The sequence below is a fragment of the Spermophilus citellus genome, assembly GCF_964194105.1.
Source record: "Spermophilus citellus genome assembly, chromosome: 4".
Classification (NCBI taxonomy): Eukaryota; Metazoa; Chordata; class Mammalia; order Rodentia; family Sciuridae; genus Spermophilus; species Spermophilus citellus.
Genome location: NC_138185.1, coordinates 117,665,060 through 117,737,148, shown reverse-complemented (window position 1 = coordinate 117,737,148; position 72,089 = coordinate 117,665,060). Strand labels below are relative to the sequence as shown.

The 72,089-nt window shown below is 42.3% G+C and overlaps 1 protein-coding gene across 6 annotated transcripts; it reads left to right on the top strand.

The window, feature by feature from the left end:
* Positions 1 to 27,163: 27,163 nt before the first annotated feature.
* TPM1 (tropomyosin 1) lies at positions 27,164 to 56,530 on the top strand (the record flags this gene model as incomplete). Of its 6 annotated transcripts, none has more annotated exons than XM_081290317.1 (10): positions 27,169 to 27,446; positions 28,279 to 28,404; positions 28,615 to 28,740; positions 42,233 to 42,366; positions 44,759 to 44,876; positions 46,090 to 46,160; positions 46,933 to 47,008; positions 47,440 to 47,502; positions 47,812 to 47,881; positions 55,692 to 56,530. In XM_081290317.1, exons 1-10 carry the CDS (start codon positions 27,333 to 27,335, stop codon positions 55,772 to 55,774), a joined length of 981 nt encoding a protein of 326 aa, XP_081146443.1. In that variant the 5' UTR covers positions 27,169 to 27,332. The 6 variants fall into 6 exon arrangements, with proteins under 6 accessions (XP_081146442.1, XP_081146443.1, XP_081146440.1 ...); XM_081290314.1 differs by lacking the exons at positions 28,615 to 28,740; positions 55,692 to 56,530 and adding exons at positions 49,227 to 49,305; positions 50,712 to 50,905 and having other exon boundaries at positions 27,174 to 27,446; XM_081290318.1 differs by lacking the exon at positions 55,692 to 56,530 and adding an exon at positions 49,227 to 49,309 and having other exon boundaries at positions 27,174 to 27,446.
* Between the last annotated feature and the right edge of the window lie 15,559 nt (positions 56,531 to 72,089).

Genomic DNA, 72,089 nt, shown 5'->3' with positions numbered 1-72,089 from the left:
TGACTCTGGATGAGCTCAGGGCACTGGGCTTGGTACTGGGAGAAGACAGAGAAGGAGAAAAACCAATCCAGGCCCTTAGGGAATTTCCTAGGGAAGTGTGTGCACCTGGGAAGATCAAACAATTCCACGATCATGGGCTCCTCTGTGAGATCAGGTGGCTCCTCTAAGATATCAGTGTCAGGATGAGGATTCTGCCCAGCTTCTTAACCCCTTAACTGATGCCAGTCACTCCCCTCCTCTCTCAGGCAGATGTACTAAGAAAGGCCCAGGACAATTGGCAGGATCACCTCCAACTGAAGGAACTTCCAGGATCTGAGGTTGTCAGGGGACTTTCCAGTGGTGACCAGGTATGATTGGCAGGGAGGAAGAGGGAAAGGAGTATAAGGCGGCCCAGGGAAAACTGAGGCAGAGAAAAGTGAGCTATACTTGGGAAAAACGCGTAATTCAAGGCTCCAGACAGTGTTTGGGATTTGGGTGAGAGAATGATATGGGTAAGAGCTAGAAAGGAAGCTTGAGACTTGGCAGGGAGAGACGAGTGTCTAGCTAAGAAGTTAGCAGGTTCACATCCCAGTTTATTCATATGTAAGCTGGGAGGAGGAGTGTACACTTTCTGTTATCATTATATACTTAACATCTATCTCCTGCATCCATCTGTAAGCCCAAAGAGGGCAGCATATTCCCTGAGTCCCAGAATTGGTTTTCTCCTGTGTCTTTTTTCAACATTAAGACCAGTGCTTCAAGTTCATTAGGAGTCAAAAATTGACACTTGTTCATTGACAGGCGCATTTTATTAGGCACTCCAGGCCCCGGATCTCTCACTTCTCTCACTTGTTCACTTATTCCTAGGTTTTGCACACCTAGGGAATTACCAGGCCTGGAACAGGCACTTAGTAAGTGTTCACTAAATGAATGATCAGAGATTTTCAATTTGTAGTTGCAGTATTAGACTCCAAGGCAGGCTTGGGAGCCAGGAAAGTCTAGCCAAGAGGTCCCAGATCTTGTAGCTTTCCTTCCTTCAGTCTTCTGTATGCAGTGTACGTTTAGTGTCTCATTTGAAGCAAGAGTTCCTTAACTAAAACACCAGCAAGTTTGAAAAGCACTGGAGTAGGTGTCCTTTCAGGCCTTCACTGTGTCCTCATTCTGAGCTTTGCCTGACAGTCATTACCCGGAGGTCTATGTGTAAATGGTCCAAGCCCACATTCCCTGGGACACTTGTCTCCACCAGGTAAACCATCTGTTTGTCCACTTTGCAGGGCATCTTCCTGCAAGTTCAGGCCCTGATCACCAAACAGGACCTTTCCTTTGCTGCTGCCTGCTCCCAGGGAGTCTAGCCCAGCAAAAGCCCATCTTAGTCCAACCTCTTCCCCGCATGGCCAGTGTCCTCACCCCTCAGGCTGGTGAGTGCCCAGACCTGGCTGCAGGGCCACCCCCAGCACCGTCTGCTCTCTCCAGCTCCTTGGATTTCCCAGGTCTAGATTTAGAGGGACCAAGTCAGTTGAAAAGAAAAATGTATATCCTCCCTCCCACACCCTGGCTCCTCATGCTTGAGCTGGGAAAATGCCAACAAAAATAGCATGATGTCACCCCCAGCTGATCCTGTTAATCCCTTTCCTGCCGAATATTGAGTCTTGGTTTTTATTTTAAAGCGATTTTATTGTCAAAGGCTGGTTAAAAGCCTCTGAGAGCTGTGCTAGGAAACTGGTGACGCCTTTGATGTGAGGAGTGCTGCAGGACCCCTGGCCCCCTGAGCCCCAACAAGGAAAGAAAATGGGATTTGCAGAAGGCTGGGAAGCTGGAGGAATCCTGTTTCAGACAGTGTGCATTACCCACGGCATCTGGTTTTGTACATTGTGGCCAGTGCGCCTTTGCAAGCTGGCCCCTTGGAAAGGATTTGTCAGCCTCTACAAATCCTCACAGGGCCTGTGAGGAGCACCATGGTCCTACTCCCTCTGGATGCTGCCTTTCCTGTCCCCATCATTGCTAGGAAATATTCTTACCTCTGCTCTGTCCTGCTATACAAATCCCAACCTATTCTAGAAGGGCTGCCCCAAGAGGTAAGGTGACTTGAGGCCACCAAACATGGGCTTAAGGCTCAGCTCTGGATCAACCTCTTTGAACCTTAATACTGTATCTCATCTGTAAGTCAGAAATATGTATACTGGCCCTGCTGTCCTCCCTTTATCATATGTGATCGGCAAGACAATCAAACAAAATCATGCATTTTAAAAAGCTTTACGAACTAAAGAGCCCTGGACTAATGCCAAGCACTATTACAAATTGGGCAAAGTGCAAAGGAGTGAAAGAAGAGTGAGGGCCTTGGAGGTGTGGACAAGTAAGGGATCCCAATGAAGGACCTTGGAATCTAAGACAGAAAGGCCGGGCAAGAGGTCAGAATATAGATGAATAGATGGACAGTGAGAACTCAGGCCAGGTAGGCCTGAGTTCATAATGAGGTTTAAAAATCATTGAAGGAAGCCTTGAGGAAGTGAGTTGGAAGGACAAGAGGTCATGTTCAAAGAGTGAGATGTTTGGGATTTGGTAGGTTATGCCAAGTTGGTGATGAGAAGATAATTACCTGAGGTATTACTCACTGTTCTTGGTTAGGAGGTCAAGATGGGGATCCTGGAAAATTCATCCATATAGATGATAAAGGGCCCAGGAATGATTAGGGAATTGGGGTGGAAAGGATGTCTAAGAGCCTGGGAGTCAAGGTCAGAGAGTAAGCAGGTTGACCAGAAGGCCCAGGAGAGCAACAAGGATGGAGGGGGCCTAAACAGTGTGATCTAAGAGAACAGGGGCTTCCCAAAGATGAGGGGCTTTTAGGAGTGGTGTGGGGAGCCAGAAGTTTTTTAGACTGACCCCCTGACCCTGAGCAGAGCATGTGAGAATTGCAACTCCTATATAAGAAGATAGAGCACAGAGGGAGGATAATGTTCCAAGAAGGGGCGATGTGTGCGTACAGAGAAATGTGTTGCATGGAGCTGGGAAGCTCAGAGAAATGGGGGTGGGGCCAGGGCAGCTGGGAAGGGAACAGAGCAGCAGTAAGGGATAGAGCCTGTCAGCCAATGAGTGCAGGAAGAGGTCTGGGACTGTGGCTGAAGCTGAAGAGAATGAGGACAGGTCTGATGGACTTAGTCCCCTGGGTCTCTAGCAATGAAAGGAGTCTTGTAACTGAAGCCTTTACACCATAGCTTGGCACAGAGCAGATTTAGGCAGGCAGGCATGATAGTTGTGCAGGCCTCAGGTCAGCAGGCCCCTAAGATCAGCTTCTATAACCTTGAGTGGTGGGCAGTAAGCCTTCAGTTGACTGCTCAAATAGGCAGGAGGAGTGGTCAGGTTAGACACTTGATGAAATCTCAAGTCCACTTCATCTCTGCCACCTGGTGATCACACATTTCACATTTGTCCCAAGCACAGACCTCTAAGACATGCAAATTGAAGGCTGTTTTGGTTGCTCAATTTATAATTTTAGACAGCTGTTAGCAGGTGGGCAGCTGCTTTTTTTTTTTTAAAGAGAGAGTGAGAGAGGAGAGAGAGTGAGAGAGAGAGAATTTTTAATATTTATTTCTTAGTTCTCGGCGGACACAACATCTTTGTTGGTATGTGGTGCTGAGGATCGAACCCGGGCCGCACGCATGCCAGGCGAGCGCGCTACCGCTTGAGCCACATCCCCAGCCCTGGGCAGCTGCTTTAACCACTGGAAACTGAAAAAGGAAACAGACATCCCCAACCTACCCCAGAGTCCTGAGCATAGCCACCAAAGCCAGACTTGGAGGGAATTGGTGGGAGCAAGAACTTAGGGAGGAGAAGGAAAGGTGAAAGGGTTCTTTATTCTCAAGGCTCAGCAAAAATTATGTGATAGGAGATTTTAATATTGCTATTTCTGTGGCTATTAATGACAGCTAAGATTCATTGAACACCTTTCATATGCAAGCACATTGCATAGCCCAGTTCATTTGTCCCTCACACCCACCTTAAGAGGAAGGTGATGCTTTTATCCTCACTTTTGCAGATGAGGAAACCAAAGTCCACAGATATGAAGGAATTTGCTAAGTTTTGAGGACTGGACCCCTGTGCTGCTCTGACCTGAGTCTAAAAGATAAGAAAACTGTAGCTCCAACATGTCTCATTCCAGGACACCAGAAGACCAGGGGCAGAGTAAGCAATGATGCCCAGGTCTCCTGATTAGCAACACACAATTCTCTCCACCCCACCATGCAGACACCCCACCATGCAGACACATCTATTTTTCTATCCAAAGGACACATCTTACCTTCCATCAGCACCCTTATCTGGTAGGATATGTAGTGTCCAGCCTCAAAGAGGATGCACAATGATTCCTAACTCTGGGTAGTTACCCTACATGAAATCCCTCCCCATGATCTGGATAGCCAATAGGAGGTCACAGAAAAGATTGTGTACTTTCTCTCAGAAAAGGCAGATGTCATGTTGTAAGGACATTCAAGCGATCTAAGTAGAGGCCCAAATGGTGAGGAACTTACTAACACCAACCACTTGCCAGCCACATGAGTGAACCACCTTGATATCTGATCTTCTAGACAAGACTCCAAATAATGGCAGCCCTAGCCTACATCTTGACTGGAGTCTTATGAAATACCCCCAGCCAGAACAAAAAGCTTATGTCACTCCTAGACCCCTGACCCACAGAAACCGTAAGAAAGAGTAATTGTCTATTGTTTTAAGTCACTATGTTTTGAGGTAGTTTGTTTCATAGCAATAGTTAACTAACTAACCCAGGAGGGTGGATGTCTATTGGCTAGTATGTAGAATTTGATTCTCTACTCTGTCCTGTTGGAAAGTCCTTGGTCTTGAGAGAAGGGAAGAAAGAAGCCAGAGTGTCCCCCTATTGCCCTGCTATCCTCTGATTGCTAGGAACAGAGAGAAGACAACCAAGACTACCTCTCTGATCTCAACTATGCTAACCAGCAATGCTTTCACCTTTTCTACCAAGTCAGTAAACTTTTTCCTAGAAGGCCAAATGCAAATTGAGTATTCCTAATCTGAAAACCCCAAATGCTCCAAAATCTGGAACTTTTGAGCACAGGATGCCACAAGTGAAAAAATTAATAACTGACCTCATAAGACAGGTGTCAGTTCAAATGCAAATGCAGTAAAAGGTATTGTGTAAAATTACCTTCAGGCTATGTGTATAAGGTATATACGAACATAAATAAATTTATGCCCAGACTAGGGTCCTATCCTCAAGATATCTCACTGCAAATACATACAAATATTACAAAATCTGAAATCCTGAACACAAGCATTTCAGATAAAGGAGAGTCAACCCATAGGCTTTTCAGGTTTTGCAAACCATATACTATATCTGTTGCATCTAATCAACCCTGCCATGATAGCATTAAAAACAGCTGCCGCAGTCTGGCTGGGCACAATTCAGGAGCCACTTATCAAGCAGAAACGAACTTTATTTTTAAAACACACATGCCACACCACAGGAGCTCTTCAGGGATTCCCTCAGAGCCCAACTGCCACCACCGGCTTCCCACAAGCCTCTCAACCGGCCCCCCCCACTCCTCCTGCTCTTGAGGCCAATGGGCTGGGTCAGGTGGGCAGAGCCAAAAGAGTCCCCCAATGAGCAGCTCCGTGGTCTGAAAGGGCGGGGAAACAGCCCAATGAGCATCACTGCAGAGGAGCCAATCAGCTGGCAGCTGGAAGTTTGCTGGGGCCACTGTGAGCCAATCATCAGCTGGCAGCTGGAAATTTGCTGGGGCCACTGTGAGCCAATCAGCTGGAAGTTTGCTGGGGCCTCTTGGGCTGTGGCTCTCAACAAACAGCATTGGGGAGAATAACAGCATTAAACAATACATAAACTAAAGGCATGGCTGGATTCTAATAAAGCTTAATTTACAAAAGCAGGCAGCTGGTTCAAGAGCCATGATATGCTAATCACTGGTTTACACAAAGGGAAAGCATAAAAGACCTGAGGCCAGATAGGCTCAGAGGACCAGAAAGCCTTCCCCCTGAGTCTCTAGCCTGCCTTCCCCCTGACTCCACCATTGCCTTCCCTTTGCCCAAGAAGCCAGGGCATTTAGCATCTCTTGCAACCAATGACCACACAGGAAGATAGCTAAGGGAGCTCCAGGTTTGCTGAGAGCTGGGTGCCCATTAGGGTTGTTCCTGAAGAAATCTCTACACCGTTGGAAGGTCCCTTTTGGCCCAGAGGAGGACTGTGTGCCAGCCACTGCTCCAGTGATTATTGCCTTCTATACATAGCAAGCACCTCCTTTCTAACTCACCTCCAGTGGTTTTTGTGTAGCAAATTATCCCCAAAACTCAACTGTTTACTGATATGCTGGCAAGTGGTTTCTCTGACTTGAACTTCTCCAGGAGATTGCCTGAGTGTCCTCACATGACAACTGGCTTCTCCAACAACTAATCTAGACCAAGGAGGAAGCTGTAATGCCTCTTTGATCTAGTTCAAGAAGTCACACAGTGTCCCATCATGTCAGCCTGATTCAGTGTCGAAGGTCGTGACACCAGCAGGCAAGGCTCATCAGGGCCATCTGAAAATGGGTGGGTCCCAACATTGGCACCACCCTGGAAGTGATCGCCACAAAAGCTCAGTTACTATCCAGGCGCAGTGGCATACACTTGTAATCCTAGGGGCTTGGGAGGCCGAGGCAGGAAGATCACAAATTCAAAGCCAGCCTTGGCAAAAGCAAGGCACTAAGCAACTCAGTGAGACCCTATCTATAAATAAAAGACAAAATAGGGCTGGGGATGTGGCTCAATGGTCAATCCCCAGTACCCAAAAAAAAGCTCAGCTACTTGATTTTAGTTTTTGTATGAGGAGATACAAATACAAAGGACTCTATCCCCTTTTTGCTCAAATATTTACAAGTAACTTGTTTTTCCAGGCATCAAGACTCAAGTACCAATGTCTATGGGTTTTAGATTCATTTGTCCATAAATTTTCATTGTTAGAGTTCCAATCCCACCATCCTTGATCCTCTGCCATTTTCAGGAGTTTGCAGTAGATGTTTGTCATACTATTTTGACTTCCCAACATCCAAACCTTCCCAGAGGAACTCCCCATTATGCAAGTCTTGGTGGAGGCAGGTCCCTATCTTCTTCTTCAATCTTTCTGCAGCATTTTAGTAATCCTCTGTCTCTCCAATAAGCCCCTCTCTTGTTTAAATTAGCTATTCAGTTTCTGTTATGTGCAACCAAGAATCCTAGCTGGTCCTAATCTCCAGTGCTCACACCCAGACAAAGCTCACTAAGTGCCAAAGTCACCATGTTTCTGCTACTGTGGAAACTGTTACATGGACTTTAGAGTCTCAGACCTGCCACTTGAATGCTTTCCACAAGTTATTTAACCTCTCTGAACTTCAGTTGCTTCACCTGTAACATTGAGCTTATAAGATTGCTATGAGGATCAGCATATGGCACACTGCCTGACACATACTAGGTGCTTAATGACTGATCTTATATAATAAATCATGATGATGATGATCATGGTGATGATGATGATGTTGATGGACTTGTGCTGTATTCCTCCTTATTTGAACCCCTTCAGGTTTTCTGACAGAGACAAAGTTACTCACATCTGATAATAGGTCTTTTGAACTATTTTGAATGGCCTGGCTTATAATAATTGCTCTTTCGAACCCTGGAAACTGGCCTTACTCATGGAGTTGAATAGACTCCCCCAATTAGGAGCCTGATAGTTCAGAGCACAGTTAAGAGATGCCCCTACTCTGCTGTGCTTTGCAAATAGAACTTGATCTGGCCTGCCCTGAGGTCCTAAAACATCCTGGATGGCCATGCAGTATCATGCTATTGCAATCATGTCCTTGCTATCTGATCTCAGGTCAGGTAGGGCCTTGACCAGGATCCCCTGCCTGACACAGCCCCATGAGCCAGAGTCACATGCTGGATGGAAAACCTCACTTTGAGATGCTCTATATGTAAGCTGGAGGGAGCTCCTCCCCAGTGCTTCACTTTTTCTAAGGGTTGCTCCTGAGCCTAGGATGCTGGTGAGAAGTGATTTGCAGATCCCTTCCCAAGCTGCTCTAAGAATTACATTCTCATACCAGTCTGGACCTCCCCTACCCCAAACCCTGGCAGTTGGGTAGTGGCACCAATGCTGATTACATGGACCCTGAAGATAAATGAGCAACTGCAATGTCAGCAGATCCTCTTAACATGGAAGAAATGAGACTCCCTCCTTGAACAAACCAGCCAACCTCTGGGGTCCCTCCCTCACTCTCGAGAACACTAATTTGACACTTAGCACATACATTTCTTGCAGTAGGAATTGAGTAGCAGCCCATTTCTTCCCAACTAAAGTGAAGAACCTTCTTATACTTTTCCTGTCCCTGGTACTCGGCACAGAGCCTAGAAACTAATTCGAGTTTACAAGATGTCTGTCAAGTAGCTGCTCTATGGAGGACACAGGACACTGCTATAGTCCCTCCCCACCAGAAAAATGGCATATATGGTGGTCAGGGAGGCAATGGAAAGCCAAGGTGCTTCTCAGGGCCAGGACTGATGATTAAAAGTCAGTTGACAGATAGGAACACACAAGCTGAAAACAAGCTGCATGTTTCTTCCAGCTTGGAGAGGAAGGACACAGCCATGCAGACACAGAGCCCGGCTTGACTGTGGCTCTGAACACTAGTGCTATCTGGGCTGAGATTTCAGGCTCACTGGAGCAGGGCTCATATTACACCCTGCTGCAGCTCCTCAGCTTTTGATGGAAGCTGCTTCAGGACATGGCCGTCACCACCACCCCATTAGTGCAGGAAATATTTGCCAGAGAGCGTCACCCTCCAGGAGGAGAATGACAACTGAAGGTCTACATTTCATTTGTTCCAGGACTTTTTTAGCTTAGCTGTATTCCTTAATCTTTCCTCCCTCCCAGTCAGCTGAAAGAGCTGCAAGCCTTTCACACACGCGGTATCCTTTATAAGTTTAGCAGTGGACCTAACAATAGTGCCTCCTTGCAATGTCCTTGCAAGTGTCCCAGTACACACTGCCTAGTTTATCTGAATGTCAACACTGTGAGGCAGGACAGGGAGAAGGTTCCGTTTACATTATCTGCTGTGGTTAACGACAGAGTGACTACAGCAGCTAATTAACATTGTGCTAAACGTGGTCCAAATACGTAAATCATATAAGGGGAAAATGTCACTATATTTTCAGGTAAATAAATTGGGCTTAGAATGTTAAGAAATTTTCAAAGTCACCCAAGTAGGAAGTGACAAGTCAAGGATTTAAACCCAGAAGTGTATGGTTTCAAAGCACAGACTGTTAATGCTCACCGTCCATTTCTGCCCATATCCCTGTGATATATCAACTGCTATGCTGTACACTGGAAACGTAAGAATGATTAAGATATCTCCTTGTCTTGTGATATTTCAACCTAACCAGAGACACAAATATTAACATGTTGCAAAAGTACGTATTATAGTGTGATATTTGTTAAGGATAAAAAGTATGTGTACAAATGGACCAAAGAATGATGATTAATTCTTTCAATAAGGAAGGAAGAAAGATTGGGGAAGGCTTCACACAGGAACATTCCAAAAATGGGATTTTATGATTCAACTTCTCATCTATTTTGAGTATGTATTCTTTAGCTATCATCTGTCCACACTAGTGTCTATTGAATGAGTCACCCATCATTTGGGCAAGACTCAGAAAAAGGGGCCCTGTCTCTGAGCCCATGGTTCAACAAGTATCACATATCACAAGCACAAAATAAATTATTATATTGAAGAACAAGAGAGTGCTTCTTTTGCTCAGGATTCAGAGCTCGGCATTGGTAACACAACTGGGAACCCTAATCATCTACCTTGTAACACCAACCAGGCCCCAGGAAAACACTTCTCTACATCTCGTGTCTGTGTCTATGAATCAAAAGGAAATTGTACTCAAATGCCATGAAATTTTGTGAGTTGTACTGCTGCCAACATTAGAGATAGACACCACCCTTCAAAAGGTAGGTAGGATCTGAGCAGAGGACGCACTTATATAAGGATAAAAGCAAATTAATTAGCATATCATACTCTTCCTGCAGTTAGCATGAATGCAACAGATTCATACAAAGTAGAGTATAATTTCCTAGCAGTGCTAAGTGTCTATTTCTTGCTTCTGTGTTCCAATTTGTGGTTCTGGAGGCACTCAAATTTAAAGCAGTATTTACAATAATTGTATACGATTGCTACAAAATATATTGTAATATTAATTAAGACATAGTATTTTAAATTTGTGTATCTGCAGGTGAATCCATAACACACAGGAAACAAACTGATTCTTAATGTTCACTTTGCAGCAGATCTTAAAGCTAAAATTGTAGTTGTGGTTTTTGTTGTTGTTATTTTGTTTTGTTTTGTACTGGGATTGAACTCAGGGGCACTCGACCACTGAGCCACATCCCCAGCCCTAATTTATATTTTATTTATTTAGAGACAGGGTCTCACTGAGTTGCTTAGCACTTCACTTTTGCTGAGCCTGGCTTTGAACTTGTGATCTTCCTGCCTCAGCCTCCCAAGCTGCTGGGATTACAGGCATGAGCCACCAGGCCCAGCTAGAACTATAGTTTTTGTTTTATAAAAATACTTTAAAGATTTATTTACATATTCAAAAGATTGTTTCAAAACAATTTTTATCCAAGTAATTGTTGATTTTTACAGTTGATATGAACTTATTATAGTTTAAATTCTATCTTTTAATTCCAACATTGTTTTGCAACTTAGTCATGTCAATATTTTAGTCATATAAATATTGTCATACGAAAACATTAGATAATGCAATGAACTGAATATCTGTGTCCTGTCAAAATTTATATGTTGAAACTTTAACCCCAAAGTGCTGGTATTTGGTTGTGGGAGGCTTCAGGAAATAATTAGGTCATGAAAGTGGAAACTTCATGAGTGGGACACATACCCTTATAAAAAAAGGGCAGAGAACTAGCCAGCTCTTTTCTGCCATGGGAAGGTGCAACCCAGAGTTAATAGTCTACATACAACCTGGAGGAATTCAACCTGCTCTCAGACTTCCTGCCTCCAGAAATGTGAGAAATTAAATTCTGTCATTTGTAAGCTGCTCATCTATGGTACTTGGTTATAGTAGCCCAAATAAGGTGAATCTCACTCTCTACTCCAGTCATACTCACCTCCCTGGGAACCCTTCCTGGACCAGCAAACAGTAGGTCAGCCAGGTGTAGAGCCTGTCCTCAGCCTGGCTGAGCAGGAAGCATATAAAGGCCTTCCTGGCTGGGGCAGGAAGACCCTCAGTTACAGGCTATTTTAGCTGCTGCTAGGTACACTGTAAATGTCCTCCCTCTGTCTTACTTTGTTTTTTTTTTTTTTTTTTTTTTTTTTTTTTTTTTGTACTGGGGATTTAACTCAGAGGCACTCAACCACTGAGCCACATCCCCAACTCTATTTTATGTTTTATTTAGAGACAGGGTCTCACTGAGTTGCTTAGAACCTTGTTTTTGCTGAGGCTGGCTTTGAACTTTAGATCCTCCTGCCTCAGCCTCCCAAGTTACTGGGATTACAGGCATGTGCCACCATGCCCAACCCTTGCTTTGATTTTGGTCTTTGGACTGTCTCCTAGTATCTAACTAATCACCTGGTTCTTGATCTGCCTTAACTGATTGCCTTAGTCACTGCCCTCTTGATTCTGGTCAGGGTTAACCTTATTTTGATGATCACAACATCTGCTTCTTTCTTACCAAATGGCCCCTGGCATCCATTGGCCTAGCATGATACAGTTCACTAATGTTGAATATACATTTCAAAAATCAAGGCATGGCTGGGGGTGTAGCTACATGGTAAAGCATGTGATTAGCATGTGCAAGCCTCCTACCTCCCCCCCCCCCCAATTAAGGCTCTTCTCTGCTTCCCCTGAAGAATACACAGATTGGTATTTTCCCTTGCTCATTTCAGTAGCATGATCCTAGGCTTGCCCTGTGTCCTTCAAGGCAATTCATATAAATCATTAAACTTAGAAGATTATCAGTTCAACACATTCTTTTTATAATTGGGGAAACTAAGACACAAGGAATAGAAATTACTTGTCCTTGATCAGCCAGCAAGAGAACTGAGACAAGAGCCAATCTCTCAGCACTAAACCCAGCATCCATTCTTTGATTCCACACCACCTATTGGGATAATTGTGTGACATTCCTGCACCACCCCACCCCAATAAATCTTCCCCTGACATCCCAAAGGACAGTTAATGGTGAATTGTTGGGCTCAGAAATTGAATGCTGAGTGTGCAAAGGAGAAGCAGGAAAGGTTATTTCATAATGACATGATGGCCCTCTCCAAAGTTGAACTACAGGGCTCCTGCCGCCCAGAGAGTCTGCATGCCTTTCTGGAGACTAAACATTTTCACAGTTCCCTTAACCCAGGGGTTATTTTCTTGTTGGAAAAATGGGAAAATTCCCCATACAGATGGTAAGAAAAATAACTTCAGCTGGACTAATCTAGACACAAAGTTTTCTCTGAAACTGAAGAACGATAGAAGAGTTGGGGATAGCAAACATTTATTTTAAATAAACACAGAATGTTTCTTCTGGGTTTCTTTTTACTTGCCCGTGCCTAAGAACTCCAACTGGCTCATTAGAGGGAGGCTGGGTCACATGGGGCATAGAAGGAGCGGGGTGGTCAGGAGCCTGCAGGAGAAGCTCTAGCTCACTGGGTCCCCTGTCTGGCCAGGGCTAGTAGAAGCTGCACACCACAGACCCTGGGCTGAGAGGAAGACGTGTCTTCTAACCAAAGCCTCCATCACCCAGAGGAGCCCTCCTTAAAGATAGAACTGTCAGCTGGCTGAGACTCTATGTATTACTTATCTTCAAAACGTACCTCTTCTTAATAAATTACTACTCTAGGCACTGAAATTCTTTGGTTACAGTTTGTTTCTCTTTTTAATATTTATTTTTTGTAGTTGGTCACAATACCTTTATTTTATTTATTTATATGTAGTGCTGAGGCTGGAACCCAGGGCCTTGAACGTGCGAGGCAAGAGCTCTACCACTGAGCCATAACCCCAGCCCCTAGTTTGTTTCTTGATATCAAAATAATTTGTCATCAATCTCACAACATATTAATTTTGAGTCTGAATTTTTTTTCAGTTCTTGAGCTAAAGCAAAATCCAGGTTAGCATCTATATTTTAAATATTATGTCTATAATACAAACTTGAAAAGAAAATATGTAACTGTTGGAAAACACTGAAAATGTCAACTTCAGGAGTCATGGAAGAGAGTTCTCCTGTGAGATTAAGGAAACTAGAATAGGTCTCTGACATCTATTCTCAGATTTTTTTTTGTAGTTGTAGATGTACAGAATGCTTTTATTTATTTACTTTTATGTGGTACTAAGGATCAAATCCAGTGCCTCATGCATGCTAGGCAAGTGATCTACCACTGAGCTGCAGCCTCAGCCCTCCTACTGATTTTAAAGAATGCTTGCAGCTCTATTTTCACTTGTGACTCTGGATGTTTTTAAATGGAAACTTACTTTCTTCTAGAACTTGATTTGGTTTGTTGAATGAAGTCACATATACACAGTTTTCACTTGGCAAAAGAGTCAGGAATCGTCCTGAAAGATCCAGAACAAGTAAGTGGCTTTAGGCTCGAACAGCACTGGCTTCACAGTAAATCTGCCTTGTGACCATAAAAAGGATTTGGTTGGCCCAGCCTCCCAAGGGTCATTTCATCTACACTTCAAAATACCCACTTCATAGCCAATGAGTATGGACAAAGTCCAGTGAACTGAGGTCACAACATGGTCATGTGATTAGAGTATGAAGGAAAGAACATCGGACTTAGGACTGTGTAACTTTGAGCACTGCCTCACATATTGACCATATGTTAATGCTTCTGAGAGCACTAATAATCCCAATACTACATATTTCACAGAGGTAAGGGTCAAATTATATAAAGCTGGACAATTAATTTGTAAACTATAAAGCATTTCTTGAAACTAATGGATATTATTCATTCAATCATATATCCACTAAATATTTATTAAGTAACTATATGTCAGGCATTATTCCAGCACTGAACCAAGAAGAACTTATCAACACAGGATCTCTGGGCATAATCAGATGAAAATAATATACAAAACAATTTTTAAAAATCCTCAGGCTGAGGATGGTAGTTCAGAGGTAGAGAGCTTGCCTACCATTTATGAGGCCCTGAGTTCAATCCCCAACATGAAGAAGGAAGAAGAGGAAAAGAAAGAGGAGAAAAAGAAGCCCTCACTTCCCATAGATATTCTCAACTTCTCCCAAAGCTATGTCATGGCTTGGATCCAGATTCTCTCCTAACTGTACAGAAACTACCTGTGGTTTTGTATCATCTCCTACTTTTTAAAATACGTCAAAAATAATTTTCCAGGCATTCACACCTAAAGTAAATTCTTTCCCAAAAAAAGTTTATCACCCAAAGATTAGGCAGCTGGACCTGATCTCTTCCATGTTAATGTCAGCTCTCTCTCTTCTATCACTCCAATATGCAGGTCCTAGGACAAGGTTTGTATAGCAATTTCTCTACCTAATGTTCACCGTTATGAAATGAACTGGCATGAATCTTTGCACTTTGCTTGAGGTGTAAGAATTGTTACTATTGCAAATGTTTCTGAACTAAATCAAACCAGGCTTTAATTCCTCCAAGATAGTGTGAAGTCCCATGTGGGTCATCTTTTTTGTGACTCCCTGGCCCTCCCACTAAGGTTTTCATAAGCCATAGCAAGACTGGTAGTTGTGATCCATCATGGTCACTGTTGAGGTTTCTGGTCCGAGCTTGTGGATTCCATTCAAATGTGCAGGGCTCCACAAACATATCCAAAACTATAATCCTTAAGCCCATTCGTGGGTAGAAGCCCAGTGTGGAATTTGTGTCTTTGTCCTTAAGCATCCAGACAGTCATCTCACCCTGGCTTCTGCCACCCTCAGGATTGAAAGACTCCCATTGTCATCCCAAACCCAAGTCCCAAGCCCCAAGCTGCAAGACTTTGGCACTTTCTACAGGACACATAGTCAGGCCTTGACCTTCCTCATAGTTAGGTCTAGACCTTCCAAAAAAGGCCCAGATGCTTTCCTCTTGCTTCTGGAATCCTATATGTATACATGTGCACACACAAGCTGATTGTCATCAGCCTCTCCAGTCCATCCACCAGGGCAAGGTGTGCAGAACTCAAGAATGGGAGGGCTGGCAGCCTTATCCCACCAGTCTCAAGAGAAAGTGACTCTCCTTTGTTTTCTGATGATCCTGCAGGAGAACCAGGAAGGACAAGAACCTCATTTTTCAATAACATGGTCCCTTAAGTTATCATTACCTAAACAAATCTTATGTTCCAGATTCCAAAATAATCTACTCTACAATAGATTCTACAGTAGAATAGGTTCAATACAACTCACTCATGTCCAGGACTCATGTAGGCAGGCACACAACTCAATCTAGGTTTGTTTTACAAGTATCAAAGGACTGGGTGAAACCCATCTGGCTTCTTGCTCAATGAGATCTGTCTCCATGGGCAAAGGAACCTCAACTAGAATGTGTTTTTTGTTTGTTTGTTTGTTTGTTTTTTATTGAACCAGTGTGATGTGTGTGTGTGTGTGTGTGTGTGTGTGTGTGTGTGTGACTGTCAAAGATTAAAAGAAGTAGATGATAAGGCCCTACTCTTAAAGACTTTTATTTTCTAGGTGGAAGGTATACACTCATGAGGAGGCTTAAGTTTAATGATAGTATAAAATAATGCCAGGTGCAGTGGCACACACATCTAATTCCAACAACATAGTGAGGCTGAGGCAGGAGGATTGCAAGTTCAAGTCCAGCCTCAGTAACTTTGGAAGACCCTGTCTCAAAATAAAAAAAAACAAAAAGGGCTGAGGATATAGCTCAATGGCAAAGCACTCCTGGGTTCAATCCCCAGTACCAAAAAAGGGACATATAAAATAACAATGAAAGCAATGTCACAGGACACATTGACACATCTCCCTGGATTCTTGTAGCAATCCTCAGCATAGGTATTATGCTCTCCCCGTTTATGGATGAGATGAGATGAGGAAACTGAGGCTCAGAGAAGGGATGATATCCTCCCATAAGCCTTGCCCCTAAAGATGGGAAAGGAGGCCATGCCCAGGTGTCATTCCCTGACTGGCTTGCTCTCTACCTTCCCTGACCCACAAACATCAAAATGCACATGAAATGTGACTCCCCCTTAGTGGAATCTGATTCTTTAATAGTCTATAAAAGTTTTATTGTTCCTTCTTTTAGAAGATTGCTGAATCTCCCCAGCACTTATAAACAATTGAGGCTCCAACCGCTACCTCCACCCTGTCCCTAAACAGTAAGGTGAGGGAGACAGCTAAGCAGACTTGGCAGTTCTTCTGAGGTTACAGGCCTCTACCTGTGCACTGTCAACCTATCACCTGTCTTCCCCAACCTGTCAAGGAGACAGCAGCGTAGCCCATGGACCAGTCTTACATCCTACTCCACCCATCGGTCTCCCTGGTGCATCGAATGACTTCCCACTATTTCCCCAACATACATCCCCTCCCCAACCTTTCAGTTATGTTGATCCCCCCTCCTGGACTGTTCTTATCCCAAATTACCCTTGTCCAATTACTGTCCACGTACAACTAGGCACCACTGTCACCTCCTCCTTTGATCCTTTCCCAAATTTTCTCCTGGGAATGAAAGGTCTCCTTTCCTGGAAACACCACAGAATTTCACCTGGATCATGTAAAGATATTACCATAATCTTCTATTTGCAGATTTGCCTTAGGGGATAGAAATCTGAGTTCTTAGTCTGTGTCCAATCTCTGGCACTCATGACCTGGACAAAGTTGGGAGACTGAGTCACAAGGAATTCATCTGTAAAGTGGCATTTCATAAGTATGAAATGAGATGATAAGAAGCAATCCACTTTCCAAATGAAAATGAGTTTTACTTGTGTTATACTCAACTGTCTTGGCCTCAGTTTGCACACCCATAAAAACCAAAGCAGTAATAGTGTCTCTTTTGAATTTACAGTGAAGATGAGGTGAGATCATGTTTGTAAAGCAAACTGAGTGCAGTTCCCGGCTTCCATCTCTGGTCCCACACATCACAACCACAGTCTGGACAGTAGACCCAACATTATATTCTTCACCCTGACCACAATGTTGTATAGGATTCAGGATGCTGCTGCAAACTTTCCTACATGGGGGTGATTTTTGGAACCAGGGCAGGAATTCCAATGCTCTGTAATAATAATCATCATCATAAACAGTCAGTGGTCCCTGCATTCAGGAAATTAATTTTCAGGGGCCAAGTCTGTGCTGTGATGGAACATACCAATCCCTCTAAGGGAGAGACTGCAGAGCATGCGTGTCTATAAAATCCCAGCTAATCCTCAGAGCCCTGTAAAAGAATTGCCTTTCTGAGTGGCCCTCGCTGCATCACACCAGAAGAGTCCCACAAAGGCAGTTTGGGAAGCAGCAGGTTTAGTCACCCATGAACCAGGTTATCTAATTGTTTTAGTTCAAAATTGGTGCATTGGGTGAATAATAAGTCAGTCTAGATATTGGGTCAAGTATCTGAATCAGAGAAGGAGAGGTATCATAGACTAACAGCCTGGAAGGGGCAGTTCTGACTCATATCCCTACAGTAGACCCCCAAGTCCCGCCCCACTCTCTGTCTCAGCAGTTTCTACTTTTCAGGGGTGGGTCCCATGGCCTGTTAGCATCATATGTTCGTAAACCCTCTGCCATAGTTGACATAAGCAAGAGTAGACGTAGGCAGGCCAGCCAATTCTCTCTCCTGGAGTTCTGGAATTGGAGTGTTGGACACCCTGATCAGCTTCTGTTGGGGTCTTTATCCAAGAACACTGGCTTTCACAGATACAAGATAGATTGGAAGCCAGAAGAGAAAGAAGATGGAAAACTTGTACCTCATTCCAGAGAGACACAGCTCAAGGAGGCAGCCGCATGCGAAAAACACTAGCTGGAGACTCTGAACTTCTTTGACCTCATTGCTTGAGGTAATTCACAGGGTCCTTGTACATGGGAGCTGCTGAGTAAGTTTGTTGCCACTTGAATTAATTATCTCCCCTGTGGAAGCCTGGCCACAAGGGAGATTTGGGGGGAAAACAAAAGGTCACAGAGCTGCTTAAAATCAGAGGACAGATTTGTAAAAAGTTCAAAAATAAGAAAAAACAGTCAGGCATTCGTTACCCCTAGTGGAGATAGTATGTGGAAGGGAATACAAGGAGTTCTGGAATGTTCAGGTTCCTGGTCTGGATGTTGGTTACATGGGTCTGTTGCATTTGTAAAAATTCAGTGAGCTGCATGTGTGTGAATATACACATCTGTCATATATGGTCTCTGTCAGCAAAAAATTCAAAAGTAAAACAAACAGGGGTCAGGTCTTGATTTGTCCCCAGAGCCTGCCTGATACAGTCCTGGCAGGAATTCAAGGTTCCACCTCCCTAGCATTTCCATACATGTGGTATCTGGTTGAAATAAACAATTAGCTGGGCGTGGTGGCGCACACCTATAATCCCAGCGGCTTGGGAAGCCAAGGCAAGAGGATCACGAGTTCAAAGTCAGCCTCAGCAATTTAGCAAGGCGCTAAGCAACTCGGGAAGACCCTGTCTCTAATAAAAAACAAAAATCGGGCTAGGGATGTAGCTCAGTGGTCAAGTGCTCCTGAATTCAATCCCCAGTACACCCTCCCCACAAAAAAAGAAAGAAAGAAAGTAAAATAGGAATCAGGAAGCCAAGTCACAGAAGGGCAGCATTTTTGGAATTCAAGAGGGGAGAGAGATCTCATTACCACAAAGACAACATAAATGGTATAGTAACAGTAATATGTTTGGGCTAATGTTTTATATATAGATCCAAAGCATACGAATGTGTGCATACACATGTATATTGCCTTGGACCTTTTAATAAATTTATGATAATTACAAAGGTAATATTTATTGAATCCTATTAATGGTAGGCACTGTGGTTTATATTCACTGAGTGGCTCAATTATGAGAATAACCTTATGAAGTGGGTAATATTATCATCCCTAGTTTTCAGATGAGGAAATTGAAGCTTAAAAAGGTTTAGTGACTCAACTAATGTCACATGGCTACTAGGTGGAAAAATTCAACTTCCCAAAAAGGTAAGAAGGTTTGTATGCTTGACTCCTCTGTATGAAATATGACAGGAAATGTTCGGTTTCATTCATGGATAGTTTATACTGCAGACACAGCTGGTATGAAGACCAGTGAGCGTGTTTATTTCAAGGGCTAAACAGAGAATAATTAATTTGCTGATCATTTTCCCATATGAAAATATTGGAGGGGAGGCAGCAAACATGACAATTCTGTTACCACACTTTACCCTCTTAACCATTTTTTAAGTTAGATATTCTTATCTCTAGTTTACAGGAGACATTGAGGTTGGGAACATAAAGGGCCTTCATTAAACTCTTGCCTGGTGACTCCAAAGCCCAAGAAGGCATCTATGTCCTACTTTAGCCTCTGAACTGGCCCCGCTGGGCTGTTGGTTAGACAGAAGGACTCACATGTGACCTGGCCCAGCATGAGGACAGGGGCGCTGAGTGCTTGAGCTTTTCTCTGGCCATTCCAGGGTGCTCAGATTCACCAGCTCCACAGACACCAAGAAATTATAACATCAAGGAGAAAACCCAGGTAGGGTTCCTTGATGGAGGAACCCAGGAACCCAGGAACCCAAGAGCAACCATCAGCACTTTTGCCTTGGAAAAATTTGGCCAATGATGGAGAAGTCAAAAGGCAACTCAGCTTCCCCAAAAGGCAGTACATGAGTAACTGCTGCCTGGCTGCCACACGCATGCAGAGAACATCATTCCCAGCTGCAGGGTCATTATCCGTACTCAGGTTCATGCTAATGGAGGGAATAGAGGTAAACACAGGCAGGAATGACCTTTGCTATTTCCCTTCTCTAGCTGAAAAGACACTGTCTTCTGGCTTCCCTACTGTTGTTAGTGACATGAAACTACAAGGTATAGGGGCTGCACTTTTTTAATGCATGTGGGAACATTCGCCCATTTGGTAAACAAGCATTGTGGGTCTACTCTCAGAACACATGAAGAGGAGTGATATAGTCCAGCGGTTAAGAATGTGAACTCTGGTGCCTATCTGAATTGGGTTCAAGTCCAAGTCTCACACAAGCCTAGACCAGTGAGAGTTTGATGCCATCATTACTTGAATTACACTCAGTGGGATTCCGAAGGTGTGTGCTAAAAGCAGGGCACAATACTCAAGGAGCATTCCTTCTAGGCCTTAGAGCAAGCACACTGTGCCTGTGCTTATAACCTAGGAAATATGCAGGATGTGACTTGGAATCCCAGAGGCAATTCAGAGTTATAGGCTCTGCCCTTTTCAAAACATTTGGAAAGCCTCATCTTTACATAGGAATCATTGTGGATTAAAAGAGTCATTAAACAACATTTAAATAGTTTATTATTATAGTAAAAATAAAACATGCTCATCTTTGAAATTTTTGAAAATATAGAAAGCTATTCTGAAATTATAATTCTATCATCCAAAAACAAGTCAACATTGTACTGCATATTCTTTTATTCATATTTTCCCCACAGTATTTTTGATCTCCACATTCAGAACCTCCGTGATTTTAGACTATGTTGCAAATTCTCTGGACTTTGCTGGGTGAGGCAAATCTCCATCCTTTGAAGGTAGGCTGGAGTTTTGGAAACACCCATAAGTCATCAGGAACCAGGTGTGGCAAATTTGAAACATGATCAAGCTGGGGGCATGTTGCTTTTAGTCCAAACATAAGATGGCAAAATAATGAAGCTAATTTTAGTGGGTGGGTTGTAAAAGAGCACTAATGACAGTTCCAGTAGGTAGTTTGAAACTTGAATTTGCCACAAGCACTAATTTAGTAATAAAGGATCTCACAGGAGGCCAGCATGCTGTTGCTCACTTTTAAATTTCTGGTGCCCAGATTTATGCCTGACAAATAGTAGGCATTTTTAAAAAATTAAGCACCCTGAAGGAAATTGATCACTTTATTTTTAAATTAATTTTTCATTGCTGTGAGGCTTGCGCCAATATACATGCTAACGTGGACTTTTCCTCCTTTAGGAGACTCAGGAAATTATAAACCTTATAAAATTTTCTGTAATAAACTCAAGAATACATATTTAAATAATAAAGCAAAATTAAGAGGTGGTTAATACTTTAGTTATATAATTCATAAATATAGCCTCCTTTAAGAATTAAACTTTAATGATATGTCTGTACTCCCTTTTTGCCACCATATCTGATCCTCATATCCCTCCCACTCACCTCCCTAGAGGAAGTGAATTCAGTTATCAGATTGATGTGCAACTTTCCAAATCTACGTTAGTATGTGTGGGTGTATAATCATACACATATATGAAATGTATATGTATATTTATTATTTTTTAAATTAAATTTGATCACCATATGTATGATTGGTCAATAACATTTTTATGCAACTAAAATGAAAACTTACCACTTTAAAGGAGATAAAACTTGTTTCAATATTTAATATTCTGGTTCACTTCCTTTTTTAAAAAATATTTTTGGTTGTAGATGGATACAATACCTTTATTTTATTTATTTTTATGCGGTGCTAAGGATTGAACCCAGTGCCTCACACATGCTAGGCAAGCTCTCCATCCCTGAGCCACAACTGCAGCTCCTGGTTCACTTCCTTTCAAAATAAGTTCTTGACTTCATTTCAATGGCATTTCATAGCAGAGCATTTGGAAGAATTTAAAGTTACCAGAGAAAAGCACATATATATTTCCACACTGGGTCAGCCCTACTAGAATTTATCAGCCCATATCATACTGACAGTGACACAAGGAATGCTGTGGATGGTATGAACTGATGTCAAACTCCAGGATTAGAGACTTCCTAAGACATTCTCATTATGCTTCATGACCCTTGGTGCATCTGTCCTCCACAAACACACTGGGCTTCTTGAAAACACATTTCTATTTCCAGCTCGCACTGTCTTTAGGGGATCATGAGTTCCATGAGTGCTACCTGCTATGGGAAAGAGGTTTGCATTCCCTTTGCCATTATCTGATCTGAAACATTGCCTAGGCTTTGTCTCTCATCTTCACATATGTTCAGATGTCAAAAAAGCATTTTGCTTTATGTGTAGACATTCTCTTGGTGCTTCCATCTGGCATGCACAGTGGAGGGAAAGATTGAAGTTGAGAGCCAAGTAGTAGTGTCATCACAACTTTAGCCGAATCAAGTCGATGGTTTTCTCTGACCTCTTCGAAGGGTTGATGTTACACGTCTCAACCAGGATTTGAGGCAGCCCCACCATTTAGGAAGGATCAAGAAAAAGAGAAGAGCTAGGCATGAAATGACTCCCATAAGAAAAGCCTCCCCTGGGTGGTAATTTTAGGACATTAGCTCAGGCTGCCTTGTCCTCAGTCATCTTGCTGGCATTTAAGTAGCCCCTTGGGTTACAGATCATGGCAGGTGCTGGGAAGTGAAGAAGGCCATGCTAAAAATACCAGCCTCTTCTGGACCGTGGCCAACAGACTGGACGGAGCTTCCTCCTTCAGTGGCAGGTCCCCAGAAAAGAAACAGAAAGTTTCCTTTGCCTCAAGTCATAAGAAAGCTCTGACTCCCTCCTGCACTGAAGTTACTGGGGTGGAAATGGTTCTCAGGAGAAAACCCTAGAAGAAGCATTTACCCTGAGGAATTGATACCCTGAAGGGGAGGCCAGGGTCCCAGTAGAAAGTGCTTAGGGAAAAGGTTTTACTGGTCGCTAGAGAAAGAATCCTTACAAAAACAAAAAGCAAGTCCATTGCTTGCTTAATAACCTCATGCCGCTTACAGGCCTCCAAGCCAAATCATCTGCACTAAAAACTTAGCTGTTGGCAGTGGGTTTAACATGCATAGAAATAAAACTTTAGAAAAATAATTTTGAATTCATCTAATATGGCATCCCTCTAAAGCCTGAATTAGCTATAGTGAAACAAAAAATACAGCAAGAGGGCCCTCAGCCGTCCCCTTCCACCTGAATGAGTTATAGTTAGCTGTCCAGTACAGCAAGATGCCCCTGGGGTTGTCTGCTCCTACCAGCATTTTGGGGTCAGGTTTCATGGTTTGCTGAATAAGAGTGGAGCTCTGCTTGCCATTCAGGAGTCTGCAAAGGTCACTTCCACATGTGTTCCTGTTAAGGACATCCATAGAAACTTGAGAACCGAATATAAAAACTTAAAAATGAACAGGTGGCATTCAATATAAAAAGAATGTGAAGTTTGCTGGGATGTAATGATTAAAACCATCTCAAACTTCAGATGTGGCCCCTTAGGCTGGCTACAGTCTCTGGACTGCAAGATCTATAGGCCCTTTTATTGCTGTGCAAGCTGGGCTTGAGGAGGCAAGAGATGCTGTCCTGACCATAGGTCTTGTCTTCTTTTTTCCCTCAAATATACTACCTAAATTAACTGTAGTTCATTCCATTGCCCACCTAAGGATTTTGAAGGAAGCAGGTATAGATTTTTAATGATTGCCTCAAATTCTCCCTTGAAGCTCCTGGGAATAAAATTAACACATCCAGCCTTCAATCCTCATGAAGATGTCTGAATTATCCCATCTTGAGCCATAAGTGTGACAATGGGAAAAGGTTTCATTTCTTTGCTAGGTTCTCCCATCAGCTGAAAGTGGGTAGGTGGGTTTAGAAGCTAGGGTGTGGTACTCAGCTGGCCCATGAAATTCAAGACGCCTGTTCAGCCTCACCCTTATTAGATCATGTTTTCACTATGTTCTATATTTAGACAAGACCTCTGGTAGTCCCCTCTCTTCTTATCATGACCTTATGTTTATTTTAAACACAAAATAAAATGTGAATATAAAAACAGACTTGGAAATGAATGAGTGAAACGAGCATTATTGTTGGGTACTGAAACATCTGCATTCTTGTCCCTGAACTGCCACCTCCCAGTTGGATAGTCTTAAACCAGTCACTGCCTTTGGTTTTCTAATCTACAGTCTGGGAATTGCAGCACTCATACTGAAGTTGTTGAAAGTGGTTGTGAGGAGGTAATGAATTTGAAAGTTCTTTTTAAAATTTTGCATACATAAGAGACAATTTCTATTCCTTTTTTTAAAAAAATTTAGTTGTAGATGGACACAATACCTTTATTTTATTTATTTTTATGTGATGCTGAGGATTGAATCCAGGGCCTCACACAAACTAGGCAAGTGCTCTACCACCAAGCCACAACCCAGGCCCAATTTCTATTCTTGAGGTGGCTAAATTCCATTGCGAATTGAATTTGATTAACCCTACACAGAGATGCTACTGTTGAGAGATAGAAGATAAGAGGAAATGCCTATGCTTGACTTACTTTTTTTTTAATGTATTGGAAGAACCATTTTCCCCCATGCAACTCTCCAGGTAACAAGCATTCTCAGCAGAATCAGAACAGTAGCAGGTGCCTTCTCAAGCCTAAGGGCCACATCTGAGCTTTGGGATGTTTAGTGACCAGGAATGTCACTAACTATGAGGACAGGCATCCAAATGGCCTAAAGACTTTTCTCAGAGCTCCAAACCCCTCCAGGAAGCAGAGGCTATTTTCCATGGGTTGCTGATAGGGTAGAATCTCAACAAGGATGAAACAGAAATGATTTGAATTAGGGGACCTGCCATGCTAACCCACCAGTCTTGGGATCAGGGAATTTAAAAAGTTAGATTTGTGTAGCTCCATTTCTATACTTGAATACTACAGGCTCTGAAATAACTCTAGGTGAGAGGGGAAGAAAGGGAAGAGATGGAAAGAACAGAAATCAATGGCTTCAAACCACACAATAAGGTCTGGACAGCTGAACTTGGAATTCAAAGTTCTTTATTATATGGCCCTATCCTATCTTTCCAGTCTCATGTCCAAAAAACCTATCATCCAACCACCATCAAACATTCCCTTTTCTTTCCTTAGTTCATACAATGGCCCCCCTCTCTATCTAACTGATACCCTTCCTCTAAAATCAGTTCAAAAGTCACCACCTTTTCAGAAAAGCTTTTTCTGTCTGCTCTGACCTCATCATTTCTAGTTCTTCATTCACTGAATTCTTATACCTGTGCTCATGTTGAACACCTGGAGGACATGGATCTATTTTACTTATTTTGGGATTCCAGAGCTTAATATACAGTAGGTGGTCAATAATGATCTTTTTAATTAATTGTCTGTAGCACTGGCTCATTTAAGGAAGACTAAATGAGTTCCTCAGCTATGTTGGCTCAATGAAAGGAGAAAAGTCAGTAATACAAGGTCCCTTAAAGAAGGTCTCTAGTTCAGATGCCTCATTATAGCAAAGAAAATACTAAGGCTCAGAGAGGTTGTAATATGTAATAAGGTGCAAGTGGCCAAGCCAAGTTTGAGTCTCAAGGTCTAACTCCTGAGTTCTTATTCTTGCCTCCTCTGCTAAACTCCAGGCTGGGGAGTCAGCTCCCTGTCAGCCACACATTTGTGTAGTGCCCACAGGCCTGGAAATGTGTCAGTGCTGCAGTGGCTTTGTTGACAAGTGGTGAATTAAAAGACTCTGGTAAATTCCTGTGCCATGCAGCACCTATGCCCATAGCTCTGATGTTCTGACCAGTAGATCAGAGTACTTTTTCCCTCTTGGGCAGTGGGGTTAGTGAAAGAAACCTGATAAAATCCTGTAAGGGAACTTGATCATTCTCTGAAGGACTTGCAAATTGTTTGGCCTGCCTAATCTGCTCAGATACAGTCCAGGGACTATTCAGTATCCATGTAGTACAGGCTGTGAATTATTCTGTGGGGATTGTTAACAAGACCCTTACCAACCCTGCCTCAGCTCGTCTCAGGAAAGGCCTTTCCTGCTCTTCCACTGAAGTTCTGGAAAGAGCAGAATTTTCTCCCTTGGGGGATGGAGGAATGGGAGTTTGAGAGGCACTACGGGAAATTCTCCTGCTTTCAAGTTGAGCTCACAATGCAGAGCTGGCTCTATTCCCTCCTCACAGTTGTGACTGTGGATACAAAGACTTAACTAGGATATTGTTTATCCCATGTTTTGGCAACCTGGCACCTGAGTGCCTAACATGGGAAGAGATTGATTCCCTAAAATCAGTGCAAGGAAAATTATGAAAAGGGAGATTTAGAGAGACTTCAGGAAATCAACTATCCTCTGGTTTTAATCTACAGCGCAATACTATCACTAGTCAAGGTCACACAGATGCTCTTGACTAAGTAGCAAACAAATACCAAGTTGTCTGAGTCTAAACTCAACATTTTTTCCCCTGAAACTCCTGCCCATCACCTACACACCAACACATGCCCTACCCTTTCTGGAAGCACCATACAATTGCACACTCAAAATTAAGCCAATTGGGTCCTGTCTCCCTATTGTATTTGTCCCTCCCTGATGTTCTGACTAGTAGATCAGAGTACTTTTTCCCTCTTGGGCAGTGGGGTTAGTGAAAGAAACCTGATAAAATCCTGGAGGGGAACTTGATCATTTTCTGAAGGACTTACAAATTGTTTGGCCACCCCTGAGCGGGTCAGGGGATACTGCGCACTGTGGTTGTGCTACACCCTACCTTTCCAACCTGCACAAGCAAGAAATTCTCAGGAGTGATCCCAGACCTTTCTCTCAGCTCTCCCTTTGCTTCAGCTGAGTTTCCAGAAAGCGCCCTGAGTGAGCCTGAAAGGCTGCGAGCTGCCAAGAAGACAGCTGGGTGCTCAGAGCTCATCTACTAGGACGAATCCCTGGGCCTTAAGTGCCTGGGTCTGGCGACCCAGTGGGTCCACGCGCACCTAACAATTGCCCCCAGGCCTCCGATGGTTCAGATCGGGTTGGCTGAGGACCCTAAAGGGCAAGGTTGGCCCAGGGAGGAAGAGGTGCAGAGGGCAGAGGTTAGTGCCTTGAGCACGGCTCCACTCCAGCGAGGCCCGGCACCCTCTCCCTAAGCGCGCAGATTTGGAAACAGGGCCGCCTCGCCTGGCCGCCGCCTCCCGGGCTCGGGTCCCCATATATAGTCATATCCACCGTCAACGGAGAGGCCGGCGGGAGGTAGCGAATGGGCGAGCGGCCCCCGCGGGAGGAACGGGGAGGGGGCACGGGGCGGAGGCAGGAGAAGGGGAAAGGGGGCAGGAGAAAAAAGCTTTTCCAAAAAAGTATTGGCTGTCTTGAGGAATGCGGTCGTCCCCTTGGGAAAGTACATATCTGGGAGCAGCAGGAGGCTCCGCGATCGCACTCAGGATCCGCCGGCTCACCGCGCTCGTGCTCGCCTCTCAGCTCCCGCCGCAGCCCAAGGGCCCCTCGCCACCGCCACCATGGACGCCATCAAGAAGAAGATGCAGATGCTGAAGCTCGACAAGGAGAACGCCTTGGATCGAGCAGAGCAGGCAGAGGCCGACAAGAAGGCGGCAGAAGACAGGAGCAAACAGGTCTGCGCCTCCCCGGACCGCGTCCGCTAGTCCTCCGCGCTGCGCTTGCCCGCATGACCCCGGGCGGGGGGATCAGAGCCTAGGATCCCTTCCTGCCCCCACCCGGAGGATTCTATCCCCATTCCACCCCAAGCCAAGGCCGCCGGGGCAAGCGTCTGGAAAAGAGGGAGGGATAGCGCAAGACTGAGGCTTATTCTAACTTTTCAGTCTCGCTGGAGTGGGCTTATTTCCCTTCTTGGTTCCCATAGCTATCCGAGACTATCCGAGTCTATCCCCGTCCTAAAGGCACTTAATTCTCTAGGCTGGAAATCAATATTGTTAAGATCGGAGGGCGGGGGGGGGGGCGTCTTTTGAAGACATTTGAAGAAAGAGCAGGAGAGAGGGAGCTTCAAATTCCTGAAAGTGCCTGCAGTCCTTTGGACTTTTGACTGGGGAGAAAGAAACCTCAAACTGGGATGGAGACTTTAGGGGAGGAGAACGGAGTCACGGGGATGTTTCCTAAGAACAAAGATGGGACAGAAGGTAGGATGCGGCCGGAAAGTCAGGCAAACAGGATCATTTTTCTGCGCCCCCAAGTTGTGGACTTGAGCCGGCTGGGACCTCGGCTGGAGGCTTGTCCAGGGCGCGTGGAGTGGGGGTGGGGGGGTTGTTGAGACACCAGAGAATGGCTACAGCTTCTGGCGACAGGAGGTTACCTAGGGTCCCTTGAGCCCCAACTTGGTGGCGCCCCAAGCCCAGGGATTCCCTAGCCAATGTGGCGCCCATGTGTTGTGTGTATGTCTAACACCCGGTCCGTGCCGGTCGCCCGCGCCCGCCCGCCGCTGCCCCCTAGCTTGAGGAGGACATCGCGGCGAAGGAGAAGCTGCTGCGGGTGTCGGAGGACGAGCGGGACCGGGTGCTGGAGGAGCTGCACAAGGCGGAGGACAGCCTCCTGGCCGCCGACGAGGCCGCCGCCAAGGTACCTGGGGCGCGCGGCGCGGTGCGGCACTAATGGCTAACTCTTTCTTTCTCTTTTTCTCTCCCTCCCTGTCTTTCCCTCTTTCTTTCCCTCTGTCCCTGTCTGAATATCTGTGCACCCACACCCCCCCGCCTTGCGGGATCACGCTGCCTGCTGCACCCTCCCCCACCCCCCACCCCCACCCCATACCGCGCCACCGCCAACTCCCAGCTGGAAGATGAGCTGGTGTCGCTGCAAAAGAAACTCAAGGGCACTGAAGATGAACTGGACAAATACTCTGAGGCTCTCAAAGATGCCCAGGAGAAACTGGAGCTGGCGGAGAAAAAGGCCACTGATGTAAGTGCACGCTCACACTGCTTCCCTCACCTCCTGCCGCATAGCCACTCTGGAGTCACCACAGGGGCTAAAAAGTAATGGAGGAAGGTAACCTCCTGCTGGATGCCAGTACACAGCCCTACTATAGCCCAGAGCACTGGATGCTACCTCTGACTGCTACTGCACACGTTCATTTATATTTCATCCGTTCCTCTCTTTTTCTCCTCTTCTTTACCCCTCGGGTTGGATGTGGGTGGGTGAGAAGCTGGGAGAGCAGAGCCGCTGGATTGGACTCTGAAGGTGAAACTTCACTACTAGTGGCAGAAAACCCAAGGTGGGTGTCATCATCAGGTTCAATTTTCTTCTATTTCTTTCCTTTTGCCATCCCCAGTGTGTGGGACAATCTAATCTGTCTTTTCATGGTGGTCCCAGTCAGAGTACAGAGAGGCTGGCCTCCAAACATAGTAATACTTTGGGCTGAGCTTGATGGTGGGGCACAGGGACACTCTAAGGCTTCCTTTCTCAGTAGCAAAGTCTTAACCCTGCCTTTAAGATCTGCCTGGGAAGATGATACTTGCTTGGGTAGGCAGTCTGAGGCCACTGGAGCCAGAAAATAAGTGGGAAGTTATATATAGCTCAGTGCTTTATATGGTATAGTGAGCTAGCTGCCCCCTGCCCCTCCTGCTTGCCCCACCCCCACCTGTCAGCCCTTTGACAACCACTGCATACTTTCAGGGGTGATACACACTAGCTAAATCTCACTAGCACTTTGTCCATTGCCCTTTGGAATCTTAATTGTAGAACTTGCCTATTCTGCCTCCAAAAGTCAAGACAAGGATTAGATTTCCAAAGAACCGACTTCTTTTCACACTGTTGAATTCTATTCTAGAAGCCAATTAAGCCTAGTGGCCCAATTAGAAAAGAATTCCTTGGGAAGTTGGTAACTATTCCAAGAATGCATGAGCACCAGGGAAAGCTATGCCCAGAAGTTAACCTCCAAGTGCAATAGCAGAATTTTTTGTATGGGAGTAAAATGTGCATTACTGAAGGGTCTCACGTCTTGAAATCTCCACAGGCTTTTGTAGCATAAAAAGCTTGCAATACATATGTGTTCTATAAATGAGAAATCCAGATGTACAACACTTAGAATCTTACAAAAAGAAATTTTCGGTGAATATCAAGATTCCTAGGTAGGGGGTTTAGGAAAGCATTGACATTTAAGCTAAAACTTTTAAGTTAGAAACTACCTGGCTTAGAAAAAGAGTCACAAACAAACAAAAACAACCCACATGTAACTTTAAGCCTGTTTTTAAGGATCAAATGTCTGCTCTGTATATGGCTAAATGGAGGATGCCTGTCTCCCCCAAATTCTCCAACAGGACATTTCTTTAACTTTTTCAAAAGAGCTGCTGATAGATCAAGAAAGAGATATTCCTTATAAGGAAAAGAATGCAAAGAATTTGAAAATAGCCCAGTAAGACTGAAAGCAAGAGAAGGAGAAAAATGCTACTACAATTCTTAAGGGGAAAAAAAAGATAATAATTATTGTAACTATGTAGTGCTATCATGTCTTTATTGAAAAGTCTTGTTTAGAGGGGCTTGGAATAAGGTGGGGCAGAAATGGAAAGAGACTACTCTAAACTCAGCTGTAGGGGCAGGATCAGCAGGGGAGAAGGTTATTTAATCCTGTTTTGGTTCTTTATCCTTCAGAAAACCCTAAATATGGTGTGTGTGTGTGTGTGTGTGTGTGTGTGTGTGTGTGTCTGTCTCCTTTTGGTGAATGTATTGATCGTCTTTCCCTTTAAGACATTTTAGGTTGTTTGGAGACTGTAGGGATGTTGAAGAAGTTTGTGAAGAAATGCTATATTTAGAATAATTCCTGAACTAGTAAAAATAGTTAAAACTTGAGGAGAAAGAGAGAATGTCACTAGAGAAAAAGAGAGCTGGGAGAGAAATCAGTGTCCTAAGGAAGTGGGATTAGAAAATTTCACTGTCATTACTTCCCCACATAAAAACAATTTTTATATTTTTTGATTACTATTACTAAAAATGTTTTTACAATTTACCAACATGCTTTACAAATTCAACTCCAGAAGTGGGTTTTTCCTAGATTATAAGGGTCTCATTCAGGAGGTAGCACCTCTGATGATGATTTTGTTTTGAATTTTTGATTGGCTAAGTGAGCCTAAGGGAGTGTCAGGGCTCCATTGTCTCTGGCCCAGCTTTTTCCCCAATAATTGTGATCTGATATTTCCAGTGGGTCTTTATCCCTACTTAGGTCTTTATTGATTCTCAACCTTATTTAAGTAAAGTTTTACAACCCAGGGAAGATGTAAAACTCAAGTCAGGTTGCACCTAGTCAATTAAGTCAGAATTGTTGGGGTTGGAACCCAGGAGGCAGAATCAGAATTTTTTTTTTTTTTAAATACCCAGGTGATTCCAACTTGCAGCCAAGGCTGAGAACAATTGTCCCAAACTCTTCTATAATGACATCAGTTTGAAAATGAACTCACCTGAAACTGAATTCCTCAGGTGTTTGAAAAGCAGGATATTAAGTCATTAGTTGGCTTAGAGCATCTGCAAGTGTCCAGCAGTTTCCCTGTCTGCCCCTGAAGGTTCTTAAATGCCCTCTTTCCCCATCCCCAATATCAGAGGCCCTCAGTCTGTGTTCTTAGAGGAGGAGCTGTAACCACTGGGCCTGTCCAGTTAACTGTGTGGAAACAAAGCCAGAGGCTCCACCTACAGGATGAGAGGACCCAAGCTGGGGTTTGTGAGCATCTCAGTAAATACTGAGGAACTCCACAGAAAGTGTTAGGAAAGCAAAGGAAGCTCACTGTTAGGACTTTGGAGGATGAGGATGTTGACAGGCATGTTTTCTTTTTCTTACTGTCTCTTCCTATCCTCCCATCCCGGGCACTTTATCTTTTTTTTTTTTTTTTTAAAGAGAGAGAGAGAGAATTTTTTTTAAATATTTATTTTTCAGTTTTCGGTGGACACAACATCTTTATTTTATGTGGTGCTGAGGATCGAACCCAGCGCCCGGCGCATGCCAGGGGAGCGCATTACCGCTTGAGCCACATCCCCAGCCCCAACACTTTATCATTCTTAAAACTTATCAGAAATTGACTTCAATGGCCCTGTGACAAAGGTGAAGGGAAAAAGCCAAAAATGCAGCCCAAGAGGGGAACCTACAAAAGTCAGTCCCCAAAAATTGTGTTCCAGAATGGTTTTCTAGGTGGTAGACAGAGGTTCTTTCCTAGGGTTCTGTGGCCTTCTTTGGGGTGCCTTTTAAAGGCATCCTAGTCCAGCCCAGAATCCATCTAATTCCAGCAGATTTCAGACCCTGGCTGGTCTAAAACTAGGGACGGTTGAAATTAGAAGCGACTCTTGGTTTGTTTGAGATTGCATAGCTAGTTATGGGTCCCAACCTGACTCTTAAAGCAGTGCTTGCATATTTATTAATTATATCTATCATTCGAGTTTTTAACTACATATATGGTATTGTGAAAAGTGCTTTAATTATATCATAATTCTCATAACAACCCTATGAATACTATTACCTTTATTTTTACAGCTGAAGACCAGACAAGTCAAGGGAAATAGGAGCCAGATTCAAATATAGGAATACTGCATTTAGAACAGGAGGGCCAACCACACTATGCTTTATTAGTGGGTTTCGCTCGAGACTGGGGGTGAGATTGTGATTAGGAGGTTGTGTGTCTAGGGTTCTAAACATTTTCTTTAGGCCCCATTCAGGCTCAACCCTCACTCTCAGCGTCTCTTCCTTCTAGACATGGTAATCTGGATTCCATCGCCCTTAGCGGCCTGGTCCGTTACCCTAGTTACCACCTCCCGGGTGCTAGGGAGGGGCACTGCCAGTCCAAGTAAAATACTTAGCGCTGTGGCCTGTCCTTCCCGCCTCCTTCTAGGTCTCAGTGGGCCGCTAGCCACAAGCCCAGTCTCCGCGGCCGCGAGCATGCGCAATGCCTCCGGCGGGCCCTAAGTTCCCGGGGTCCGCGGCGCGCACCCAGCCCCGCCCTGCTCGTTGGTGGTGCCCGCCCCCGGCGCTCGCGCACCCGCCCGCGGTTCGTCGGCGCCGCCTGGGAGGCCGTGACTTCCGGGCTGCTCCTGGGCGGCTGGGGGCGCCGCCGTCGCGCGGAGCGGCCTGGGCGGGGCGGACGGGCGCTTGGCTGCAGCAACACCCGCGGTGGCCTTAGCGCAGCAGCCGGCCTCTCCACCGCAACCCGCCGGCCGCCGCCGCCCTTGCGATGGCGGCGAGCAGCTCGCTGGAGGCGGTGCGTAGAAAGATCCGGAGCCTACAGGAGCAGGCGGACGCAGCGGAGGAGCGGGCGGGCAGCCTGCAGCACGAGCTGGACCTTGAAAGGAAGCTGAGGGAGACCGTAAGGCACCCACCATCACCCCGCAATTCCCTAGAGGCGCTACCTCTCCAGTCGATCCCGCAGCGCCCCCCCCCCCGGGTCCCTCCGGGAGCTGGCGGACACACGCCTCCGCTGTGCACCTGGCGCACCTGGGCCAGCTGGCGTCCAGCTCCGGGGAGGAGCCCTGCCCTGTCTCCTCAGCCCTTTCTATCTCGCTGATTTAAAAGCCCAGAGGGCAAGCCTAAACGGTGTTGTGAAGGTTCTGGAAGCAGCACTTTCTCAGGAAGGGGTTCCATTTCTGGGGTGGTTGTGTCCTGGTCTTTCAGGAGCCCGGGAACGTGCACTTTGCACTGCTGGCATTATTTACTCTAACAATGGGGAAGAGGGAGATCCCTCCTTTGGGGAAGGGGTTAAGTTCCTGAAGCTCTGTCAGACGTAGGGCCTGGATGCTAAACTCTGCTGTCCCCGTCGATCCTGTAGTTTTCTGGAGGCGGTTTCTATGTGGTGGTTAAGACATTTGACAGCTCTGGATTCTGATGGAAGAACCAACTTATATAGTATGAAGCCCTTTTATCTTTCCCTTAACCATCGCTCCTCCCAAGTTGTCTATACAAATAGATATTCCTTTGTTATCAAGTCTTGAAAGGGTTGGGTAAATGTCAAGTGTTGTTGGATGTGTATTCTTTTGGCTGGCTTCCCCTCTTGTTGAATGTAATACCTGGCTTCCTTTCTTCTCCTAAGGCAAATGTATCAAACAGGAGCAGGATTTCATAGGGAGTTTAGTTTTGGGTATTTGTCCATTTTGAGAGTATGTTTTAAATCAAAATACTCAAAACACCTTGAGAATTTTATGACAAGAGATAATATGGTGACCAGCTGTGCGTCATATACTCTTTTCTGAACTGAATAAATCCTTTAGGTTAAATGTTTGTATTGACTGTAGGGCTTACAACAGAAACTTGAAGACATGTTTTGCAGAAAGTACAGAAAAAAAACAAGTCCTCTTCAAGTCCTAATTAGAGAAGCTTCCAGATGAAATACAGAAATAAGGAAATCAATAGACAAGAGATAATTTTCAGTATTTGCTTTGAGGACAAGTCAACAGGGTGCCCCCACCCCACCAATGCCTCTGAACTTGGCTGGGTGATAGATTAATTCCAGCTCCCTCTCTGTTTTGCAGCTGTCCTTGAACCATTAGACATGATGAATAAGAACAAGAACTCTGGACCCAGATTGCAAGAATTTGAATCCTGACTTTACTACATACTAGCTGGAGACAGTTAATCTTTTAGTTTTGGGGTTTCCTAAGTGTAAAATGTGGGTAACAATATACCTACTGGTTAAAGGGGTTGGTATGTAAAGAGATCACAGTGGGACTCAGCACAACAGAGGTTGTGCTATTTCCCCTGTTATTAACTCTGCACAATACTGCCTAACCCAGTGTTCCTTACCTGCATTTCACCACCTTGCAAGGCTATTACAAATGGCCTGCTCATTTCACTACATCGTAAAACTTTTCATTTAATGCTTTTAATCAAACCTCAACCCCACCCCTGCCTTTTGGAATTTGAATAGAGAGGGGAAGTGAGCAGACTGGAATGAATTTTGGTGGGTTAATATATTGGTGATGTGAGTTGAACTACTCTCATCCTAACAAGAAAGGGAATATGTGATCATATGCAAGAGAGCCTGGATCAACTCCAGGCCTAGTGACTGATATTAGACACCAAAAAACCACCAGATCTTATGAAGGCTATGTTATGATTTTTATATTCACCTTCTATTTTATGCATCATTTTTATAGCAGCATTCCTCCTTTGCTAGTTGACTAAGGACAAGGCTTTCTTTTTAAGACTTTATGTCCAAAGTGGCATAAATTGTTTTGAAAAATTTTTAAGACTTTTTTTCAAAAAACAGTCTATCTATAGACACAAAACCTTATAAAACAGTAACTTAAAGACTGGTTGAGGATTGTTCCTAACAGTTGGAGAATTTTCGATTGAGAGTTGTTCCTAACTTCTAAAACTAGAACTTCAGTGTAGCTAATTTAGGTAGCCATGAATCAAGCTAGCAGCAAGAGTTTCTCTTGGCAGCAAAGATAAAGGTTTAGCAACAAAATCATGAACCACTGCAAAAAATATTTGACTGGAGAGTTGGCTGAAGTTCAGATACTCAGAGGTTCTGACAGGCTCTCATTAATTGGCCCTACTAAACCAACACTTACCTTGGAAAAAGCAGCCATCCCTTATTTCCTCCTAGTTTGTTTTTCCAAGGTGTGTGGGCCCTTCAAAATGTTGGAATGAGGCTACTTTGCTTGATGTAATGGTTGACTGTAGGTCTTGTGATCTACAAGGGTTTTGTTTGTTGTTGTTATTTTTTAAAAAAAAGATAACAAGAAAGAGATTTTCCTCCTTTCTGGATAGTACCCAGCAAATGAGGAGGCTTATAGTTGCAGCAAGTTCTTAGTTGGTAACTTTATTAAGTCATGGGAAATAACCAGTTTTCAAAAATGCCCAGCCCTTTCCCTCTGAAGAGTTGGTAAATAGTTCTGGGACCAGGAAACTGAGAGTGCTTTTTGTGCTTGCATTGGCACTCCCAGAGTGGCTGTAATTGGAATGTATACAGTACCCTCCATTTCCACTCTCTGTAGCACAGCAGAGGCACCACAATGCCTTGTTCAAGTCTGTTTTCCCTCATTATACAAATATGCCTCATAAATTATAGGCTTTGGCACAAATAGACGAGGTTGTGTTTATCTGCTATCCATGGGAGTGGCCACTAATGTCATCAGTGTTTTGGGTCTCCCTCCCCCTTTTCCTTACCATATAAGGGCAGAAGTTTAACTTGGCTATAGTCACTTGATCTTACACAGCAAGTTGGGAGAAACCTCTGTATAACTACAGTTGACATGAATACAAAGATATGAACTTTGGTCATCCCATGATCCACTCTGGTTCAGGCAGGACTTTGAAAATATATTCCAGAGGATTGATTTTAAGGATATAATATTATTCTCCTACCTCTATTTCTTGTGACTAGCCATAACTGGGGCATTGTTTTTAAAGTAAAAATCATTGCAATTTTAAATTGTTGGTTTTGTATTGGCTAAAACATCTGGATCTCTTCAAAATCCCAGGCCTTATAAAGATATTTTATTTTTTGATTTTTTCAAATCCTATTTGGAATAACATTTTGCTATATTGGGTGGGCATGCACTGATTTCTGTACTTTGTTGAGGTGGGATAACAGTATGTGTGCCTTTGTTTTCTGTGTAGGTGGACACAGAAAAGTGGGAATAGTGAGCAGGCTCTTGACTTCTGTATAGGTAGTTAGTACCTGCTGGGGTGAGGGGCATGTGCAACCCTAAGGACCTCACAAGTTCAAAGTGCTAGGTGGTAGTTTAACAATAGATCTGCAAGAAGACATTGGTAGCCTTACTAATGCAGCAGTCTGTTTCTGAGAAGTTTATCACATGTTGGGACACAATAGCACTTTTGAAATAAAAGAAACTAGCAACCCAAACTGAAAGTCTTCACTTGCAGTGTGGACACATAGGCCCTTGTTGGAAGAAAGCTAACTCAGTACTCTAAGGGTAACTTACATGCCTTGGGGAAAAAAATTGTATCTAGGGTTTTGACCCTCCCGAGTGCCTTGTTATTTGACTGCTTTTAAATAGCAAATGGTCATGTCTGTGAACTAGTATTAACAGGTAGCAGCAGATCCTTAAAACTACCCAGGCTATGATAAAAAGAACCTGAGAAAATATCTAGAGGAGACTCAAAATTCAGGGGGAAAAAAATACCAGAAATGAGAGAATAAGCCTTTGAACACAGAGCATAGTAAATAAGGGGAGGAAAAGTAAAAAGAAAGAAAGTACCTTGATTAAATTATGAAATTAAACTTTTCCTGAATTCCAAGGAACTGTACAAAATTTGTTGGATCAGTATTATAGAGAGTTTAGTCCTGTCTTCCACTGAGGGCTATATAGGAGCTTGCTTCAGCACTCTGGGTCAGAGGTCCCTCTCTTCTTTTAAGCTGAGAGGTAGATGAATAGTCCTATTTGATCCACTGAATTTGACCGCTTCTTGGGGTGGTGCTGGAGGAGTGGAGGGGATTGCCTATTTACAGTGCAAATTCCTGCCCTGCCCCTCTGATCTCCTAAATCAGAATCTCTAGGGATGGGGAAGGGATGGGAAACTCTCTGGAAGTTTATATTTTTAATACACATATTCTAGTTGATTCTGGCACCTAGCCAGTTGTGGGAGCTAGATGATGCTCATGGATTCTTCCAGCTAAAGAAAAAAAAATGAGACCCCCATTTTGTTTACTTATATCAGTTTCTCAGGAAGAGCCAGCTGTCCATAGGTAGGTTCTCTGTGTGTGCACCAGTCCCATCTTTGTGTCAAACTGGCTTCTACAGACAGGTCTCCATTCCCTGCCATTGTGTGGACACCCTATGTAAGTCCCTGAAGACTAGTTTTGGAGGACATACCCTACTATCAGAGAATCAGGTTCTACAAAATGCTCCTGGGGCAGAAGTGTAAGTGATATTTTCAAAATAATATTCTTCTAAACAGAGTCAAGGGCTAAGGAAAAGAAAGGATAAAGCTGGTGGGGGCAGTAGGAAGTAGAGATTGATTGAGGTGAACCTTTCATGTGGGGTAGTCTTACATACCAGAGGCAAGGATGAACTCAGGGTGCCCGCTCCTTCCTCTCTCGGGCCATAGACCCAGTTGTCACCCAGAAGGTTCTTTCCCCAAAGAATAAACAGTCACCTTTTTTTTTTAATTGTTGGTTGTTCAAAACATTACATAGTTCTTGACATATCATATTTCACATTTTGATTCAAGTGGGTTATGAACTCCCATTTTTACCCCGTATACAGATTGCAGAATCACATCAGTTACACTTCCATTGATTTACATATTGCCATACTAGTGTCTGTTGTATTCTGCTGCCTTTCCTATCCTCTACTATCCCCCCTCCCCTCCCCTCCCTCTTCTCTCTCTACCCCCTCTACTGTAATTCATTTCTCCCCCTTGTATTATTTTTCCCTTTCCCCTCACTTCCTCTTGTATGTAATTTTGTATAACCATGAGGGTCTCCTTCCATTTCCATGCAATTTCCCTTCCCTCTCGCTTTCCCTCCCACCTCTCATCCCTGTTTAATGTTGATCTTCTTCTCATGCTCTTCGTCCCTACTCTGTTCTTAGTTACTCTCCTTATATTAAAGAAGACATTTGGCATTTGTTTTTTAGGGATTGGCTGGCTTCACTTAGCATAATCTGCTCTAATGCCATCCATTTCCCTCCAGATTCTATGATTTTGTCATTGTTTAATGCAGAGTAATACTCCATTGTGTATAGATGCCACATTTTTTTTTATCCATTCATCTATTGAAGGGCATCTAGGTTGGTTCCACAGTCTTGCTATTGTGAATTGTGCTGCTATGAACATTGATGTAGCAGTGTCCCTGTAGCATGCTCTTTTTAGGTCTTTAGGGAATAGACCGAGAAGGGGAATAGCTGGGTCAAATGGTGGTTCCATTCCCAGCTTTCCAAGAAATCTCCATACTGCTTTCCAAATTGGCTGCACCAATTTGCAGTCCCACCAACAATGAGCAAGTGTACCCTTTTCCCCACATCCTCGCCAGCAATTGTTGTTGTTTGACTTCCTAATGGCTGCCAATCTTACTGGAGTGAGATGGTATCTTAGGGTGGTTTTGATTTGCATTTCTCTGACTGCTAGAGATGCTGAGCATTTTTTCATGTGCTTGTTGATTGATAGTATGTCCTCCTCTGAGAAGTGTCTGTTCAGGTCCTTGGCCCATTTGTTGATTGGGTTATTTGTTATCTTATTGTCTAATTTTTTGAGTTCTTTGTATACTCTGGATATTAGGGCTCTATCTGAAGTGTGAGGAGTAAAGATTTGTTCCCAGGACGTAGGCTCCCTATTTACCTCTCTTATTGTTTCTTTTGCTGAGAAAAAACTTTTTAGTTTGAGTAAGTCCCATTTGTTGATTCTAGTTATTAATTCTTGTGCTATGGGTATCCTATTGAGGAATTTGGGGCCCGACCCCACAGTATGTAGATCGTAGCCAACTTTTTCTTCTATCAGACGCTGTGTCTCTGATTTGATATCAAGCTCCTTGATCCATTTTGAGTTAACTTTTGTGCATGGCGAGAGAAAGGGATTCAGTTTCATTTTGATGCATATGGATTTCCAGTTTTCCCAGCACCATTTGTTGAAGATGCTATCCTTCCTCCATTGCATGCTTTTAGCCCCTTTATCAAATATAAGATAGTTGTAGTTTTGTGGATTGGTTTCTGTGTCCTCTATTCTGTACCATTGGTCCACCCGCCTGTTTTGGTACCAGTACCATGCTGTTTTTGTTACTATTGCTCTGTAGTATAGTTTGAAGTCTGGTATTGCTATACCGCCTGATTCACACTTCCTGCTTAGCATTGTTTTTGCTATTCTGGGTCTTTTGTTTTTCCATATGAATTTCATGATTGCTTTATCTATTTCTACAAGAAATGCCGTTGGGATTTTGATTGGCATTGCATTAAACCGATAGAGAACTTTTGGTAATATCGCCATTTTGATGATGTTAGTTCTGCCTATCCATGAACAGGGTATATTTTTTCCATCTTCTAAGATCTTCTTCTATTTCTCTCTTTAGGGTTCTGTAGTTTTCATTGTATAAGTCTTTCACCTCTTTTGTTAGGTTGATTCCCAAGTATTTTATTTTTTTTGAGGATATTGTGAATGGAGTGTTTTTCCTCATTTCCATTTCAGAGGATTTGTCGCTGATATACAGGAATGCCTTTGATTTATGCGTGTTGATTTTATATCCTGCCACTTTGCTAAATTCATTTATTAGCTCTAATAGTTTCTTTGTAGACCCTTTTGGGTCTGCTAGGTATAGAATTATGTCATCTGCAAATAGTAAACAGTCACCTTTTTGTGAGCACCAAGTTCTCAAGGTTTGGACCCAGATCTAAAGCAGATCAGGAAACTCAGACTTTGGTGTCTACAAAAATGTTTTTGAAAATCTTGTTGCCATTTATCTGATAAGCCACAGCATCTGTAATGGGGATATTTACCCTTATTATTTCAACATTCAGGATTGACTGCTTGTCCCTGTTCCCCACCTCTAGTCATAAAAGGAATAGAATTTTACTGGAAAAGGAAAATATAAAACAGTAAAGAAATTTAACTTGGCCCAAAATTGCACCTTTAATGTATATACATTCTTACAATTAAAAAAAAAGGGGGACTATGACTTTAAAAGGCAGTTCCCTGTACTTTGAAAATTCCCTACCTTATTGCCCTCACCCTTCAAAAACAAGCAGAAATCAAGGGTTACCTGCCAGCCATTCCTAGCTGTACCTAGTTGCTAGCTGAACACTGATAAGGATTGACTTTATGAGCCAGTTCAGTTGTAAATGTTCCTTTTAGGATTCATTTCACATTTGCTCTGCTCCCTGCCTCCATCTGTCAATTACCATATAGTTTTTTGTTGAGTTAAAAGTATATTTAAATGTGTTTATGGTTGGAAGTGCCTTTTTCACCTCTCTTCCCCAGATAAGACTTGGCATTTAAAATCTTACAAATCTAAATGAGCAAAAAGCTGAATGTTCTTTCATATTCCTTTGACTCAAGGCCATGACCACAACCTCTCTCTAACTACGTGCGCATTTCAAACTCTGTCATGGGGCCATGAGCTAAGAAAATTGCTATTGTTTAAATTAGAATGGTTTTACGTATTTGATTGAATAGACATTTGTTGAGTCTATACTCTGCAGAGAATTGCATATTTACATATATATGTGTGTGTGCGCACGCGCATGTGTATTTATATATATATATATATATATATATAAATAAATAAAATATGAGTAGCTTATAGTTCAGTAAAGACAGAGATGTATATAAAGAACTACTGTGGGTCCTGAGGTGTATATTGTAATATTTAGAAATCTACATGTCCTGAAAACCCATCACCCCTTGATAGATGTACATTCAAAGTGGATAAAGATGAATAAATAGTACCTAATTAGTAAGTTCCATCTTCACTTCCACGCAGTAAAAATTTGAATGGCCACCTTTACAACATTTCTAGTATTCTCAAATATAGTAACAAATGTGTATGACAGGAGGTAGTATCTGTATCCGGGAAGGAAATTTTTATTTAAAATATAGATTTCAGCTGGGCAGGTGGCACATGCCTATAATCCCAGCGGCTCCGGAGGCTGAGGCTGGAGGATCGAGAGTTCAAAGCCAGCCTCAGTAAATAAGTGAGAAGCTAAGCAACTCAGTGAGACCTTGTCTCTAAATAAAATACAAAATAGGGATGGGGATGTGGCTCAGTGGTCGAGTGCCCCAGAGTTCAATCCCCAGTACCCAAAAAGAAGCATAGATTCCAAGTAAAAATATTATCTGTATTCCTTTTCTCCATAAGAGTTTGAAACTTTTCTTGTAGCAATCTTGACTTGTAAGAATATCCAGTAGGCTTAGGACAAAAACTCTTGGGAGTTTGTCTTGGCCTCTTTCTTGTGTGACCACTTATTTTGAAGGAGTTCCTGAAAAGGCGGGGTGAGAGGAGGAAGCTTTCTAAAATTGTGTTAGGTCTCCATGCGGTAAGTATTTTTAAACTATTGGATTTTTGAGTATTTAGTTCCTTTGTAAGGCTTCTTTAAGAAAGTGGTTTCAGAAAAAAAAGAGAATTTAATGAAACTGCTGGTTCCAATTTCTGTGGTACTGCTGTTGTCTTAAGTGGCTGAATCTCTGGGTAAGTCTTGATGTCTTTATCTACACCTCAGGCCCCTAGTGAATGAGGTGGCTGTGATAAAACTCTCCTTCAATGGACAAGTAATACTAGGGTGAGAAATGGGCTTATGTGAATCTTTGCTAATGGCACATTTATTTGATAAAAATTGTGTGTAAATATGGATGCTCACTTTGTAATTCAACATATGTACATTTCTGAGAACTCCAAAGTTGATGAGGGCTTGTAATGCACTTTTAACTGACCACTAGGACCACACGTCCTGTCTAAAATCAGCCACTTTCTGTAAGTGCCACCTTCACTTTCTCTCCAGCTCTGAAAGGCCTTCCACTCTCTCTGCCTAGGCTGAAGCTGATGTAGCTTCTCTGAACAGACGCATCCAGCTGGTTGAGGAAGAGTTGGATCGTGCTCAGGAGCGTCTGGCAACAGCTTTGCAGAAGCTGGAGGAGGCTGAAAAAGCAGCAGATGAAAGCGAGAGGTGAGAACGTCTCATCCAGCCATTTTAGCACAAGCCTTTCCTCCTGGCAGGATGAACAGGAAGCTCCTCTGATCTTTGAGGTTTAACAATTTTACAGCCCTCAGTGGAGTCATCTCTTCAGTTGATCACATGTGTAGTTTGATTTTGTTTCTTTAAAATAAGTAGAAAAGGGCTAGAGCTGGAGCTCAATGGTAGAGGTCTTGTCCAGCATGCAGAAGGCCCTGGGTTCAATTCCCAGCACCACCAAAAACAATAATAATAATAAAATAAATGGAATACTGAATGTGTGCAAAGCACTATTCTAAGCTCTAGAGTTATAGAGAAGAAACAGATACTGTTCTGGTCCTCACAGAGCACCACCCAACAAGGGAGACAGACTTGGAAATGAAAAGTTCCAGGGATATGCAGTGGTTCTTTAATTCCAACTGACCACAGAGCAATTGTGCATTTAAAAAAAATAATAACTACTTTATTTTAAAATACACCAAGGAGTCTTGGGCCTGGGTCAGAAACTGTGGGCTCTTAGTTGTCAAATAGGTGGAAGAAAAAAGCCCAGATAAAACAGAAATGTGATCTGCAGAAGTAAATTGTTTGGGGGGCTGGGGATGTGGCTCAAGCGGTAGCGCGCTCGCCTGGCATGCGTGCGGCCCGGGTTCGATCCTCAGCACCACATACCAACAAAGATGTTGTGTCTGCCGAGAACTAAAAAATAAATATTAAAAAATTCTCTCTCTCTCTCTCCCTCCCTCTATCACTCTCTCTTTAAAAAAAAAAAAAAAAGAAGTAAATTGTTTTGGACTAGGATTAATTGCGGACAAGACACTGCCAAACATACAAATAAATCAGGTACTTGTGTGCTCTGAGCCCACCTCCATTGTAACATGACTCTACCTGGCTTATTACTGTAAGATGCCACCTGTGGTAGGAAAGGGAAACCATGGTTCATATACAGCAGCACAACTAACCTCATGCATCCCAGAAGGTTTTTTTTTCTGTGCTCAACTGTTCAAGTTAATGTATTTGCCACATTGCAAAAAAGAACTTCAGGAAAGACTCAATGAGGTAAGAGAGTTCTGCCTGAGGGATGATGTGTTAGAACACTACAAGTGTGACTGCCTGTGTTGTAACCTGGCAGGAGAATGTAGTCAGTCATTTGTCCATTTCTGCATCTTTACAGCAAGCCTCTGCTCCCTGCTACCACGTATAAAAGTGATTTCAGACTTTAGGGTTCAAGAAGGTTTTTAGCTTCAGTTGTCACCTCATTATTCACTACTACTTAGTGTTTCTTCACTGGCCAAGAGTTTTGAAATTCTTCATGATGACTGATTATCTCTTACAGTGTATATATAACAGTGATGTTGTAGCTAACTTCCTCCTGAAATACACCTGTTAGTGAACTGTAAATATGGTCTGATAATGTTAGACCGTGGAGTAAAAGGAACTTAGAGATCATCTACTCCAATCCCCTGGAGGAAAAATAAGAAAACTAAGGCTCAGAGACTGTCACTGCCCAAAGGCTGATAGCATATTTGCATCTAAGCCAAAGCTGGACCTTGGGTCTCCTCAAGTATATTCTAGTACTAGATCAAAAAATAGTGGTTTATTTATTGCCTACTTAAATTTTGTAAATGAGTCCCATTTTAACATGACTTCTTATTCCATAAATCTTTAATATATCATAGATCAGTTAACATTTTCTGAAATGTAACACCATGCCATAGGACCCTAATATACACATCGATGTAGAAGCCAGTATCAATCCCTCCCAACCTCCCTATTTAGAGAGGGTTCCATTAGAAGTAAAACTTGGTTTCTTATCTAAAGAGTTCAGTTGACTCTACTAAAACTGCTACTTTTATAGGTCCAAAATGCTCAAACATCAGCAGTTTCTTATGGGCTAGTCTACTGTTTTTGTTTGTGGTTGATGGGGTAAGACCCTTTTTTTATAGAAAGAGGTACACAAAAATAAATTTGCTTTGATTGTATCTTTTGTTCATTTTCAAACAGACTTCCCTCAGGAAAGGAAAGAAATTCCTTTATTTATTTAACAAATAAAGCATCTTGGCTTTTCTTGTTTCCATGCCTTCCAGATTCAAATGGGACCCTAATATTGTTCCTTTGACTTAACATAAAGTGCCTGGACAGGTTCTGCAGTACCCAAAGTATAAGCACAATGAGCAGAGAGAAATGTGTCTTTTTTTCTGCCTTTAGCACTAGAAGGTCTTGCTTCATGGTTTGTGGGGGGAAAAAAATAAAAAGTAGTTCTGTGCCCTATTTTGATCTAAACCTCTCAGACCACAGCAGGACAGTATGATTCTAGGAAGGTCAAAGAAATATGAGTCTAGGAAGGTCAACTCTAAACCTTGGGTTTTGTACTTGTCTTTCTTTCCAGAGGCATGAAAGTCATTGAAAGTAGAGCCCAAAAGGATGAAGAAAAAATGGAAATTCAGGAGATCCAACTGAAAGAGGCCAAGCACATTGCTGAAGATGCCGACCGAAAATATGAAGAGGTCAGATCCTAGCGCCCAAAGCCTCATCGATTCCTAGCAGTGGTCTTCTGGGGTTCAGGGAGCATACATAGCCTTGATTCCTGAGGGAAGCAGTCTGCTTCCTTGGTAGAAATGGGTAGTTTTGAGAAGCAAATTTCTTTGACTCCAGAAAATGGTTTTTATTTTGATCCAGCTAGGGGATCCCAGCCTTTATCAGGAAGCTAGTCAATGGCACTGGGAAGAAGAATTAAAACTCCCTTCCCTAATGACCAGGATAAAAGGTCTTTGGCCAGGAAATGGGAAAGGTAAACCCTTGGGAAAGGATGCTCAGGCTGTCCTTATGCAAGTATTTCTTTCAGTGTGATCCACCTAGCAGTCCAGTTCAGGCAACTGAGTAGCATCTACTTAATAGATTCATGAAGACCTCTCCTCCCAGGTCTTGGAAATCCTCTGTTAGCACAGGTTCTCAGGAGAATCAGCTCCTGGTCATATTACCGTGACAATGACCTGTGATAACAGAGTCAACATGACTGTCAAAGTTTTAGTTTTTTCCTCATTGTATCACATCATGACTGCCTGAAACAGCACTGACCTTTCTCCAGACTATACTGTGCTTGCTAATTTTGAATTGCTTCAGAGGATCCCTTCTCTCAGGTTCTTTCTTCCACTGAATACAGATTTGACCTTGTTAGTCATCTCACCACCTCATCTCATGTTAATTTCTTTTGCCTTCTTAAATTGCCTCCACAAAAAGGAGGCTGTGGCACAGAACTCTGTATTGGTGGAATTCCTAGGTTTATTTTCATGGTTTCTTGGCAGTCCCTACTTTTTCAGTATTAAATGGGTTTCTTAATGAGAAGTATGGTGAGCAGTATGTTTGCATACTAATAGCAGTATGTTATTTTTGGAGACTGGATTTCATATTTCTCTCTCATTCCACATTCTGGTCTGGCTGCTATGTAATTATGTAGATTTCACCTGGGTCAGACTTCAGATTGATATTGCAAAATTGTAGCTGTCCATTCTGGGTCTTGGTGAGCAAAGACTCTGGCCTCCTGTCTGTCAGCACTCCTGAGGGAAAGTTGCTTCTCTTCAGTCTCCCCAAATGGGGAGGATCCTGTATGTAGACAGGAATCTGTAGGGGCTGATGCAGCCTGATTCCCACCCAAACAACCCTTATACAAAATACACAAGCCCCACAATGTGTGTGCGTACTGTGTTTGTCCTGCTGCAGGTAGCCCGTAAGCTGGTCATCATTGAAAGTGACCTGGAACGTGCAGAGGAGCGGGCTGAGCTCTCAGAAGGGTAAGTGGGCCCAGCACCAGGAGCGTGTGGGGTGCTGCAGAGCAGTGACTAAACAGCATGACCTTCTGGCAGCTGCACATTTACCTATTTCAGCTCCGGGCTCCTTTTGTGCTCATTTGTTGTGGATGAGCCACGAGTATGGAACACGGAGGACTCGTGTGGGGTGTCTATGTATGAATGCGTGTATCACTGCATGCCTTACCTGCACACTGATTTTGTGAATGGCCTTGTGCATTTCCTGTGTCCACTAACAGCCAAGTTCGACAGCTGGAAGAACAATTAAGAATAATGGATCAGACCTTGAAAGCATTAATGGCTGCAGAGGATAAGGTACTGATGGCTCATGTGTGGTTTTTAGGTTTAACTGAAACCCAGGCGTCCTTCAGCTTCCAATGCCTACTGGTTGGTTTGATGTAACGACTGCACCTTCACTACACCCTCTGCTATTTATATCTTGCTTTAAGTGCTTTCTCTTGGTCCTTTATGCTCCTTTGTTTTTCCCTTTATAAATGCTCTTAGAGGCAGCCAAATAAGAAGCCAAATTATCACACTTCAGTTGCTCAATTTTGTGATCCTGCCTTTCCACTGTTGCAAAGTTGGGAGGCAATGTCCATGGCAAAATTGAGCATTTTCATACCTGATAGTTTGGCTACTTTAAGGCAGTCCTTCATCTCTAGGACTTGGTTTTCATTTTTTCCCATTCCTCTCCTTTTTCTCTCTTCCTTCCTTTGGCTTGTCTCCCACCCTTTCTGCCTCTGATCGAAAACATTAGCAAATGTGCCGAGCTTGAAGAAGAATTGAAAACTGTGACCAACAACTTGAAGTCACTGGAGGCTCAGGCTGAGAAGGTAGGCCAGGAGCATGGTGTGGGGAAGGCATCTTTTAAGAGCTGCTCAAAAGAGGCCCTGCTGATGAAAGCACTGGCACAGTAGACATTTTAATAAATGGCAAATTTTTTAGATGATTTCTAGTGGTTATTGGATACAGGGGGTATTTTTATAATTTTTTTCATAGAGAATATTTTATGTTGAGTATGTGAGTCATCAATTTAATTTAAACAGAGTGCCAGGTGGATAAGTTATCTTGTTCTTGTTCTTATCCCATGTAAAACAATAGGCTAGAAAGCAGAGAATGTATTATAGTATGCCATTTGATATTGGAGGTTCTGTTACTGCCTCGGAGATCCTTAACATCTGTTGGTTGAGCTGGCGAGTTCTTTTTATTAGAAGGGATGAAAACAGCCACAGCCTGACATCTGGAATGCTCTTTCTAATTACAGTACTCCCAGAAGGAAGACAAATATGAGGAAGAGATCAAGGTCCTTTCTGACAAGCTGAAGGAGGTAATAATAACATAAGAATTTTGGATGAAGTCAACTGGATTTTAATCATATTTATGTCCATGAAGCTGGTCAGGAATTTTTTGCTTTTAAAGTTACTGATTCAAGCCAGAGTTATTCAGAGGTAGTCTTGGAATTAACATACTATGCTAGTTCCCATTGCTCACAGTAGTGACTAAAACTGACAGATAGTTTTAAATCCATTTCATGGATGAGATGCCTCATGTCCATTCTCTAGTTTTCCCTGTATTTGTGGCTACCAGAACTGTGAAACTTCTTAAACTTTGACTTAGATAAATTAAATCATTACAGGCTGAGACTCGGGCTGAGTTTGCCGAGAGGTCAGTAACTAAATTGGAGAAAAGCATTGATGACTTAGAAGGTAAGATCTTAAATATTGTTTTTCATTTAATCCTCATGGTTGAATACTGACCTGGCATACAATTGTCTAATCCAAGTGCATCTACCTGGATAAACTTCTTTGCTCCTGCACTTTTTTTCTAACTTCCTCTGGGATTTTCATCTGTGGCTCTTAAACTCTTGGACCTGAGTCCTTAGTTCTTCAGGTGACTGCTTAACCACCAGGCAGCACATGTCTCTTTTTGAAATGGCAAATGCCCCCCAGCATTTTACACTCCTCAGAAGGTAGTGGGTTTAATTTTCATCGTGAGTGAAATGCTTATAGATGAGAGTGACTCTGGTATATTTTATTTCTTTAGTGATACCTCCTAATTGTCAGAATGATGTGCATTGGTTTTAGACACAACCCATCTTCTCCCAAGTATGAATTCAGTGGAAGGGCTTGGGTATTGTCAGTCATTCATTGGTACAATAATCTGTATCCTAAAAGGAAGATAGGAACCAATAGGGCATAATATTTTGAGATTATGCTTAAGCATTTCTCCCCCAAGGCATGTAGGTTTTATTTGAGTGACACTGACTCTATCTCACAGAAATCCTAAATGTTGAACTCTGAGGCTTGTGAAGAAAAAAAATGTTTATTGTGGGCAGAAGGAGTTGGAGAAGGGACTAGAGGCTGGTACAGATAATAATAACCATAGTGGAGAAAAAGAATGACATATGGTCACAAACAGTCTGCTGGTGTACAATTGAAAGTGTGGCTTTCTTTGCTTTTCAAGGCTCCTAGACTAAGGTACAAGCAGCTCTGGAGGGAAGACCACAGGAGTAGTTTAAATGACACTAAAAAATCAATATCCCATGGTCTAGTTTGGTCAGGAAGTCAGTGGTTTGAAGGTGGAGCTAGATAAGGATTATAGGCTTTAATCGAAAGTTGTTCTTCCAAAACACTGCCTTTGGATATTTTTTCCATTGTTTATAGCGACAGGTGGCTGACTACTCTGGTATAATTAAAATATAGCTCTATAAAAAGAAAGATGTTCCATTTCCCACCAGGAGAGACAGCCTTCTGTAGTTTTGTTTAGGATTTAGCATGGTTTACTGATATGCCTACAGTATTTATGATTTTCATATCGAGTCTTTCTTATTTTAATTTCTAATGGGTTTTGTTCTCTTTGTTTTTGTTTCAATTTATTTAAAAACAAAACGCACGCCTCCTGCGTTGGCACCTGCTGCGGCACCAACCCCTTCATGCATTGCCCTTTCCTTGCTGCTGTGTTGGGATGGCGCCTGCGCCACCCTCGCTCACCCTCCATCTCTTGATCACTCTCCATGTCCTTGCATCTCTGCCTTCCACTTCCTGGTCCTAGACGAGCTGTATGCTCAGAAACTGAAGTACAAGGCCATCAGCGAGGAGCTGGACCACGCTCTCAACGATATGACTTCCATGTAAATGCTCATGCATCCGCCTGCTCGCACCTGTGCCCTCATGCTTACGTGATAGCCTCACCACCGCTCCCTTCCTGCTCCATGACCTCCATCTTTGCACTCTTCTGTTTGCTCTCTTGTATAACCATCGTACTAATAGAAAGGCCAAGAAGATTCATTTTGTGGAAACCATTCTCCTTTTAGAATCCTTTTCTTTGGTAAACACTGAATTAGATTGTCCCCACCAAATGATGAACTGGAATATGAATGACCTTGAATACTATCCTTTCAAGAAATTAAACTAGATTTGAGTAAAACTAGGTAATTGTGCGGGGATTTTTCAAGAAATATCAAATTTCGTTTCCTGAGATTCCATGAAGTACAATATGATCATTTTCATAAAAGAAATGTAAATTTAAGAAAACCCCAAAATATCAGATTATTGAGGATCTGAGGAAAAGGAAATGACCCAGTATAGCCTAAGGAGTGATTCTGAAAATGATCTTCTCTTCCTCACTTATGAAAGTTCTAGAGCAATGTGATTGCTTCAATGTGTGACCACACCTTTAATTTCTATGTTTATGTGAAAAGGAATTAAAATGCCCACAGTAAACATTTGCTACAAGCTGTGACCTAAAAGGGGGGAGGTGGTAAATAAAACACAGCTTACACATTATGAATTTGGGGGTTAATGGCCCAGATTTTACTCTTGAGAGGCTATAAAGAGTTGGAGAGTAGGTAGCTTGTTCTCAGGAGAACCATAAGCATACACAACTGATTTGCATATCACTAACCAAACTTAAACATTAAACTTATCTGCCTCTTTAAATTCTAACCTGGAATGTTTCACAGAGGGCTTTTCATTCTAATCACACTAGATTCCAGTAAAGCTGGACAAGTTGCTCTCTAGGCCCACCTGTCATTTCTTTACCAATGCAGAAAAGCAGTAACTTTAGGAGTGTGGCATGTGCCTGCTGCCTTAGAGGTATAGAATCTCCACACTGGGGTGGGGTTGGGGAGCAGGGGCACACCCTTATAAAGTGGCTGTCACCATGGAAACTAGAAAGAAAACCTCCTCCCTCATTTGCAAATGAGGGGATGAGGCAGATCATTTTTCTCTGGGGTCCTCTCTAGTGCTAAAATGTGATTCTGTGGGACAAACTTTAAGTGTTAAATATGAAGAAAAGTCCTGACAATAGGATTTAAATTCTGTTCATGGGTTTTCCCCAAAAGTTGACCCGAGATAGCCCCTAGTCTAGACTAGGGCCAGTACAGACTCCCACAGGGTACAGCTGGCAGTGGGTTTTGCAAGCATGTCTCCCTCTTGCCTGTGATTCAAGTGCTGCTCTCCTCTGTAAGTTTTGTCTTCCTTTTTTCCATTATGCCACTTTTTTTTTCTCTTTCTCCCACCTTTTTTCTTCATGCAGATAAATTTCTTTGCTTCAATTCTCCCAAGACTCCTTCATCAAGCTGGATATCCCACCTCTCAACTCTGCACTTATCTGTTCTCCAGCTGACCTGGTTCTTTCTCTTAGCACCTGCCTTAGGGCCAGGCACATACTGTGCTTTCTATTGTATAGAAGCTCTTCGTTCCAGTGTAAAATAAACACTGTGTAAGCTATTGCTGTTTGCTATTCTTTTTACTTCTTATTTATTGACGTTTTGGTTTCAACACTGAATAAAACTACAATTCTGCTTCATTCATATGAGGGTTGATTTTTGGCTGCTGCTTTTCTGTTTTTTGTTTTTGTTTTTGTTTTCTTTTTCTGAACATTTTTGTGTTAATATCAAGAGTTTCTAAACCAGTAGTTCCTTCTGGAACTTTTATATTAAAAAAAAAAAAAAATACACGCGCCTGCATCCCTCTGAGGGTTTTGCTTTCCAGAAGTTAGAGTGAGGGCCAGGCCTCTGTGAGTTTTAGGAACTGAAATAGTTCTGGCATGAAGTGTGGGTTGAGAATCTCTGCACAGGGGACAGTGCTTGTTGGGAGTCAGAAGATTGGCTTGAGCAGTGTCTTCCTCTGCCAGAGGTCTAGATTGGGCCATGGCAAGATACAGAGGACATGGCTCACTAATGAAAGGCTTATGATGAATGGCTACACAGCTGTCCCACTGAGCTAGGAATTTCCATAGTGGGAAAGTGGAAAGGAACTTGGATTCAAACGATGTAAATTGTGATTATTGTTGATTATCCTTTTATAACACAAAGACAAGTTCAAGGTTTTCTTAGTTTATTCCTTACTGAATCCTTCATTTTGGTCATGAAATGACATGATAGGTTTTCTAAATATGGCAGCTGTAGTTGAGTCAAGGTTTATTTTTGTGTTCTTAAGCATATCATGTATTTCTTAAGGGTTGTACTATATAATCTTCCTGTTTAGTAGCTGAGCTTTTTCTTCATTTATGAACATTTTTAAATTATAGCCATTAGTTGATTATTATTATTATTTTTAATCCCAAAAAAAGTAGTTGGTGGGAATTATTGAGAACACAGTTGTATTTTATTTGGGCTTCACTATTTTAATTCACAAACAGCAGTTAAGTGATTTTTTTTAATTACAAAATTAGAACTTTAAACAGATGGGAGACTTTAGCTCCTTAATGTTCAACATTTCTCCTTCCTTAACAGTCTGGCACTATTTCTTCTGTGTTTTAAACATGGGTCATCTTCATCTGTTTTTTGTATACTGTTTGATAGTATACAAGGACTCATATACCACTGTACTTAAAAATTTTTGGAAAACTCTGAAAATGGTGTCAGTTCCTTTACGAAGTCTTCAGAGCAAAGAGAGAGTACTTTTTTTTAAGACTCTGAATTAAAGTATTTTACTAATGGTACGGTAGACATTTTTAAATTTAGAATCTGGACAACGTCTTTCCCTTAGGAATACAAATGCCTCTGAATTTTTTTTTCTTTTGCTAAAGTTTCTTAGACCTGTTTTTGCCATGATTCCTGCCTTGTTCTTTTTTTAAATTCAGAATAATGAAAGTGACCCATCTCTGAGTAATCCTGCTATAGACAAAATGACAAGTCTGAAAGTTCTGCTGAGCAGATGTTCACTAAAGCCTGGAGGCACAACTCTTTATTGAAAAACCTACCAGAGATTTCACACACATTTTTCAAGTATTGTCTACAAAGGAAATAGGAAGGCAATGGATCAAGAGAGCAGGTCTTGTAGCCTAAGAAGGTGAGCAGAAGAAAGTTAAACCACAAGTTGAGTTAATCAAGAAATTGTTGAGGCCAGGCTTCTAGTTCAGAGGGTTAGGCCAAAGCTGCAGCTGCTGCAAGAGCCTCTATTGGACCAAACCAAAAGCATTACTGAGTCTGGGCATTGAAGTCCTCAGACATCTGGGAGTCCAATAGACAGGAGGGAAAGTACTTCCAAATGCATATGCCCTCAGGTCAGATAGGCACAAGAGCTCCATGACAGGTGAAGGGGAGCAAGCCCAAAAGAGGCTGAAACAGGGACCACTGTCATTGAAACTGAATTTACATTGGCCCTCTGGAATCTTCGGGGGTTTCTCTAAAGTTCTTCATTCCTGCTGGATCAAACATTTGGTTGGGCTCAGTAGCCTGTCTGCCTGTGGCGTCAGTTTCCCATAAAGATAGTGTGAACATAGTAATGGGGTTTGCAACACTTTGCAACCCCCCACTGGGTGTGGTGGCCCATCTCTGTAATCCCAGTGACTTGGGAGACTGAGGCAGAATTGCAAGTTTGAGGCTAACCTTGGCAACTTGGTGAGATTCTGTCTCAAAATATAAATAATGTCTGGGGATATAGTTCAGTGGTAGAGTGCCTCTGGGTTCAATACCCAATACTGAGTGGCGGGGGGGGGGGGAATTGTACATTTTCGTAACTCTGAAGCACATGCTACATGCAGGACACTGGAAGGTAGTAGGAGTATGGAAAAAGATGAGCTGAAAGTGTTCTTTGCCCTCCATGAGCTAGCCATTTTGTGCAGAGATAGATGAGTAAGGTGAGTCCAATAGACTTTTTGTGTTTTGAGTCGGCAAGGAACAGTAAATGATTGTAACTGGGAGCTACCTGGAGGAGGTGACAATTAACTGTGAATATTCGGAAAATTTGAATTGGCAAAGAGAAAAAAAGCAACAGACGTTGGGCATAGCATCTCACAGTGAGCTAGTAAACAATGAGCATAGCATCTTACCCATCTCCTGCTGTTTAGGAAAGAAAGTTAACGGGAAATCTGCTCAATTTCCCAATAGGCCTGGGGGCTATAGTCAGCACATTTTCCCCAAGGAGTAAAACTATTAGCTTACCAAGATGATTAAGTAGAATTTTTAGGTCCAGGTGATCACCATCACTCTAATCATGTTTCTCAGTTTTAGACTGGTGGGTACCAGTCTCTTGGTTGTCATTAGGTATCCCTTATATCACCAGGTAACGGATTGTTATGCCCACCTGAGCAGATTGCATCTCAGTATATAAAAATGGTATCACACAGGTCTTTGTGGCGATGTTTGAGGTTTTGTTCATTTTATACACGTACATTAGCACCAAACATAAATGCCATCCTCTTAAACATAACTCCTAAATCAATGTTGATTAGAGATAAATGCTTGTTATTTTGCTACTTGAATAGAGGAACACATTACCAAAGAGTTGAGAATGTGTACTTTGTATCCTGGTGATTGACCGAAGAACAAGGAGCTTAGTTGTGCATTTCAAAAAGTTTCAATGCAGCAGAAGCAGTGGCACCTGCTTACTATTACCTGAGGGAAAAGCCTGCACTGTGAGCAGAGAGGAAGGGGTCCTGGAAGAGTGGGCAGAAATGGGTAGGTCACAGTTCCGCCTAGGATCTCTGCTGAGCCCTAGCAAGGGGTGGATGACATGTGGACTTGCCTCCAGCCTGGTTTCAGTTCCCAAACTGTTGCCAGAAGCTGCACAGGGATCAGTTCATAAGATGATTTTAGTAAGGTACAAGGGGAATATAACTCTTTCTCCTCATTTCCTGTGCCTCCCTTTCCCTTCTCCCCGCAAGAGAGAAATTCTGACCCTTCTGCCAGGCCTTTTACCAACCTGGACAGATGACAATGGGGTGAGGGTAGACTGCTCAGCAAGTGACCAGTTGCTGTCCTACCTGAGGTATCTCTGTGTTCTCTATTAACTGTCTCTCACCAAGTCTGCCTAACCTCTCTTCTGCCTCTTCTTTTCTGCTAACCTACTTGCTGACCTGTACAGACCAGCTCTACCAGCAACTTGAGCAAAACCGCCGCCTAACTAATGAACTAAAGTTGGCCCTGAATGAGGATTAAAAAGTGTGAAAAAATCTTGGGCTGAATTCTAGGAATGGAGCCCGTGTGCAGGAAATCTAAGACTGTCCAACCCTCAGCTAATAGGGTGGAAAACGGTACTTTCTTCTGCAGAAATGCAAATGAAAGGAATCGGCTGAAAGGCGCTGGCTTGGCCTGTCTTTTCCTCTATATATCAGGAATAATTAAGTTCTCTTTAATCCCAAAACAATTTTTTTATGGTAAAAAAAAACATATATATGTGGATAAATATTTATAACAATCAAGTCAGCACTCTTTTTTGCAACAGCAGGTCCTCCTCTTTCAATAATGAGGACCAAAAAATTTTTATTTTCTATTTCACAGAGACAACTGTGAGTCCTGCTTTAAGTATATATATAATTACATATTTGTATTCCTAACTTATTCATATATGGTATAGTGTTTGAAATATAATTAAATGTACCTATGCTTGGGCAAAATAGCTTTTGAAAACAGGAGCTTATATCAGAAGTCCCTGGTTGTCTGAAAGGTATGCTTTATTCAGTTTAATAGTGTTGTTGGAATCTGATGAGAATGTCTTGCTACTACTAAATAGAATACTATAAAATATTAAGAGAATGTCCTAATGAAGTGTGCATGAAACATGTTGATAACTTTATGAGCAACAGAAATAAATCATTTTAAAAGTTGTCCAAAACCTATTATGTCATCTTTGTTTTCTGTGAGGCCGTGTTACAACACGTCTCCCAGACCTTTAACTGCCTGTAACTCAGAAGCATCTGCTGATATTAACTTCTCCAGTTTGTATAATAATGCTGCAAGCTGTATTTGGTTTTTGCCTCTCTGTGTTCCCACAGCATACAATCGGTGAACCTTCACCAAACCCACCCTGCATTTTATTCTCAGGGCGGATTATTGGTGCTGGTGTCTCTGACCACACTAAGACTCTGCTGTGCCTGTGGTTCCTTTGGGTTAAAGATGTCTTCCCCATCTTAGGTCCTTGTCTAGAAATGAGTAATGTCTTAAAAGCATGCCTAGTTCTAATCATCTCATTCTGTGTTTGTGATTGATGTTTGCCTGCCTGAATGTACAAAGCACCACTGTGTCCAAAGCGCAGCTATTCATGACTTAATTTTCTAATCCCACCACAGAGAAAGTGGCTCATGCCAAAGAAGAAAACCTTAGTATGCATCAGATGCTGGATCAGACTTTACTGGAGTTAAACAACATGTGAAAACCTCCTTAGCTGCGGCCACATTCTTTTATTTTTTGTTGTTTTGTTTCTAAACACCTGCTTACCATGATACCCCTTAAATGCATTTTTATTTACTTTTACCACCATCACAAAAACATCCACAAAACACCAGCTAGGGCAGGAGGTAGGGAGAAAACACCAAAAAAGGCAAGCCCATGTTAGGGCAATAATGGTTTAAATGTGCCATTTCCCAGGTTGACATTGCCACACTTTACGTAGAGTTTAGCCACACACGTTGCTTAGTCAGTGGAAGACTCCTCACTGAAGCAGAAAGATTTCCACTCAAAGTGCCAATGATAGGGGCAACAGGAAGATTGATGTCGGAGACAATCAGTTGTGGATTGGTGCTACTTTAAATAAAATGTCCCCTGTGGTCTTTTGTTCAATATTGTACAATTTAGAATTTTGTCCAACACTATTTTGTCTTGAGTTTTACTGCAAGATGAGACTATGGATCCAGTATGCCTGTGTTCACTGAAGCCAAGGATTTGAAAGCCACATTGCTCTTCTAAGGCTTCCATTCCTTTCTGATTGGCACACTTGCAGCCCATTACAACTTCTGTAGAATAGCATTCAATGTGGATTTCCACTCTTTCCCATTGTCCATGTTAAAGTGAAAGGTTTAGGCACTACATACAATTGGTAAAGAAAATACATTTTCTTGAGAATTATAACTATATGTAAACATTGTATAATGATATGAAATAAAATGCACATTGTAGGACATTTTCTAAATTTGGTGGTCGTGTCATTTGTATGTTCTTACTTTGTGAAGTTTAGACTGCATGATTGACCTTCAAGATTTCTTAAAATGATAAGCCAGAGGGAAGTGGGGTCTCATGTGTTATACTCTCAGAAGCAGTAAAGGCAGCATGATTTTGGTCTCTTAAAAGTTACAGCAAGCAGGAAGGGCTCTTTCCAGAAGTTGTTTTTCCATATTACTGGTATGTATCTGCATGGACATAGAGATCTTTTGCAGTGCTTTTACTGCTTTGGGAATTTCTTGCTCAAATATCAGCTAAGTCTTTAGCCCTAATATGTACACATCAACTGGTGGTGGATTAATATACCAACCTGCTATTGGCCCACACCCCTGTGATTCTACTTAATAGTTCTGTTTTCATGAGTCTTTTTGATTTTCTGCTTTCTAGATTGAATGGGTTGCAAATTCCTTTGCATCTTCCTTTCCTCAGACTTGGAAACTGAAAATATCATTGGTTGTTTCCATAGGCAGGTTCATAATACTGCTGCCCTCTACTTGCTATGTGTGCTCTAAAGACCATCTCAGGGACTTACACTACCTTTACTCTAAATGAAGGTGATAGTTAATATTCTCAGATAGCATTTATATTTGCAAGAGCCTGTACTCACAAGTATTGTTTCATTTAAACTTCACATCAGTCCTCAGGGGCTCCTGGAGGCCAAGTCAACTTTCTCAGTTCCATAGCTCACAGGTCGTGAGCTACTTGGTCTGTCAGACTCTAAAGTTCTGTTTGGTTTGTACCACTTGTTGGAAACATTCAGTAGAAGAAAAGCAATGACTAGATACAGGTGAAGACAGTTGAAGCAGCATAGTTAGGAGAGGAAGATGTAGGTAGAGTCTATTGTTCAGCAGCTGATGTGACCACAACTGGTTTAACATCAAACTTCCTCTATGGGTTTTATGTATCAGATGAGATCAATTAATTATGCATTATACCAATTCCAAGAAGGATTACCTAATCTACAAAATTAGACTTAAAAAACAGCCCTGTTTTTATATGGCACACGCCTTCACTGACTTAGTGTGATAACTTCTGAGCAGGCTGCCCTGTGCAGTCAGGTTCAGAAGATTAGGAATCCATCATGAAAGGACCAAGGCTAACATTGCTGATAGGGCCACCAGGTATAGAGACCCATGAAGTATAGAGAGAGATTTCAAGGTTCAACTCTGAATCTGAATTGCTGAAACTTACCAGGCCTAATTCCAGAATGAGTGGCTGTAGCAGTTGCCCTGTTTAGAGCAAAACAATAGAACCCACAGAGAAAAGGGTACAGGGGAGGATATAAACATCTTCAAAAAACATAAATTCCTTATGAGACTTCTATAATCCATTAGTAAGAGGAAATAAAAGCATTGGTGAATACATTCTGAACTTTTTTGCAATTAGTAGTGAAGAGAACAGTTCCCCTGCTTTTCCTAGAGATTCAGTAACAGAAACAAAATTCACCTTTTGTGTATGCTGGTATTTATACTCCATAGTTTAACATTTTGGGCCTGAATTTTTTTTTCTTCTCCAGGAAAAAAAAATCATTTTTTAAACAAATATTTGAGTGTATCTCAACCATTTTCTCAACTTGTCAACAATATTTATAGATGTAATTTTTAAAAGTCTACAATCAGATGTGTATACAGGAAAAGAATATTCTGAATCCTCACTTCAAAACAAAAACCATTAGTGTGTTCAGGGAGCCATCATTTCCAAATTAGCAGGGGTTTAGAAAGAAATCAGAAATGTGAGGCAGTATGAGAAATGTTCCCTCCACTATATATACTTTTTGACATTGAGGGTTTTCAGAGCTACATTCCTCCAACAGATGTCATAAATTTTGTGTGTCACACAATGAATGAAGAGAGTTCACTAATAAGAATGTTACTTTGCCAAATTTATGACAAATGGGCATCAACCCAGAGGATAAGGCTGGTTCTTGCTGCCTGTGAGAATTTTATTTCCATCTGTTTCCAAGGCCATGGAGAACAAAGAGTTGAGTCAGGGCCTTATCAGAGCCTGCCAATGCTGATGCCCTGAATGAAATGCTGATTCAGCAAAACATTGCCCCTTCTGACCACAAAGGCCAGAGGAAAAGGAGGCCTGGAGAGATTAAGTGGCTTGCTCCAAGACATTCAGCTGGTTGAGTTCAGCTCAGCAAGGGGCTAGCTGAGAAGTAGATGTGGTAACGTGTTCCTCAGCCCTGGGCTTTCTTCCCTTCTGCATTATGCCCTTAGCCAAGCTGAAACTACTTTTTTCTTTTGAAATGAAAATCCCCAGTACCATTGACCTGGAGGCTATTCATTGTATGGCCAGGATGCCCCATACATGAAAGATATAATGTTTGTTGATTGGAAAAATGACCCAGAAACAAGCACCAGTAATAGCTTCAAAGTTGTTCCTTTGTGCACAGGAGGTGAATGTCATAGATTGACATTTCACTTTTAATCAAAACGCCTACCCTTGAGAATAGGTTTCTGTGACACCATTCTCAAACTATATTTGGATTTGCTGCTGATTGCAAGTAGACAGAACACAGGATACTGCGCCAAGGTCTGGCTTTGATGTAAAGGAAGGCAGTGCAGCCTTAATTCTTTCTGGAGGAGTCATCAAGGGGACCACTGTGGAATCCATGCCCCTGTTCAGAGGAAAGCTGATGGCACAAAAGGTAAGGTGTCTTTTGTATGTGTGACAGAGGCGCAGCTCTCTCTCCATCTTCCCAAGGGTCTGCTGGTCATGGGTGGGCCAGAGGAATGAAAAGCCACCTCCTCTTAGTGGATGCTGCATGGGGAAGGGTACAGAGACACAAGCATACTGCATGATGGTGAGTCTCAATCTATTTCCAACTCTAAGGATTTGGAATACTGCCTTTCCAGTGGAACTCTCTTTTACACTCAAAAATTAAAAATCCACTCCCAGGTGTCTGAGAATGATAATGCCCTTCAGTGTTCCAGTGAGCTGAGTTTCAGTGGGTTCACTAGATCCTGCACCAGCACCCACACTCCATACCAGTCTCAAGTTCAGTTCCTCCATGAAAACCATGGTTCGCATAAAACAATTGTCAAGGAACTACTTTTAGATCATGCTTTGGTCAAGGACATGATGTGAACCTCTTCACTATCTATCCCCCAAAAGGACTGAGTATTGCTAAAAGCTCAGTGATCCACACAAAAATGGGAACAATGCAATGAGATTGGTGGGGGAGAGGCAGGGCAGGGGGCGGGATTAGGGAGGTGCTGGCATATCTGCCTCTTGGGAGACCAGGCAGTTCGAAAATGAGAACTGCTAGCTTGTTCCACTTGAAGGCTCACTGCCATGTTTTGTTTTCCTGCTGTAGTCCACCAACACTCCTTTCCAGAACAACTCGGGACTGTCCATCCCCTTCTCAACAAATTAGGGCCAGGTATGGTGGCACACACCTGCAATCCCAGTGGCTCAGGAGGTTGAGGCAGGAGGATTGTGAATTCAAAGCCAGCCTCAGCAACTTGGTGAGGCCCTAAGCAACTCAGTGAGACCCTGTCTCTAAAATATTTAAAAGAGCTGGAGATGTGGCTCAGTGGTTAAGCACCCCTAGGTTTAAACCTCAGTGCCTCCCCTGCCCCCCAAATTAAGAAGAAACAAAGGCAGAGTAATTTGTCTAGTAATAAGAATATAATAAAGTAAGAAAAAAAATGAGTCCCAATGAATTGTTTCTGGTGTCAAATCTTGGCAAAGTTGCTTACCTCTCTTGAGTTGCTAACCCCCTTCTTAAAAACTATCTGGAACATTTTCATTCCCCTACCATTTCCTGAAATTTTTTATTACTCTAACCTCTTATTCTACTCACTATCAGATGCAAAAGAGCTTCCATGTTGTCATTTATTAATTAGGGAATATATGGAAAGTAAGCTTTATAATTTGGTCTAAAAGACTAAGAATTAAATTCCATTTCTATTTTTAAAAGACATTATTTGAGGAACTGTACATTGGGAGTTGCAGGATGATACAGAAAAGGTATAAAATATACTTCTTGGCATCAAGGAGTCTGTGAAATCCAGAGGAAGCAACTAAATATATGCACACACACTTAAAAAACGATGACATGGCAAATTGAAAGTAGATGACACAGGAGTACAAGGGAAACGGACATACTCCCTTCTGGGAAGGTTTTTATCCCCCTAAAACAAGACTCCCTGGGGCATGATGTATGATTTCCTCAAAGGCACTCCAGTCCCAGGCAAGTCATGACTCACCCTGGCCTCTAAAATCTTAGAAATGAGCTCTACTGGCTTAGAAAGTCTTTGGTTTTACTAGTTACTTTGTCCACTAGGTTTTTGTTCATTGTTGTAGCTTTCTTCTCCCATAGTCTCATTTTAACACTCCCTCTTACCTATTTCCCATTTTTTGGTCTTACTTATCAAACCTTTTCTTTTGTCCTAGCGCAACTTTTAATCTTTAGAGGAAAGAATAGAATATAAACAAACAGTTGCATAAACTGTCCGAGACCATAAAATCAGCTTTCTACACCACTAGTTAGCCTTGGGTTTCTGGAAAAACCAAAAACTGAGAATGTTCACTAACATCCTCTTCCATGGGATATGCCCTAGCTCTATTTCTTGGAGTAATAAAGATCTGATCCTCTTGGGTTGCCTGACTTCAGAAGCCTCAGCCAAGTTCAGAGCCTCCCTAACAGGTTAGGAGTGCTGGGCGTCTCCAGATAACCCATTTCCCAGTCTTTCAAGAGAGATGAAAAGTAGGGCAGTGTGCTGGGTTTCCCTGCTGCCTTAGCAGGAACTGCTGGGCTGGGGTGGGAGCTCGCCATTTGCTTCTCTAATTTTGATTCCTATCCAAAACAGAAAAAAAAAGAAAATTTTACTGATAAACATGGATAATTAAATTTGAATGGAAAAGATGCCAACCTAAAGAATTAACCCCAATTTGTATAACAGGAATAGATGTGTGTTGTATATTTAAAGGAATATGTAAATTTCATTCAATACTTTGCTAATTCAAATGAAAAGCTATTTGGTTACAGAGTTGCAAGGTAAATAAGCCAAAATGTGAGCCTAAAGTAAAATCTACCATATACTATACCATATGTATACATTTTGAGTTTTTTATTTGTCACAAATCATACAATAGAGAAAATCTACAAAGCAAAAAAGAAGGATTTTCTGTTTTCCGTGTAGTTTGCTAGTGTGTATGTATGTCTTTTTATTCAAATTTTTGTACTCAAAAACGTTTGCATAAGCACTTTCCTATATTGCTAAGCTAATCTTCGTGATATCATTATATGATATTCATCTAGCTAATGTGCTATAATTTGTTCTCTCATATTTGATCATTTGGGTCGTTTCTAATTTTTCATAACTAGGGCTGATTAGAGATTCTTTTTTTTTTTTTAAGAGTGAGAGACAGAGAGAGAGAAAGAGAGAGAATTTTTTAATCTTTATTTTTTAGTTTTCGGTGGGCACAATATCTTTGTTTGTATGTGGTGCTGAGGATCGAACCTGGGCCGCACGCATGCCAGGCGAGCGCGCTACCGCTTGAGCCACATCCCCAACCCAATTAGAGATTCTTTGTAATGTGGATATTTTCTGACTTGTGAGAAATAAAAACATGCACTTTGAAAAAAAACTTTCTTTTAAGTTGCAGACATAATGTAAAATATAGAATTAAGCTGCTTCTCAATTGTGTGTGATTTTTGCTTCAACCTGGACTAGACAGCCTTTTTTCGAGCACCACCACCCCCAGACATTGGGTTCTTAAGAAAGAAACAAAACACTGTTCCCAAACTGGTTGGGGTAGAGAAATCTAGCTCCACAGGTTATTCTTTGTTTCTCTCTTCATCTCTATGAAACACAAATATGAAAACTGGAACTTTAAGCCACATGTTCACCACAGCTACCTATTCTTGTCTGTAACCTTGTCTAGACCCAGAACTGATATGAGTAAATAATGGGTATGTGCTATGTGGACTCAAAAGCACTGCCCAGGTACTCAGTTTGGGGAGGACCCTCAAGTGCTAGGTAATAAACATTGATAGTGGGAGGAAGCAATCATAAAGGAAGCTTAAACTGCACTGCTGAGGAGGCAGCCTAGGTACTGGGTAAAATCCAAGCTTTGAAAAAGACCAGAATTTGAAAGCCACCTCTGCTGTATACTGGTTTTGTGATTTTGAGTAAGCTTCTTAACTTCTCTGTGACTGATTCCCCATCTGCCAAGTGGAAAGATAATAATAGTACCTGCATCATAAAATTTGGGACACGGTTAAATAAGCTATTGCATATGAGGAACTGTACATTGGGCATTGTAGGATGATACAGAAAAGGTATAAAATAGACTTCTTGGCACTTCTTTTAGTATAATCCCCGACACAGCAAACTCACCAAGGAACAACTCCCACTGGTGTGTTATTATTGAAACACACCTGAGTCTTACATCCCTACAATCATCCTGTATAGTCCCTCCCCAGGCTTCAAAGGAAAGGCTGCCTTTTGCCTCTTCCCTACTCACTGTGAGGCTGCGATATTTTGCTCTCCTCTTCAGGACCACCATTGACATTCATTTCCTCAGGAAAATCAGGATGGGTCAGGGCAGTGGCCAGATAGCTTCATAGATCTTTCCCCTGAAATCACAAGGAAGCAAGGCTTCTAAAATCAAGCACAGGTGAACAGCATGAAGAGCCCCCCTCTAGGAAAGAGAGGAGGAGCCTGAATAGACCCTGAATGAGCAACCATCAGCATCTGTCCAGGGAGCTATCTCCCCTTGTGGCATCCAAAACAGAGAGCCTAGTTCCAGTGTCTCCTCCAGATGATAGGGGTTTGCTTCCCAGGTTAGGTTTCCTGGGGACTTCTCAATGACACTATGAAAACATGAAAACCCAGCTCACCTGCTTGTTGATTCTACTCTCTGACTCTAAAGCACTTGAAAGCTGACATCAGACAACAACATCCTGGTCCTCCTCTGGTGAAATCCTCAGCATATAAGATGCTGCTTCATGGTCCCCTATCTTGGACTTACAGCTCCTACCTCCATATCTTTAGCCTTTAAACAGGAGGGTTAGTAGGAGGAGGCAGGCTGTTCTCACTGGATCCGATTGTGGCATTCTGGAGGAGGCAGGAGCTTGAGGTCCTTAGTTGGCTATGACTTTTGCCTAGAGAGTAGTTCTGGTATGGGGCAGGACATAGGGACCCAGCCAGCACCAGGAATAAAGCCAAGCATCTGCTCTGTGCTTTTAGGTTTGGCTGGCCAAGGTATTTGACACCAGGGGACATCTTTCCTTTCACACTCTATTGTCATAGGGCTTCAATTACATTCTTGACTTGGAGCCCAGGAATGGGGATAGTGGACACTCCAGAAATCCTTAGAGCAGTGACTACATAAGTTTGCACCCTATCTGCCACCCTAACAATGGTGCACATCCCTGGTATTCTAGATGGAGGGGTCATTGCAACCTCCAGATAGCATAAGGAGCCAGCTGCCACTTCAGATTTGACATTAAAGAGAAGTGGGAGGTCAGTTTCCACACCTCAGAGCTGGATTATCCTATAGGACTTGGTACTGAGTGAGCTGGCTCAACCAGGGCACCCAAAAGAATGAGAAAAAAAAATATAATAGAACTTAATAGTTAGTGCAAATTAACATTTATATTTTATATTTCAAAATGATGTATTAACAAAGCCATCATTGAAAAACAGGAATTTGCTGTCTTATAAATATTTTATAGTTTAGTGATAGTGTATCTGGAGTTATGAATGCCTTTCATGAAAATGTTGTCTTGAGCTGACTGCATATCTCATCAGTGTCACAGTTCACCATCAAGAAGTGCTGGGCTCTTCCACAAGCTTCTCACCCAGGCCCTAACTCTCCCGAGGACCCACCTCATTTCCCCTCAACATATGGCCACTTATCTATACACAGAGCCATTGTCATCCCTGCCACTACTAATCACCTACAGGAAACACCGACCACATTTATACATTATGAGTCTGTTTTGTGAATCTGTAACAGTAGGCTTCAATCCCTAATGCTTCCCAGTTAACCACTGGGGAATGTAAGGCAAGTTACTTGGCTCTGACTTTTGGTTTTCTCCTCTATAAAAGCATGCCTCGGTAGGGCTGGTGGTGCACGCCTGTAATCCCAGCTATTCTGGAGACTGAAGCAGAAGAATCACAAGTTCAAGGTCAGCCTGGTCAATGACCCTATCTCAACATTTTTAAAAAGGGCTGGGGATGTGGCTCAGAGATAGAGCACCCCTGGGCTTCATCCCCAGTACCAGGGGAAAAAAAAGACTGCACCTGCCTCTTATGGTTATATTAAAGAATAAAAGATAAATCATGAACAGGGCCTATATGGTGAAATTTACAAATGTTAGTGTTGTTTCCTGGAGCAGTGGCTCACACCTGTAATCCCAACAGCTCAGGGGAGTGAGGCAGGAAGATCGCAAGTTCAAAGCCAGGTTCAGTGACTTAGTGAGGCCCTAAGCAACTCTGTGAAACTTTATCTCTAAATAAAATACAAAAAAGGGCTGAGGATATGGCTCAGGGCTTAAGCACCCTTGGGTTCAATCCCTGGTACAAAAAAATAAAAAATAAAAATAGTGTTGTCAATGTTCTCTCTTCACTCCTAGCCCCTTATAGAGGAAAGAAGCCACATAACCATCCCATCTTAGCCTGATGGACTTTGTGGGGAAACTCTATCTTCATAAGTTTCAGCCTTCATTGTTTCAAATATTTGAAGTAGAGGGGCTTCTCTGGAGAGAGGTTTGCTTAAAGGTAATTCTCTGAAATAATTTTGGGTTTTTTTGAGTCAGCCATCAATGGGGCATCAGATGATTGTGTCTAAGAAGCACTTAGCTGAGGATTCCTGAACAGGCAGGGCCAGCCTTGAGCCTCCCTGAGTTTCAGTGAGTTGTGCATTTCAGGACAGGCCCCTGCCCAAGATCCCATGATGCCCAGAAACTGTGATCAGTGAGAAGGAAGCACTTCCTCAATTCCTCTTTCTCTATTTCGTTTCCTGGCAATGAGGTTTGCTCTCTCACGTACTCCCACCATGGTGTGATGCCTTGCCACAGGCCCAAAATCAACAGCACCAACAGATCATGGACTGGAACTTCCAAAAATGAAACCTGTCTGTTTATAATTATCTCAGACAGAAAGCTGATTACCACAGGACCCTTCATTATTTAACAGCAGTTGCCCTCTCAGAGGGCAGAGGCTATTTTTTCATCACTTTTACACTTAGTGTATCCCTGAAATATAATAGAAATCAACAGAAGTCTGCTAGATTTGATGGAGGTGAAATTCATTCTGCCTGAAGGTGAAGTTGGTAGTTATTTACAATGCATCAATTGAGGGACCTTCTTCAAAATGCCCTTTCCCTTACTCTTCTTGAAATTCCTTTATTAATAAATTTTCTACAGGTGCAGTGGTGCATTCCTATAATCCTGGAGACTAGGGAGGCTGATGCAGTAGAATCACAAGTTTGAGGCCAGTCTCAGCAATTTAGCAAGACCCTCATCAATTAAGCAAGAACCTGTCTGCAAATAAAAAAATAAAATAAAATACGATTGGGGATGTACTCATCCCCAGTGGTAAAGTACCCCTGGTTCCACCTCTAGCACAGATGATGATGATGATGATGATGATGATGATGATGATACTTTTTATTTTACTTTAACTTTTCTTACCCAGTTGTTTTATTTTAAACATCAGTGCCATTAGGGAAATGGGATACTAATAAAAACAAAATGCTAACTTCTTCGTGTTTTTGCCCTGAAAACCCTCTAAACCAGAGTTTGGCAAACTATGGTCAATAGGTCAAATTCAGTCTACCATGTACAACCTAAGAGTAAAGAATGGTTTTTCAATTTTTAAATGGCTGAAAAAAACTCAAAATAAAAAACTCAAAATAGTTTATAATATATGAAAATTATCTGCACCCAAACTTCAGGGTTCATAAGTAAGGGTTTATTGGAATTCAGCCACATCCATTCATTCATGCAATGGCTATGACTGTTTTAGTGCTAGGATGAGAGTCAATAATTGTGACAGAGACCATATGTCACACAAGTCTAAAATATTTACTATCTGGCCCATTGCAGAAACAGTTTGTTTCTCTTGAAGGAGGTTGTGCCCCTACATTTATCCCATCAGCTTATTCTAGTATTTTTTTTTTTTGTAAAATCACTAGATAAAATCCCTTTTTAAATTTTTTTATTAGTGCACTATAATTATTCATAATATTGTGGTTCATTCTGACATAATTATAGTAGTTCCTTTCTCTGTTTACTTTCCTCTACTCTACTGGTCTTTCTTCTGTTTATTTATAGTTTTTTAAAATTAGTGCATTAAAGATATACATAAAGGTGAAATTCACTGTGGTATATTCAAATATGTATATAAGATAGAAGATAGTTCAGTCAGTTTCATGTCACTGTTCCTCCTTTTCCCATCCCTCCTCCCTCCCCCTCAATTCCCTTTCTCTCTTCTACCAATCTCTTGGGATTACATACACACACACACACACACACACACACACACTTCCCCCCCCCTTCCTTATTTTGGTCTAGTTTTCATATGAGACAAAACATTAGACTCTTGGCTTTCTGGGTCTGGCTTATTTCATTGAACATAAATTCCGTTCATTTTCCAACAAATGCCATAATTTCATTCTTCTTTATGGCTAAGTAAAACTCCATTGTGTATATATCCACAATTTTTTTTATCCATTTGTCTATTGAAGGGCATCTGGGCTGGTTCCATAACTTGAATATTGTAAATCATGCTGCTATAAATATTGAAGTGACTATATCCCTATATTATGCTGATTTTAGATATATACCAAGGAGTGGGTCATGTAATATATTTTAAAAAGTTTTTTTGTTAATATTTATTTTTTAATTGTACACAATACCTTTATTTTGTTTATGTATTTTTATGTGGTGCTGAGGATCGAACCCAGGGCCTCGCACGTGCTAGGTGAGTGCTCTACCACTGAGCCACAACCCCAGCCCCATCTACTTCTAGTTTTTTTGAGGAATAGCCATACGGTTTTCCAGAGTGGTTGTGCTAATTTGCAGTCCCATAAAAAATGTGTGCGTGTACATTTTCCCCACATCCTGGCCTGTAATTACTATTATTTGCGTTCTTTCTTTCTTTCTTTTAGCTGTAGATGGACACAATATCTTTATTTTTTATTTATTTATTTATTTATTTATTTATTTATTTTTATGTGGTGCTGAGGATGAAACCCAGTGCCTCATGCTTTCAAGGCTAGCACTCTACCACTGAGCTACAGTCCCACCCCTTGATAATTGCCATTCTGACTGCAGTGTAAGGAAATTTCAGTGTAATTTTTTTTTTTTAAAGAGAGAGTGAGAGAGGGGGAGAGAGAGAGGGAGAGAGAGAGAGAGAGAGAATTTTTAATATTTATTTATTTTTTTTAGTTCTCGGCGGACACAACATCTTTGTTGGTATGTGGTGCTGAGGATCGAACCCGGGCCGCACGCATGCCAGGCGAGCGCGCTACCGCTTGAGCCACATCCCCAGCCCCAATTTCAGTGTAATTTTGATTTACATTTCCCTGATTGCTAGAGATGCTGAATATTTTTTCCTGTATTTGGCCATTTGTGTTTCTTCTTTTGATAAATGACATTTAGTTCTCTTGCCCATTTATTAATTGGGTTATTTGGATTGGTTTCTTTGTCTATGGGGTATGAATCATGGTGTTAAGTTTTTGAGTTCTTTATATATTTGGATATCAATCCCCTCTCTGAGGAGCAGGTGGCAAAGATCTCTCATTCTGTAGACTTTCTCTTCACACTCTTAATTGTTTCCTTTGCTGTGCAGAAACCTTTTAATTTGATGCTATTCTACTTTTTGATTCTTGACTTTATTTCTTGTGCTTTAGGAGTCTTGTTAAGGAAGTCAGTGTCTGCGCCAGCATGTTGGAGTGTTGGCTTATATTTTCTTCTAGTAGTTGCAGAGTTTGGGTATCTTGGTTTTTTATCTACTAATTCCTAGGTTTTCTATCTACTTTGAGTTGACTTTTGTGTATATCTCTTTTTAGTGGGGAAATGGTTCTTTAAGAGGTACATTGATTTCCAGAAATTCTACGTAAATAGAAGTCTTATTAATAAAATAGTATTTTAAAAATAGTTTTATACTTCAATTTAAAAATAATTACTTAGGTTTAGAGGATAAAAACATTAGCTTGAGTTTTGGGAGACAGGTTGGTCAGAAGCAGTGACTGTGCTAGCCCAGGGATACCTCCTGTTCATCTTGTCTTTTCACTGCTCCTAATTCTTGGAGACCAGGTCCATTAGTGATGGTGCACTTCATACTCAATCTCTGAGTCTCAGCTCAGTGGAAGCAGACTGTTTGAATTATGACCCAAGCAAAGAGAGATTTTTCCCAGGGGTAGAAAAGGAAGTGATTTACTCTGGGTAGTCCCGACTACATGCCTGGGAAATCATCGCTCTGCAGCTAAATGGTTTCCATACTGCAAAGAGCAGGGGAAAAGAACAGGCAAGGATAGGAATTCCAGAAGTGGGTTTTCTTCCATCCTCCCCACCCCAAGTTTATTGGTAAATGTGTGGTTATTGTGTTAGTCGCCCCATCTCCCCACATGAACTCTTTCTCCAAACTCCTGCTTTTGCAGCTGGTCAACTTCAAGGACAGTAAATTTGGGCTGAGTTGCCAGCTCAAGGATTTTCAAGTCAGACATCACTTCTCAGTGAGGAAAGCTGATGAAGTCTGATCCAGTGTGATTTCCCCAGGCTCCATGGAATTGTAGATTTTCGTGGATTTGCCAGAGGAATTTTACTGGTCTCACCGGGACGATGAAGCTCCATTTTCCCTTCTCACATTAGTCTGTCCCAGCAGGGGAATGTAAGAGAATTCTTGGGTCTGTAACATCATGTGAGCCTTCTAGCGGTACACAGAATTGCTGGTAGGCAATGTAAAAATCAATTCCATCTCCAACTGTGAGATGCAGAGAATTCATGGAAGGCAGCAAATGTTCATTATTTCTGCCCCATCTAGTTTGGTGGAAAACAGGGTACAATCTCTGCTTTCAAAGCATAATAGAACATATGCATGAAATACCTTTAGACAAAGAGTCTTTTCCTAACATGAAGAAACTTCAAATTTGCCCAGAGTCAAAAAAAAAAGTTCAAGATGTCATAACTGGAAGGGAGAAGTAATTTTACAGATATGGAGAAGGAGACCAAATTGTTGAGGCAGGTCATTCAAAGTCCCATAGCTAAGGGACAGCAGGGTGCACATTATGATCTAGGGTGCCTGACAAGATACCCAGAGCATTTCCCATGAGGCTGCACTGTCTTCCCTTCCTGGCTGATGGAGATGGGTTGTAGATAGAATGGTAGAACTAGGAAGACAGATAACTGGTGAATGGAGAAATAGAATGTTTCATTAAAAAGAAGACAGGAACTACCTACATGCCAGGAAACACTAATGTTAATCCCTTCCAATCTTTGATGTAAGCTATTGCTATTTCTTTATATTATATAAAGCATGAAAACCCAGCTCCAAGAAACATGCCCTGGATCCTGCTTTCAGACTGCCAGTCCTAAACTCCCACTGGTTCTATGGGCTTTGTATAGCTTCTTATTTAATACAACAATGAGTAGGCAATGTTACCCCCATTTTAATTGATAACAACATTAAAGCTCAAAAAGAACACAGATCTGGGGGATGGTAGAGCTGGGGGTGCAAAGCTCATATCCTTTTTGCTATTTAGTGCTCTACTCTCCTGAGAATGCAGGTGAACTGCAAGGAAGAGTGAGGGGAAGGGCCCAGTGGGGTGGCCAGTATGAGGATGAGCTATGCCTTGGATGGACTGCCAGTCTATTCTTCAGAGAGCCCTGAGCTGAGCAGTTATTGGGGGTAGAATTCGAAGGACAAAGCAAACTGCCCAGAGCAAAGATGCCAGTTTCTGCAGAGCGTGGCCTCTGGTTTCACTTCTGTCACCTGTGATGCTTAGAGCACAATATTGTACCCATACCTGCTTCCTTGATATGAGATGAGGAACCAATTTGATCCCAAACCACTGCTAAAGCTTTATGCTATTTTCCTTTTACAGGAAGAAAAACAACTTCTATATACTCTGTATGGTATCTCCTCTTAAGGAAAAATACCTGAGAGCATTGGACATCTAGACCCAATGCATGCAGATCATACTGGCAGAACTGGCCTTATAATTAGTTCATCTACTAGGGGCTATTTGTCACTCATAGACCAGGAGGTGCCAGCTCTGTCACCTCCATAGCATAACTATCCAAAAACAAATAAGTTAATAGCATATTAGTAGAACATTTTTTAAATTTTTTTTAACCTAAAAGGTTTTTTTCCTCCTGACTTTAAAAGAACCTAAAATATTTCCAAGAGTATGATAGGCCCTGGACACAGTACTTCCTGGGACAAATGGAGAAGCTGCCCTGCTCCCTTCCCTTTTGCTTCCTCCTGCCCTCATGGCACTATTGACTTCAACAAGTAAAGAGCCTGTGTTGGCTGAAGGAAATTCACAATGCAGTGTGTTCCTGCAGAAAGCCCAGTAATAAAAAGAGTGGGGTGGGGCTGCGGTTAGGGAGAACCTGAGAGAGCCCAGGCCTGGGGACCAGAGGCCTGAATCTCAGTGGGCTTTACCACTTGACTCTTCAGCTGCCCCACAGGGACACAGCTCTGGTTCACAGGGTACGATGAACATCAAAGGAGACCAGAGACCAGATTAGGAGCAGATGAAAATGAAGCCAGAATTCAGATTTATCTTACTTTCTATCAGTGAGAACAGGCCAGAGAGCAAGTAAAATCCTTGTCCTGATAGATGATGAGGTCTCCATTCTGGGAAGTGTCCAGATGCAGCTCCTACCCTGGAGATAATATGTATCAGCAAATTCTTATGAAAGGAGATGGAGACAATGTCATTCTGCAGGTTCAAGAGAGGGAGGCAATGCAGGTGTTCCTGGAAGGTCTGCTGTTTGAGAAAGAAGCAGCCAAAAAATGGAAGAGGACACTGTGGTGCAGGCTCCCTGCAGAGCTGCCCTGGGCAGAATGGCCATGCTGCAGGCAGAGGCAGTTTGGAGGGTGCAGAATGAGAGAGGGTGGGCCCTGGTTGGAAAGGATGGAGCCAACAAGATGGTAGAAAGTCACAAGGTACCTAAGTGACTGCCCTCCATGGCCCTCAGAATTTGCTATTAACCTTATAATACAATGTAACAGTGGTTATTACATTTTTACCAGCTGCAACAAAATACAGACAGGTAATCAGAAGCAAGGAATTAGAAAAGGTGCTGCAAGGGAGGTAAGGGACAGTCCAAAATCTTGGCAAGGGCTCTCAATTAACCACAAGCAAAGTCATCTGGTCAATAGCCCTCCCTGGCACAGAGCTCCCAGCCGACAAGCTTTATTCAAAGGCCTGTGAGAACATGTGAGACATATGCAAAAAAAAAGGTTTGGGCTCTAAAACACAAAAATAATTAAAAAATGAATCAATACATTTTAATTAAATGTCTATAAAACATAATCATGTCAATCTTGTTCATT